Source organism: Mytilus trossulus, chromosome 6 (genome assembly GCF_036588685.1).
Source record: "Mytilus trossulus isolate FHL-02 chromosome 6, PNRI_Mtr1.1.1.hap1, whole genome shotgun sequence".
NCBI classification, from domain to species: domain Eukaryota; kingdom Metazoa; phylum Mollusca; class Bivalvia; order Mytilida; family Mytilidae; genus Mytilus; species Mytilus trossulus.
In genome coordinates, this window is record NC_086378.1 from 48,768,997 (window position 1) to 48,832,530 (window position 63,534).

A 63,534-nucleotide genomic window follows, 5' to 3' on the forward strand; every position below is an offset into this window, starting at 1 on the left:
TTTTATCAGAAGTGACATAATTTAATTTTCTTCATCGACAAAACATTTCATGTCCAAGGTGTAAGTTTTCATTGTTTAAGTCGAAGTTTTTTTAACACAGTAAAACATTTTTTATAATCAACCTCTGTCATTGGCATTTTCATTTTAACGGTAAAGTTTATGTTGCTCAATGTAGATATTATATACTGCTAGGACTGTGAATATTTATGGGATTCAACACTGTAATAGTTTTTCTTTCGTCTGATACAGAATACCCTACATCTTTTCTTTTTCATACCTATCTGTTTATTATGTCCCCGGAATTATTTCAATCATACATTGTTGCAATACCGACATGCTTGTACTTTGTCAGAGAAAAAACTGAAATAAATTTCCTTCAAATACAAGTGTACCCTTTTTTGAAATGTTGAAGACAAAATTGCTCTATATCGTAAATTATACGACTTTTTTTTATGACTACGTGAACTTGTGCCATTTATTTTTGCTGGTCTTGAGGAAGACAATTTACAATTGTGCAGTGAACGGAGGCACTTATATATAACCTTATAATTCCGGTTGGAAACAAATAAATTCCCAATATATAAATATACATGTATTATATGTCGTGTACTTGATTGGATTTTGTAGATATAACTACTGCACAGAAACAGTATCATGGATTTCGAGGCTTTCATATTTAAGGTTTTGAATTCTACCCTTGTTGAAAACCTGCGGAGACCTCTACAGTTCCTTAAAACATCCATTGTTTTTTTGTAAATTGAGTGCCGTCTCCCTGAACATGCTAACACTTAAGTCATATCTTTTCATTTTCATACTGTTTTCCCTGTTTGTCTCTGTTGTCTTGATTGTTGGAACGATTAGTGGTATCTAACAATATCTACGAAAACTTTCTGAGAATTATGAATATTTCTTCTCTCTCAGATATGGATCATTATGAATGATAAAATGAAATGCCGTACATCACATCTTATAGAGGTTTAAATTTCAAATATTCGTCAATAACTTAAGTTATCGAACAAAAATCTGAAATACGGAATTATCATGTGAATGGTTAGGAAATCCGTTTCCCCTACATGTTTTTAAAGTCAAAGAAAAATGTTTTCCCTGATACCGTGAAACGTTTTAAGAACAGCTTTGTGTAACCTATAGACAAATTCGACTGTATATAAGGAAGTTAATATGTTTACTCTGATTTGAAATTATTTTTTAGATTTTTTTTAGTAATTGAAAACTATATAAAAAAGAAGATGTGGTATGATTGCCAATGAGACAACTATCCACAAAAAAAACCAAAATGACACAGACATTAACAACTATAGGTAACCGTACGGCCTTCAACAATGAGCAAAGCCCATACCGCATAGTCAGCTATATTGACAATGCAAAATAATTCAAACGAGAAAACTAACGGCCTCATTTATGTACAAAAATGAACGAAAAACAAATATATAACACATAAACAAACGACAACCACTGAATTATAGGCTCCTGACTGGGGCAAGGCACATACATAAATAATGTGGCGGGGTTAAACATGTTAGCGGGATCCCAACCCTCCCCTAACCTGGGACAGTGGTATAACAGTACAACATAAGAACGAAATATAAAAATCAGTCGAAAAAGGCTTAACTCATCAGATGGACAATTCTATGTTGTTTATGGGTAAGAGATGAAATGTTGTATGATCCCTCAAAATGACAGCAAGCGGAGTTTTCCGGACGATATTTATTTGTACACTGCTAAAAACTGTCAGGTCCTGGCCATGGTATATTTTGGAGAATAATTTTTTTACTGATTTTTACTAAAAAAAATATTCTCTGTGTATGCCATAACAAGAAATAGTTTTGTTCGTTATTTTGTCATATCAAAAAAAAATCTCAACAAAATTTTCCCGTTTAAACTGTACTAGAAAAAATTTGGCATATGAATCGGACGAAGACATATTCTAACAGAAGTACAAATACCAGTCCTCCCTTTTGTGTATACATATGAGAAAACATTTCAAAGTTATTGATTGAATTTAAATCCATCACACATACGGTACACATTGTAGTCTTAGTTTTGGGTAAAATTGTAAAGAAATAAAACTATCAAGACGTCCTTACATAAATCTTTTTCTTTTCTATTCTGACTTTGAAGAAATTACTACTTTTCGCTCAATTTAAATGGTGCATGGACATATTTTGTTTCATATCATTAGAATTATTTTCAATATTATCGGTATTAAACTTGACTATCGACACATGAAAATTTGTCAGCATTGTCAATCTTTTTAACGTTAAAGTACAAATAGTTCGGTCACTACTCTATTAAGTTTGTCGATAACGTAGCTAATTTTGACGGTAAAGAAACATCAATTCGATCACTTCTCTGTTACGGGCTGTAACTAAATTCCACTATGACGATTTCGTAATGCTAGTCATGTTTACTGTCGAATAATGATACTATTCTTTCATTTTCACTGTGGAGCGAATCATTAGTATTGTATATGCGGTGCATTTTCACTGTATAATATTTTTTTTTTTAATCTATTACAGCTCATTTCTTTAAGCATGTAGAGCAACACTTTAGTTGACTTGCTTGCTTTTCTTTTATTGGATAATCATTATGATAACACCCAATGTAATTCAAATATTAAAAATACAGGTTAAACTATGCCTATTCATATTGTTTAAAAATGTAAATCTTATTTACAAAGTTTGTATAAACAATTAAACAAACAAAGCAAGCAAGCCAACCAAAGTTTTGCTGTACATGCATTAGGAAATTAGCTGTAAAGCCTTAATTTAGCCGGCTTGCTCAAACAATAGATAAAGTAAGAGAAAGCTTTGATAACTTACGGAGGAAAGTTTGGTTTTAAAACACTCTAATAAATTCAATAGAAATAACATTGTCTGACGTTCGTTTATAGCTTGCAATCAACTTTGATGGGATTAGAAAAGCATATCCAGTTTTACCCGAGGCTGGGTCTTTTGAGCCATCGGTGTAAATTTTTAAATGATTTTTATATGCATTGTCGATGTACTCTAACGCTTTAGTCTTAATGATATGCGGATTTTCTTTTTTACTGAGACTGTTTTTTATGTTACTGGATGTTTTTGCTTGACCTATTATCCATGGAGGTGGATCTTGAATATTTTTAGTAACCAACTTTATTTTGTCTAGTTCGTTATCTTTAAGTAGATTTTGGACTCTGAATCCGTAAGGTATGTTATGGTCATTCCATTTATGATTATATTTGATATTCAATACAGTCATCTACTAATTGATTGGCTGGATTTGATGGATTTTGTTTAGTATTTTCAAGATTTCAAGATTTTATTCATAACCTCAGACACATACTTGTGTACAAGAGGACAATATATACATACATATTAAGATAATACATAGCGAGACAGGACAAACGGAACACAAATACATAGTATATTTTAAAAGACAATTGGTATAATTAAATAAAGTATTTTATGATTTTCTTCACAAAAATTGATAAATTCCTTTGAACTTGTACGTTACAAATAGACAACAAGCCAGTGAACTTGTTCTTGCTTGGATTCATTACATAGTAATTTGGTATAAACTTTGATCTAAGAGCAGAAACATCAGCATTTTTACAGGTAAACAATATATGAAACTCATCCCCTATTCCCTCATTACATAATGTGCATATTCTATTTTCCCTAGCAATCCCCGCCCATCTACCCGTCTCAATAGGTAACTTCAAATTACAAGTACGAGCATAATATTTAAGAGAAAGGTGGTCCCTTCTTAATTGTAATGGCATTTCGCCAGACTCGGCTAGTATTGTTTCTAACGGGGTCGATTTATGGGTCCCTAACACTATGCGAAGAGCTTTAGCTTGTATTATATCTAATTTAGATTTTACAGTTATAGATGCTGAATTAAACGCTTGACATCCATAGTCAAGTACCGATCTAAGAAGAGATTTGTATAGCATGAGAAGAGAATCAGTACCCATGCCATAATTATTTGCTTGAACATACCTTAGAACGTTTAATATTGCTTTAGATCTTTCTTGTAAATAGTTTACGTGTTTATTCCATGTTAGCTTTCTATCAAATATGAGACCAAGAAACTTGACATGATTCTGGAATTTGATTGGTTCGTTATCTAGCATTAGGTTAACTGAAAAAACATGACGATCTCCAAATATTACTCCTATCGTTTTGGTTTTGGATATCTTAAAACCCAATTTTTTAGACCATGCACTTATGTTATTAAGGGTTTCTTTCATTTATTTTTGTTAAATGTTTAATATTTCCACCTCGGTACCACATAGCACTGTCGTCAGCAAATTGTGACATTACTGCGGGTTTTTTTGCCAGACCTACTAGATCATTAATCATGATGTTAAATAATGTGGGACTGATAACACTACCTTGCGGGATACCATTGTTAAGATCATATTCGTCTGAGGATTCTTGATTTACTTTAACTTGAATTTTTCTATCTTGCAGAAAGTCTTTTATGAAGTTAAATAATCTCCCATTTATACCGTAATCTTTGCACTTTTTTAATAGACCAAAACGCCATACTAAGTCAAATGCCTTTTCAATATCGAGAAATATGGCTAGTAGAAATTGTTTACGAACTTTCGCTTTTTTAATGTCTGTCTCAAGTCGCAGTAAGTGGTCTAATGTGGAGCGACCTTCACGGAACCCACTTTGTGTTTCATTTATTATATTTTTCTCCGTTAGAAGATGTTTAAGTCTAACATTAACCATGCTTTCCATTAGTTTACAAAAATTTGATGTAAGAGAAATCGGTCTGTAGGATTTAGGGTCAGATTTATTTTTATTAGGTTTTAGTATAGGGATTACATTTGCATGTTTCCAGCTGTGGGGAAGTTGACCAGTTACCCACACTTTATTTATTAATTGTAACATAATATCGCTCATACTTTTAGGCATATGCTTGAACATTTCATATGTTATACGGTCATCACCGGGCGCAGTTGTCTTTTTGGTCTTAAGCACCTTATAAAGTTCGTTTTTGTTGAATGGTATATTAAATTTTGACCTATTAAAAATGAACTAGCTGGATTCGCACTTTATATACACTGATACAGGTTAAAATCGGTATATACAAGCGGATTATAAACGGGTCAGGGTTGAGCGAACATGGATTTCTACCGATTACACACTAAAGGTGACAATCAACTGATTGAGGCATGTATCGAGAAAATATTAGATAACTTTCAAATTAAAAAAGACGTAATTATAAAATTTGAAATTACGAATTTTTACAAAGTCTTTTTCTACATGCCATATCCTTTCCGATAGTTGTACCATTCCACCAGGTCCTTAGTGCACATTTTTGTTCTTAGTGCACTAAGGAGGTCCTTTTGCGATATTTCTACGGATCCCATGATTCACATGTATGCTGAGGGAAAAGTCGCACATGTTTTTATTAGTAGGATGAAAGTCACAAAAAATATCCTCCAAGCGTACACGTTGGGAAAAAGTTTGTGAAAAAGGTTTTAAATATTTTTATTTAACATCTTCATATTTTTATCTTCGAAATCATAATTTTCGCTTGCCGTTAAGACGGAACGATATTCCATAACGCAGATACCATTTAATGATAGACTTTGTAAATTGTGTAGTACGAACTGTGTGGAAAACGAAATACATGTTTTAATAATCTGTCCTTTATATATAGACTTCCGATATGAACTTTTTTTAAAATCACGTGAACATATTGACTATTACCAGAGACATATATACACATATGTGTATATATGTCTCTGCTATTACAGAATGAACACATAGAAAAGATGGGGTCTCTAAAAACACCGCAAAGGACCTCCTCAGTATTATTTTTGTCTTTCTTTGTGCATATTTGTATCTTACATAAAGGTTACTGTGATGTGCTTCAAATAATATGACAAGCTTATATATAGAGAATAATACATGGCAAAATCCGTATCATATGTCGTATCATCCCGAGACATCAATATCAGCCCGAGGGCCCTTAGGCCCGAGGGATGATATTGGTCGAGGGTGATACGGCATGTGATACGGATTTTGCCATGTATTATACGCTTTATCATATATTTCAACAGAAGAGTTTTATATTATATGAACTGTTTTCTGATCCATAGCACTGGGTTACCTTCAGTTCTGCTTTTGTCTTGTTTCAAAGCTTTAAAATAACTGCTCAATTATTTATACGAAGCACCTAGGTTACCTTACAATCTGTTGTTTTGAAATATTTTGTTTATTATTGTATTATTGAGTGTTTTGTATTTTTTATAGTTGCATTTAGTGTGCCAAAAAAATTGTTGTAAAAACTTGATGTTCGTTACATACCAAACAATGACGTCATTAAAAAATTGACCTATTTTTTTTTAATTTTTTTTTTTAATATTTTTTTTTTTTTTTTTTTTTTAACATTTAAAAAAAAAAAAAATTTTAATAGAAAAAAAATTCTTCAGCAAAAAAAACCCCAAAAAACTGACTTAAGTTAAAAAAAAAAAAAAAAAAAAGAAAAGGGAGGCGATACGGGTTTTACCATGCGATACGGGGTATGCGATACGGGTTTAGCCATGCGATACGGGGTATGCGATACAGGGTAGGTGATACAGACTGGAAAAAAGAACCTTTATTAGATATACAAAATAGCTGTATTTTGTACTAAATATATGATAAATACCTTTATTTCTTTTAAAAAGATCATTTCACTTGACAATTTTAATTATAATATCTATCATCAGAATATAAGCATTCTAATAAAGATGTTATTGGTTCATTTTTTTACTTATATCAAATGTGGATATTATTTTAATTTCATCAAAGATTCACTATACAAATCGTGTGGATTTCATTGATAAAGATGTGTGTCTAACTTTACATATCCTTGTTGTAACTAATTCATAATTATATATATTTTAATTAATTGTATTGTCAAGTTAGTATCTCGTAATTCTATGAAGGCTGGTTATTGATTTTTGTTTTAACTATAAGAGCAATATGCGACACTTTATGAAATAATCATTATATTCATCTTTTATATTTAATCTCAATTACCAGATTAAAATTTCACACCTCATTGAACATTGAAGATGTACGCTGGCCACTATGTGTATATACGCAGATACCATGAAACTGCTAGGTGTGAAAATAAGATGTGTCAATTTTATGAGGACCTGTACGGGTTCCTTAATTCTATAATTTTTCAGTCTTTTTCTGTGTTCTCTGTACATAAGCACTTCGTCATTCTCTATTCCTTATTTTTTTCTCAATGTCTCTGAAGTCATTATTTTTTCCCTTTATTCGGCACCTTTAACTCATTATTCTCTATTCATCGACCCCATCCTGACCCTCTATTTTAACGAACCGTTTGCAAATAAGTCTCGAAGGTGACAGCATACATCACAGTCCACGACATTAAACTAGTAAGGCACACATACTGCTGGTGATCAACCTTTGATTTATAAACTAGAATAAATATACTAATACATTTTAAAGATAATATATATTTTTAACAATTTCGTTTGTCCGTTTTTTACCGACAAATGGATTCAGTTTTTTTCGCAGTTTTAATTAACGTTATATATATGTTTATATGTGTTTATAGATTGCCTAACAATGTAATTTTAACACACTATTTAATATGTAAATATAAGAATGTTTAAATATTTACAAAATGATGAAAATAAACGCAATATTTCGCTAGACCAACTAGCTTTATCAAGCGTGCATCTATCCAGGTGAAATCGGATGTAGATGATATATTTTATATGTGTTTATATGTATATATTATAGAATAGTTCAAAAGCAGATACATATATTTATTTCGTGTCAAACCATTTCTTGGAATTTGTGAAGCTTTTTATGATAAGTGGAGTATTTTAGGTGTTTTTTTCGATTGACCTATTGATATCCATAATTTATTTTATAAACCAATTGAAATACCAAACACATGGCGAAAAAACGGTCGCCAAAAAAACATATTCATAGTCAAAATGTTTGTACACACGTGTGTGATAAACGGTCCATGGTTGAATGATCACGAATTTCAATCGATTACACAGATTGCAATCAATATTGAACGTGGCACGTGTCGATAAAACATTATATTTTGTAATTCTTAAAGATGTAATTAATATAAAATATTGAATTATTTGTTTTGAAATAGTTTACTTCTATAATTCATTCCTTAGTGCCAATTATATCATATCGTCTGGTCCCTTGTACTTGCATCACTTTTATCAAAATTTTCATAAGAATCTTTCGACAATTTCGATCACACAGATGAAGCTTTAAAAAGTTGAAAAATATTTTCACGAGTCAAACAGTAGACGTGCTTTCTTCATCATGTTTAAGCATGCGAGAATGTATTCTTAAAAAAATCTAAGAGACACAGAAAACGTTATACTACTAGTAAACGAAATCATTCAATTTTGCATAAAGATGATAACTCTTAACTTTAAAAAAAAAAACGTTCAGAAATATGAAAAGGAAAAGATGGACTTCCTTCTTGAACAAAATACAAAACAAGTAAACGGTAAATGTATATGTACTACTGTAGACTTTGTTATGATGACCTTTAACTTGATAAATATTTATTTTTTATAATTTCAATCAACAGGTAAACCTTAATTAATTTTTTTCCGTAATAGTAATTTCTTTCCCGAAAAAGAAAGATATTTATTTGCGGAAACGTAATTTTTTTTCCCCGGAATCGTCATCTTTTTTTCTGGAAAAGTAATACCAATTTGCGGAAACGTAAAAACGCCGCTACTTATTTCGGAAAAGTAATGCACGAAAATGCGGAAACGTGAAATTGGATTTTTTGAGAAAAAAAATAACTACTAAAGGACATGTTAGCGCCGACATGAGTTGTATGAAAAGATTTCCAAAACAACCATATCATAAAGAAGGAATGTTTACATGCTATATTCTCGTAGTAGTATTACAGGTTTCTTGTGGCGTTCACCTTAGACACACATCTTTTTAACGATGTTTAACAAGAATACCCCTATTTAGCGGACAACCAATTTTTTTTCTTTCTGTTATTGAATACCGAGAAAGAAAATAAATCCGGAAATTAATTTGGAACTTTGATACTCAATAGTTTCCCATCAAAATATTCACAATTAGTGTTCGTCCAGTGGCATATATAACAATCTTATTTCTATATGCAATCAACAATGAGCAAAACCCTAACCTTATAGTCACCATCTATAAAAGACCCCGAAATGACAAATGTAAAAACAATTCAAACGAGATAACTAACGGCCTGATTTATGTACAAAATGTGAAAATTCCTTGATAACCTGAATTTTCTTAATTATTTGCCTACAATATATCAGTCACTGTTTAAGAAAAATAAAAAATAAAATTCTTGGACTATTATATTTACGTTAGTATAATAGTCCCAGAATTAAAGTGTTGATAAAATACGAGCCTCACATTTGAAAGTTTTAAAACATTTCGAAGATAAAAAAAAAAGTTAAAAAAATATACAAAACAGACTTTTTCGTTCATTTTGTAACATGAATTAAGCAGTTAGTTTTCTCGACTGAATTGTTTTACATTGTCATTTTGGGGCCTTGAATAACAGACTATGCGGTATGGACTTGGCTCATTGTTGAAGGCCGTGCAGTGACCTAAAGTTGTTTATTTTTGTGACAATTTGGTCTCTTGTGAAAAGTGGTCGCATTGGCAATCATACCACATCTTTTTCATATATTTAAATCATTTTACAAGACATCAAATTGTTATTTTGTGTTACTGTTGCAGACAATTCTTTTCAAATACATGTATTAAAAATTATTTTAATTCAATGGAATTTTGCATTTGCACCCGCTTGAAAAAAATAAAACCATATAAAGAAGCAACATTGAAATTCTATGTACTTTAAGCGGCATTTTCACATGAGTAAAATATAAGGTCAACGTTTGAAACTTTCCGTGGAACAACGTCAAAATCGTTGTTTTATTATGAACGTCGTGTAACGCTAAGTGGCACCAATACCGTGCGTAACGTCAATATAAATCTGTGATTTTACTATGTCCACAACTTCGATGAACCAAAGCAAGTTAAACATCGACCTGTATCTAAATCAAATCGGTTCTCTTCTTCTTCTTCGTCTTCTTCTTTTGGTATACAATAGTCTATCGACATTCGATGATTACATACTGTTGGCATACGTGGACTAGTCTATTTACAAAACTGTTAAAATATATGTTTTTTTCTTATGTTTAATGCATACATGTATATATTTTAAATTGCGCTATAGTTCCGTAACTTTCTACCCAGTCGTATAAACGAATCGTCGACAAGTGCGTTTTTTTTTAAATCAATATTTCTGGTATGTTCCAATCTGTCCTTAACTATTGACATCGGGAATATATTACATTTTACCAAAGTCAACCTTGGAAAAAATATTTAAATAGATTGTAATTTCATCAAATCTTATTTTTTGGGTATTATTTATATTTTTATGAATTATATTCTTTACACCAGCAATGTTATTTATAAACAAGCGTATGAGTTTAGTTATGACAAGTAAGACAGAGCTGTATATTATACATCTGATAGTTCAAAATGGAAAGTTATAAGTTATCGGCCGTGTACACTGAATATTACCTGCAGAAGTGAAACGATGCATGAACTTGCAAGTCCGACAGGAAATCGCTGGAATACCTGGACGTGTCACCTCACACCCCTTACAATACCTTTGGAAGTAATACCTTTAGGCATGCTGGTGATCAGATGAGGGAAGATCAGAATTTATTTGAAAAAAGTTTATTACTTAAATTTAAAGAATTATGAACAAATTAGATTTTCGAAAACAATTTTCACGGAACACCTATTCATGATTTCAACTTTGACTCTTTACTTAATTCCAATATTAACAGTTTAAAAACAACAGACCATGGTAATTTAAAAAAATGCAAAAAAAATCCGTATAAAGTTAGTTAGTCGGATAAAACAACAGTACGATTGACAAGAGAGATATCGACACGCAATATCCTTATTCTTTCAAAAAGAGATTCCCAGGCAACCTCAGAATATAAAGTTTCAGGTTTTGTAAATATTAGTAGACCTGTTACTATTATTGCGGCCTCTAATTGCAAATTTTCTAATTTCCAAGGATCCGTGTTGAATGCTGTTCTTTGACCTATTCAATTTTTAAATAAAATATGTTTAAACTAAACGGAGCCTTGGCTATAAAAAGCCTCAAATGTTGAAGGCTATCCTTTGACCTATTCATTTTTTTAATAGTCTTCAAATTTCAACAAAATTCCGCATAAGGGATCACAACTTGGAAATGGAGAAAAAAAAATCAAAGAGAACACAGAGTGTGTAAAGTTTAAAAAAATTTGAAGGATAGGAACATTTTTTTTCCATTGCCAAATCAACTGTAATATTAGCACTCATACCACTAATTATATTTATATCTATTTTCAGCATAGAATATCTCAGTTTCTTATTGTCGATATTTCTATTACATTTTCTTGATAAAACTTTTTAATACATGTATAAACATTTTAACAAGCTCACCATATTCTAATTTAAGAGTTGGCGCCCATCAAAGCCATGCACACGAAAATATTTATAGAAAGAGAAATAAAACAAAAGCAAAATGATTTGTCCTTTTAATCTCTGAAATTATCAGCAATAATGGTTTTTTTTTTAAAGTTTTAGTTACGAATGATATTCTAGCCTAACGTGTTGATGTGTCTGTTGTCAGAGATGCACATAGAGCTAGGTGAACAATACTGTCTTTAGTAACATCTAGTGTTTAGTTCCATAAAATTTCAGTTATTATCAAATTTTGTTGAAGAATTTATTGGTGAAAGTTAATGTAAATGTTCAGTTGCAAATACTACATGCATATTGAGGACACACTCGAAGAAGTATGGTTACTGACAAATCTTTCCAGGCATCTCCACAATAAAAATATCTTCACGGAAAGCAAGCTATACTAAATAAAAAAATAAAAAACACTTATGTACGATTTTCAAAGTTGTTTAAGTAATTGTAGTGTATTGGATATACCCGTTGGACGCATGGTTCTGTCTTGTCATTACTTTCAATGCAAAGCTGGTGGTATTCTTAGCCCCAACACCATGTGTTGTTTTAAAATTGCTTCTGATTTTATTCACAGTTTGTTCAGATGGTGTCACAGTCATGTCTCAGTACCTAACAAGTCGGTTGAGTACAGGAACCCTGATGAGTTCAAAATGATGAGTCCTCTATGCAGAAAGAAAATTCCGCATATAGAGGCGGGCCTCTTTTGGTCACTAAAAAATAATGTATAATAGTTCAGTGAAATGGTTGCTACACTAAACACTAAAATGCACTTTTGAACTTAAATTGAAAAAAAAACACATGAGATTACCAAAGGATAAATGTTTCTGCTTTGAGACAGGCGATGGATGTATACTCATGACTTTTGATATCTCAACCGGCCCCTATTCCTTTAGCAAATGAGGAATAAACAACCAAAATGCATTAAACAAGAGAAAACTCGATTTAAAAGAAGCCAGAGTCAGATGTAGAAATAGGTAACAGAAGAAACTACGCAAATGGCAATACTAAACATAAAATAACAAACGGACCAGTAGCAGTAACTCAATGCAAGCTCCATGTTTGCAGTACACTTATCGGTAATTTGTGTCATTGGTAGAAAAATTAACAATTCGTAAACAATAATATCTGGGAATATTTGGTCTGCTCCAATAAAATAATATCCTTACCTACTACAAAAACATATAAAACTATTCTCTGTTCTTTGGTTTTGTTCACAAATAGATTTTTCTCTAATAAGATATTTCATTCTCCCATAGGATATTTGTTTCTCCTATAAGATATTTCTTTCTCCCATAGGATTTTTTTTCTCTCTTATGAGTTGCTTTGATCTCCCATAGGATTTTAAATCTCCCTTAGGATTTTTAATCTCCCTTAGGATTTATTTATTACCCTTAGGATTTATTTATTACCCTTAGGATTCTTTTTTATCCCACAGGATATTTTTTCTGTAATGAAATCCCTTAGGATATTTATTAATCCTATCGGATATGTTTAATCCCATGGGATTATTTTATTAGACTAATATCCTGTAGGATAAAAAATATCCTATAGGAAATGCTTTTATTTTTCCTAAGGGATTTTTTTAATCCTAAGGGAGAAACTATATCCTATAGGATATTTTTATTGTCCTAAGGGATTTATAATCCCTTAGGATTTAAATATCCTGTAGGATATAAAAAATATCCTATGGGATTATGACTTTATCCTATAGGATTTCTCAAAATCCTGTAGGATTTTTAAAAATCCTATGGGAGAAAAAAATATCCTACAGGATTTTGTCACTATTTTCACTCCAGTTGCCGAACCGGGCGAGCCACACCAAATTTTTTTTTGTATTGTGTTATTTATCCCCAGAGGTACATTATTGCCAAATTTGGTGATTCTACGACAAAAAAAAGTGTGGTTCTAATTTGCACTTATGAGAAGTGCAAATTAATCCAAGAACATGTTAATATAATATGTAGGTAGAATTCTACTCACTCCGATAATAATAGTAGAGTGAACATCTAACCTGAATTAAGTTTTACTATACTGTAAGACGTATTATTTACATAGCGTACTTATGTCTTCTTGTTTATCTGCTCATTGTATGTTTGTTCAAATATTTTGATACTTAAGTAGTTTGTGTTTGAATGTTTCAGATTTTTTTTACGCTATTTTGGTTGCTGGATATCTTATTTTTGGGGAATTTACATGAAATAATGTTTAAGAATTATATTGTGTGAACTATCAAATAAAAATAATAATTCGTACATTTTCAGACAGTTGTGATTGTAAGTCTGTGATACATGCTTACACAGTAAATACAAATATATAATTGTCATAAAAGAAGGAGGTTCAGCGATCTATAAAATCAAATTAAACCCATTATTTTCTGCAAACAATTCCAATGCTAAGTCAGGAAGATGACTGTTGTTTTCCATTTTTTTCATTAGTGGTATAGTCGAATGGGAATTTTTATGGACTTTTCCCTTTTTCAATTTTCTTTTGAGTACGGTATTTTTGTGAATACTTTTGTTTTGTACCTTCACTATTGTATATTACTTTCTTGTGTGCCACTTGTTTAACGATGGATATATATTAATACATTGAAAAATGATTTAGCAAATTACAGACATCGATGGTGCTACGGTTTGTTTTCTACAAAATGCTAAAAGCCTGTTAAATTCGGTTTTCTGTTCTACTGTACCATGTGTATATTAACATGATTGAGAGGCATTACTTTGCATTTATTAACAGATTGGTTTTTTTTTTCTTTTCAGGTATGTTACTGGCAACAGTTTGGTTTCACGTTTTGTGGTTTTTAACAGAACCAGGTATGATCAATTAATTCAAAAGTGTCTACTATGCAAAGTCAAAATTATAAATTTATATCTATAGTTATATTAACTACTCTTTTCAAAGGTCAAATTATAGGGCTGGGTGTCATATTTTCAATAATTATATGCCAAGAAATGCTGAGAGTTAAACTTAAATTTTGTACTACCCCTACTTTGAGTTTTGATATCCCTAAGAATTCAAGGCTGCCGAAATAATTAATCTTTATACTGCTATCATTTCCAAGTAATGTCTCTAATCAATAAAACAAAGAGATCATTTCTGGAAACCAGCAAATGAACAAAACAATGTATTTATGAATATTTTAAGAGACGTGGTTGTGAAACAGTTGTATATATAAAGTGCAATCTATAAATGCTTTCTTAAACTTAGTATTGCGTTGCACATCAAATCATCATGCTTGAATACATTACGGAATGAGTATATACAGACATCCATTTTTAATCAAAGCAATCAACTTTGCCAGGGAATTAAATTTAGATGGATGAATGCATTACGAGGATAATTATTATTTCTTTGTACAGAAATTTTCAATATTATGTAAAGAATTCGGTCATAATTGTAAGAACCTTTGTATGATAACGACAAAGTCACAAAACGGTTATTAACAATTATAATTTGAAGGACTTATACTAGTACGGAGAAAAGAAAATGGAAAACAATCAAAATAATTTACAGAGAATTTGAGATAAACCCTACAAATACGAACATTTTAAAACGCAGTTCCTGCTTAGCAAGCTTCCCGTTTAGTGCCCATTAAAGTTAGATTCAGATAATAAATGATTGAGCGTCTTATGTAACCAATTGTTTCATAGGTCAATACATATTGCGTTAGTATTTAGTGTACTCAAACAATAGAAAAACCGCTGTTGATTTTCACAAATGTCATTACCACAATCAAGAACGTATTTTCAATTCAGATGTACCAACAATGAATTTACCATTACTGATCCGATTCGGGATGAACTTCCTAGATCAAACAGAACATAATTAAAAACACTAAAATCTATCGGCAATTTCACTATAACAAATTTAATTAAGGATATACTTAGGTGAGGTTTTGAATAGATGCCAAATTTTCAAATTCCTTGGTGTTTTTCCATACGATACAAGATAAAATATATTGGCCCATTACACCTATTTATTGTTTACATAAGATAAGATGGCTCGTAAAAGGTCATTTGACCAAATTTTAGCAGATTCTTGATTTTCTTTCTCTTTATTTGAGACCCAATTAATACCAATGCAAATATAAGGCATAGTCCGAGCCAGCCTTTTCTCGCCATATTCTACAAATCAATTACTCGAAAAAGAGCTCCATGGCCTATCAATATTTTTGTTTAATTTGATCCTTAACTAATTCTCTTTTCAATATATTATGAAATGTATATATTATATATAATACATTTTCCAGCTTAAAGTGTCAATTTTGAATCCTTGATCTATTTTATTTTACCTTAGATCACATCCTCAGTTTATGAGTAAAAATATGTAAATGCGTATAACTTTCTTTTGTAAAAGAGGGACGAAAGATACCAAAGGGACAGTCAAACTCATAAATCTAAAACAAACTGACAACGCCATGGCTAAAAATGACAAAGACAAACAGAAAAACAGTGACATAAAATAAATATAACAAAATAATGTTACTTATTTATTAGTTACTCGATATGCAAGCTTAGACAAGTTGTAATTCTTAAATATATATCTTATAGTAAATACGGCAATATCTTCGAGATGTTGGAGAGGATTATGAGTTAGTTTGTGGTGCTGTTGATTTTATTAGTCAGATTTACCTTGCAGGAATTATGACATAATATTTGAAGTTTAATGAAATATATATTTTATGGATTGCTTATGGCTTTGTTGACTTAAGAACTTAATAATTACCTCGAATTAATAATCAACATTGATAAAGGTCTACATCTGTCGCCCCGAGAGATTTCAGAATACTGCCTTATAAGTACATTGCATATATGTTCCATTAGCATCCGTATTTTCTATCGCGAATCATTTCAAAGTTATATTTTATATACTGTAAATTCAGAAATTATTGCGAGGTTTTTATTATTGCAAAAAATGCGACAGAGTTGTAATCCCAATAGTTTAAAATCGCATTTTTTTATATGAACTAACATAATTTTTCTAAAAATCGTAAAAAATAAAATCGCATTTAAGTTTAAAATGACAGAATCGCAATAATAAATTCACGCAATAATTTCTGAATTTTCAGGATAATATAAATAAGACAGAAAATTAAATACAAACAAATAAACATAAGATCACAACCACAATTAATGATAGAACTATTAGAAAACGTAAATTATATTTCTTGTAGTCCAGACTTGGGTTTGTTTTCACTGTGTTAAAGTTGTACTTTTGATATATACAAAACTGGTTACAGTAGTTGTATAACATGTATAAAGGGTGTTCTGGGATATGAATTTATACTTGTATAAATATATGCACGTGAAGGCATTTGACGGTTTAAACGTGAGATTCCGTTATATTGTATAAAGAAGATGATACTGGTATCAACACATCTACAGGTGCTCACAGTAACTACGACAATCAGTTTATTGTGGCATGTTAATGTAGCACTACAATTTTAAGTTTGTTTTCAATCTATTCAAAGGTATGGGATAATTTTAATAGTTTGTATAAACATTGAAGATTGTTGTTAAAATATATTACTTTAAGATGTTAATAAACTTTAGATATAAAAAGATGTGGTGTGGGTGTCAATGAGTCAAAATTTATAAAAGTAAACAATTTTATGTCCAAGTAAAGTCTTCAAAACGGAGCCTTGGCTCACACCGAACAACAAGCAATAAAGGACCCCAAAAGTTCGAACGTAAAACCATTCAGACAGAAAAATTAAAAAAGAGAATAGTTTATGGGTATGATATTAATTATCATGCTTGAAAACGTTACAGAAAGGAAACTTGATGAAATTAATTTTTAATCAAAACAATCATCTTTGCGTAGCATTACGTTAAGATGGATGAATGGAAAATGAGTATTGTAAAGAAATAGGTCATAATGTTCAAATGAGTTTTAAAGAAGTACGAAAGGTTACCAGAAGGAGAGTACAAGTTCTAATCGGAAGGACTAACAATAATATGAACAAACGATAAGAAAACAAACAAAATACCATACAGAGAATTAAAGATAAAACCTTACAAAAACCAATATTTTTTTCGAAGCTAGGAACACTTCCCTTCGTGTCTGTTAAAAAGTAAATCAGAAAAATAAAGATGAAGCTTCATATTGTAATTGATTTTTTTTCAGAATGCATTACATTTTGGGTAAATAATTTACACACACTTTTAAATGATTGAAGTTGTCCTTTACAATGATCATTCGTACACTTACGAAGCATTTGATTCTATCCAGGTGTACCCGCATTGACTTAGCCATCACTTTTCAGATTTAGAAATGGTGAACTTACTAGATCAACAAAATTTGATACGAACATAAAAAATATATGAGCAATTGAATTATAATAAATAAACATTTTATTTTTATAAAATTTAAATTCGAACGACAATGTGTTTATCTGACTTACGTCAATAACTGCCCCTAGTGGCAGGAACATAGAATATATATAACAAAACGAATTTTAATATTTAAATAAACACGAGAAACCAACTCAATTTTTATGCTTAATAGCCTTTGACAATTCCTAATTTCAAATATTTTATTCGTTATTTTTCTTATACATATATTGCACTTTCTGCACGATGTTGTATAGGTTTAATTAAGTTGTGGTACAGTTGATGTCCTATCGATTTTGTTTGTGAATTTTACCTGGAATTGCGACAAAATATTGGAAATTTAATTAACTATATCTTTTACGTGTTGCAAATGGCTTTTGGACTAACCTAACTCGAATTGATAATTAATATTTATACATTTCTACATGTCGTCTCATACATTATAGTAAATATCCAGCGTTAAAAGTACATTCAATGTATGTTTCATTAAGAATCTGTATTTTTCTATCGGGAAACATGTCAAAATAATATTTTATGTATGAACTACAACAAATCAGTAAATACAAACAAATGAACACAAAAACACAACCACAATTGGCGATAAAACTATCATAACACATTATTCAAGTTTCTTATCGTTGAGACTTGGGATTTATTTCTCTGTGTAAAAGTTGTACTTTTTATATATTCCGAACTGGTTAGAGCAGTTGTATATCGGGTGTTCTATGATGTAATTTATATTGGTAATATTTGCACGAGAAAAACTTGCGTAATATTGTACAAAGAGATGACATTGGTGTCACTTCTACTAAATGTGATCATAGTAAATAAAGGCAACAGTAGTATACCGCTGTTCAAAACTCATAAATCCATGGACAAAAAACAAAATCGGGGTAACAAACCAAAACCGTAAGTAAATACGACAACCAGTTTTTTTTTGGTTTATTTAAATGTATTGGACAATTGCGTTAATGTAAATTTGAATACTGTTATAATAATAAATAAACTGGTTCAAGTAAAGTGAAAAAATTACTGCGATCAACATAATCTATTACATGAATAACATGTTTAACCAGAGATTTGTTTAAATTAATTATATCAAAGCATTCTAATAAAGAAGTGTTTTAAAATTAGACAATCAAAGTTAGGGATAGTACAAAATTAATTAGTTTAAATGTACCAGACATGTCATGTCAAGCGTATGTGCGACTTATACTTTCTAAAATTAGATTATTTGTCGGATGTTAAATCATCATGCTTGAAAACATTACAGAATTGAAACCTGATGGCATCATTTTTTAATCGAAACAGTCATCTTTACGTAGCATTAAGTTCAGATAGGTGAATGCTTAATGATGATTGTTATCATTTCTTTGTTAAAATTAGGTCATAATATTCATTTGGTTTTTACGAAGTACGAAAAGATCACCAGAATGGGTGCACAAGTTCTATTTGGAAGGACTAGCAATGATATGATCATTCGTACAATTACGGAACATATGATTATATTCAGGTGAACAAGCATTGACCTACCCACTACTATTCAGATTTAGAAAAAATGAACTTAATATATCAAGCAAAAATCGATAAGAACACAAAAAAGTCTATGAGCAATTCACTACAAAAGTCTAAAAGTCTGAAAGGACCAATTTTTGTCTTCCTTTTATTGAATTTTTACTCGACATTCTCCAAAGGTATGTCTTAATTGTTTTTGACAAATTCGCATTTATATGAAATTTTTATGATCATGATGATATTTACTCGGCATATTCTCGACATTCGGAATATTGTCTTTAAAATTTCTGGACAAATTCTTGACATTTGAATACTGTCTTGAAATTTCTCGGCATATTCTTGACATTCTTATTTTTTCTCAGTATGGCTTGACATATTTTGAACATTTTGAGTTGTGTCTTAAATTTACTTGACAATTCTGATTTTTGGAAATCATGACAAATATTCTATCTTCAATCTTTATTTCTCTTTATATAATATACTGTTGTTTCAAGTTACACTTGTTACAACATAAAAAAAGATGGGCATGTAAGAGAGGGACGAAAGATACCAAAGGGACAGTCAAACTCATAAATCTAAAACAAACTGACAAAGCCATGGCTAAAACTGAAAAAGACAAACAGAAAAACAATAGTACACACGACACAACATAAAAAAACTACAGAATAAACAGCACGAACCCCACCAAAAACTAGGGGTGATCTCAGGTGCTCCGGAAGGGTAAGCAGATCCTGCTCCACATGTGGCACCCGTGAAATGATTGAAAATTTTGGTATATAAATATTTTGACAAATAACAATATGGCTATGAAATCTAAAGTATGGACAATACTCATGTGGGTAGTTTAATATAAATCAATTTAAATGTGGGTTTGTAAATAATTACAAATATTGATTCCTGAACCTTATGAATAATTACTAAATGATTAAAACCAATCATATTGTAGTCATATTTCATTCTACAATCATAATATTCAATGTTAATATTGTAAATAAGTAATGTATCAACATGTTGCTTTCATAAATAGAAAAGTATGAGGCTATCCTAATACTTGCAAGGATTTAACAGAAGAAAATTTGTGTAATTATAATATGTTGGAATATATATTAAGTATTACACATGGACAGGATGTTCCCTATAAAATTAAGGTACACCCCATGGTACACGCACCCGTCATATGAAAATTTACTGCTTTACCTGTAATCAGCCATCAAACTTATCAGTTGACCGACCATGCCACTACAATTTAAAAAGTTTGTTGATAGATGAAATGAAAACCGTCCTTTTAATTAAATTTTTTTTATTTAAATTTAATACTCAATTTTGAATAAAAAATGTTTTTGGTTTTTCTAAAAACTTGAATAAGGTGTTGGAATCAAGATGGGAACAAATTATTGGAATTAAACGAAAGCCCCCCTTTTTCAGTCACACAAACGTACAAAAGGTATTGTGGTATCCAAAAAGGACACATGGTCACATTTTAAAACTCCCACAAGACACCTATTTTAGTAAAGCAAGTTTTTCGAACGGCAAACATCTAAAGGCTGTTTGTCAGTAACTTTGACATATATTCCAAGTGAAAACAATTAATTAAACGTTTAATTAGAATAAGTCAAAATTAAACTACATGGGGGTTATTGGAGTATTCCCACTTAGTTGCACCAAAAGGGTATCTTACTATTCAAAATTAATCCTTGATTCTTCAAAGTGTAGTTTAGTCATAATAAAAAGGAAAATACAACAGAAATAGAAAGTGCAGAATGAGTCTGTACACATTTCAGGCAAAATTTATACTGTTGAGATAGTGTCAAGACATATTTAAGACTGTCAAGAATGTGTCGAGATATATTTAGACAGCTTAAAGACTGTCAAGAACGTGTCGAGACATATTCAGACATTATTGTAAGAATGTCAAGAATATGTCAAGACCGATTGAGACACGTTTAAGACAGTCAGGAATTGGTCGAGACTAATCCAGACTCTTATCAGATGATACAGGAAGTGTCGAGTAATGTTTAGACAATGTTCATACTGTCAGGACACTTGTCTAGAAAAATCAAGACCCTAGTAGACAAGTTTATATTATGTTAAGAATTGTTTTTAATTATTCAGACAATTAAAGAATGTCGAGTTAAATTCATGCAAAGTCAGACAAAAACGGGTCTTTTCAGACTTTTTGACTTTTGTAGTGATTGCATTATAATTAATTAACATCGTTTTTTATTTAATTAAAATTCGCATGCAAAATATGTTTATCTGACTAATGTCAATGATTGCCTCTAGCGGCAGGGACAGTTGATAAATGTAACCTAGCGAATTTTCGAATCTTAAGAAACACGAGAAACCAACTCAATTTTTATGGATTATCTAGCTTGAACAATTCGTAATTACGAAACATTTATTATTCCATTTGAAATACTTACAATAATATGAACGAACGAAAAGGAAAACAAAAACACAAAATACCATACAGAAAGATAAACCTTAAAAAAAATAGCAGATGCGCAGTATTGTGCTGAGCTAAAGACACCGAAATCTCCGGCGCAGGGCTAACATCCGTTCCGTACTTACTTCGTATCACTACACTTAATATGACTCAATAAGCGTAGACAAGTCATTGTAAACTAGAGATTAAGGATACAACAGATACAGTTAAGTCGACCTCATATCTTAACTTACATCAAGAACTTGACAATGAGGGTCGGTTGAAAACAAAACTTTAGGACAAAAGAGATGATTTCTGCTTTCCAATTGTGAATTTTTAAGTAGCAACATTCCAGCAACACCTGCATACGGTGTATATATCTTCCAATAGATATGATATTCCTATGCTTGCATTTTCTATCATGATTTTCGTGATGGTTACTGCTTAAAAGGAAGCTATTAAACCAAGAGTTCCAAATGGTGAAGTTGAAATCTTCCTTTCGTAAATTTTACAGACGCCATCACGAGTTGGTTGACCGTTATGGAATAACCGTTTCACAAATGAAATCGAATGTGTTCCTTACGTCATAACTTTGATCCCCTTTCCTTTCACGAATGTGACCTTCCGAATAAGACAATTTGCCGGATTTGTTATCACATGAGCAACACGACGGGTGCCACGTGTGGTGCAGGATCTTGTTACCCTTCCAGGAGCCCCTGAGATCAACCGTAGTTTTTGTTTGGGTTCGTGTTTCTTATTAGTTAGTTTTCTTTGTTGTGTCATGTGTACTTCTGTTTGTCTGTTTGTCTTTTTTTCATTTTAGCCATTGCGTTGTCAGTTTATTTTCGATTAATGAGTTTGACTGTCCCTTTAGTATTTTTCGTCCCTCTTTTGTACTATTCGTATATTAATTGTTTTTTGTATTCGTGAACTTTCTAATAGTATATACTGCACTTTCTGCACTAAAGTGTATATGATGTAGAGTAAGTAATGCTACTGTTAATGTGCTATCAGTTTTGCTGTCAGTTTTACCAGGAATTCTGACATAATATTGGAAACTTGATGAACTATCTTTCGTGGTTGATGGACTAAATCAACTCGAATTAATAATTCACATTGATTAATCTCTATAGTCTAAGCCTTTAACTTAAACAGTTGAGAACATTGCATGTATGTTTCGTTAGAATCTTGATTTTTATCACGTGACATTCCTAATGCATGAAATAGCTAAGACAAATCAGTAAATACAAACAAATAAAAATACAAGAAAGAACTATCATTTCACGTACTGATTAATTACAAGTAGTTCAAATATACCAGACATGTAATGTCAATTTTATGTCCCAGTAATACTTTCTCATAATGCTTGAATGCAATTCGTACTGGAAACATGATGACACCAATTTTTAATCAAAGTAATTATTTCGTACCATTAAGTTTAAATGGTTGAATGCATAAGGAGGATTATTATCATGTCTTTGTATAGAAATAATGTTAATATGTGTTTTAAAGAAGTACTAAATAAACTCATCATAGATACCAAGATTAAATTCTATTTTAACGCCAGACGCGCGTTCAGTGTACAAAAGACTCATCAGTGACGCTCGAATCAAAAGGATTACCAAAAGAGGAATTATATTTGTAGTTAGTAACAATAATAAGGAAAAAAATAGAAAAAAATCATAAAACAAAGAGAACTTAAGATGAACACTTACAAACAAGAAGAGGGGGATACATTATTCATCAAAACTAGTGACACCTTGTCGGGTTTAAGAACAACAAATAATAAAATATCATGTTAGTTAGTCAGTTAATAGTTAGTATTTTGAATGCCAAGGTTTACTTTCTAAACAAAAATGGCAATACAATATCAAGCCAATGAAGACCTAAAAACGAACACAAGTTTTTATTGATTACTTATTATAATAAGAGACACATTTAGAGATACACAACCGGAGGGAAATATCTTTAATTTCAATCATTACAGCAATGCAACACATCCGAAGTTCTTGTGCTAAAGAGGACGTCAGGCTTTGGTATACTAAACAAATTGAAAAAAAATAACTATCTGTGACGTTTTTTTGCAAACCAGTTAAGAATGTCATGCCATTGTAAGTTGCCGTTTTGAACCTTTCAGGTGAAAATAAAGTTGCGCTTTGGCTCTGTGATAACATTCTTACTGCAACTTGGAAATGCAATTCATCTATGAAAGCGTCGTTCTTCTGCTTCGAAATTTGCCATGACCATGTATTAATGGTAACCATTAGTCATGAATTACTACCACACATCTATTCAGTTCTTTAAAAGGGGAGATATACTTTATTAACCCTCAGCATAATACAAAATATGTTCAAAAACGTGCACACAAATTGTGTTGATTGATGTGCCCCAAAATTGATATTCCCACAGTTGGGGCAATATGCGCAATTGTTATTCCATAGGCCGTAATGGTAACGTTTTCTTCTGTTGCTCAGCCCATATCGTAAACTTGTATATGTATGATGGCTTGTTTCGAAGCTGAGACATTTTTACAAATGTGGTTAAATTTTCGGGGTACGAAGTGTGATTCATTTTTCCGTAATTTAGCAAACCCCGAGTATCCTTTTGCGATGTCGCTCCTCATGGTAAAAAATCCCAATTTTAACACAATAAGTTCTTTGAAATTTTAATACTTTGAACACATTTCATAGCTCCATGGTTTTTACACATTTATTCTGTGTTCCCTTATTTTCTAAATTAACACTAATGGTTCAGCTCAGTTATTTGTTTATCATAGAAATGTGTCAAATATCACTACACAGAGATTTTTTGTTTACACGTGACTTTTGTGTTCCTCATTTCAAGGCGCATTAGGGGTATTGTCCCAGTTACGGAATGTGTTTATATGTACTATACCATCATTGAAATAGTCTTTACTGATTCTGAATTGTCCAACTTATTATTTTAACCAGAAGGAAATTGAAAACAAGAATTCATGAGCCATTGTACTAGAATGAATTAAAGTATATTTTTAATCTGAACTACTAAAATAAGTTTTTCTTTTGAAGCGAGAATTAACATGAAAATGTATATATCTAAATAATGTCAATTACTTCCCATAGTAGCATTTACAAAGACTAATTATGAGGAAGGTTTTTTTTCTAATTTTGAGTAACAAGATATACTAATTAAACATGCATGGTGTATTAGCTTGAACAGATCATAATTTTAAAGTGTTAAACGTTTACTTTCTTATGGAAACAACTGCAGTATATGCTTTATGATAAAGAGTTATGTTGATACTGCTGGTGTACTATCGATTATTAAAGTCAGTTTTATCATAGTTTTACCAGAGTTATGTCATATTATTTGAACATTGATGAACTATCTTTTATATATGGCTAATGAATTTCGTGGCATTTAAACTAAATTAATTGGTTTGATAATTTATATTGATATATGTCTTTATCTATCGATTTAAAGCAATACCTTATACAGCTTAATAAATACATTGCATGTATATTTCATAACAATGCTGATTTCTGAATGGCTGTCAATAATGGTAAGGCATTCCGAGTGATGTTTAATATCTACATGAAATTCATTTCACATCATTGCATGCAGTTCCGATGATAACTTTGCAACAATGCATTGGAAAAAACTGAGAGCTTGAGTACAATTAATACCATGAATAATTGATCGATTGATTGATTGATTGTTGTTTAACCCACTTTTAGCCATATTCTTTGGTCTTGTGGCATTCAGTTTTTATTGATGAAAGAAGGCAGAGTGTCGGGAGTGAACAACCGACCAACAGAAGGAAAATTGAAAATACTACTTAATTAATTTCAGCGTACCTGTCATATGAGGGATTCGATTTGTTGGTGTGAACAGGACTTGTGATACATTATTTCGACTACTTGGTATGAACCATTCGAACAACAAATCCCCTCAGTTATACCATAGCCAAGAAATAAATATCAAATAATAGGAATTGCACATTTAGTTTTTTGTAATTTTATAGTGTTGTAAAAGCAATGAGCACATAAAAGTATGGAGTAATTCCGTTCAACGCTTTAACATGTATCTCCTATAGAAAATACAAAAAGAAGCATTAACTTCTCCTTAAGTAGACTTATAACTGAGTTTATATTTTGATTAGTAACACGACTATTGTCACATACATGATCTGATTACCCTTTCGAAGCACCTGGAACTATCCCCAGTTTTGGGTGGTATATGATGAGTTGCCCAATCTTTTTTTGTATTTTGAATACTGTTTTGATCTGTTTTCTATTTTGCTGTTGCTTTATCAGTTATTTTTTTTGCGACTTTTGAGTTTGAATATGTCTTGTTTCTTATGCATGCTTCTCTTAATAATATTTTGTTTATATTGAATTTTTCCTTGTCAATAATCAACAACCATTTTCCATTTGTATTGGCAAACGCACGTGATTGTTCCTATAAACATGATAAATGGTCTTAATGGGAACAATTATTCTTTAAACAGTCCATGAACTCTTTTTGACATGGGGTAATTATGTGTACAGCAATTAAAAAATCAATTATCTCTTGTATCAATTAATTGAAGTTAATAAATAATCTAAAACATGATCTATTTATTTATTTTTTGGTCGTTTTAAAATTTTTAACATTTCCATTGTTTGGTTTCGAATTTTACTGATGATATCTAAATTTTCATATTTATTACATAACAAATCATAAATTCTAACGTCAGACTGTTTATTTCATAATCATATTAACTAGTATACCCAATTAGAGGAACTGGATGCTTGTAACTTCATTACTTGTGCGTATTTCTAGAAAAGAGTCTTCCATATATATACCAGACATTTCTTTGACGCTTAGGTCGCAAAATGAACAAAAATAAAAATTGAAACTGATACCGTAAGAGAATAACGCTATAATAATAGTTTAATGTATTATATTAGTTTAAGCACTTAAACAGTATTGCAAATTCAGACAAACTTATGCATTAATATTCACATTTCAGAGAGTAAATTATTTTATATATTACCGTACAAAATGAACAAGAAAATATTAAAAATCTGTGTGTACAAGAAAGAGACTATCGTAATATATCGATGTTTAAACTAAGTTATACGTGATAAGGGTGTTCGTTAACTTGTTTTAAAATATCAACCCTTTTTCAAAAGAATCTGACAAATTGATAGTATACAAAAAATGGATTAATAATAAGAAACAAATTGAACGTTTAAGGGTCTTTGTTTTAAAGATACAATACATTGAAAGTTTTTTTCGACATTTGAGTTCGTAACCTTTTCCCAATCAATTCTTAAAAGCATACAAGGATTTTATAATAATTCAAACATGGATGTTTAAACATGTGTGAAAAAATAACGAAAAGAAAAAATTAAACTGGTTAGCAAGCAAAATTATTTTTCGAAACGATTTGGACGTTTCGTCCCCGAGGGTATCATCAGCCCAGTAGTCAGCACTTCAGTGTTGACAGGAATATCAATTTCGCGCGTCTGGTGTATATACAGGGTTTAGATGATGAGTTTATTTACATGGTTATTTTTATAAAACTTTGAAATTTTCTAACAACTCAGGATTTCTTACTCTAGGAAAAATTACCTTGGCCGTATTTGGTACAACTATTTTTGAATTTTGGGTCATTAATGTTGTTAAACTTTGTACTTGTTTGGCATTTTAACTATTTTGATCTGAGCCTCACTGATGAGTCTTATGTAGACGAAACTCGCGTCTGGCGTAAAAAATTATAATCCTGGTACCTTTGATACCTTTGTGGATGTAACTAGAGGGTCCGGAAATCTGACATTCTTAATATACACAGAATAGCTTAATTTAATCAATTGTGAACAGATTGAGATCGACCGTGTCGACTGGAAAATTGATAACTTAACCATCCTATACAGAGGGATGAAAATTTCATGTCCTGAAAAACTATTTGGTTTTAAGAAAGAAAAATTTTCATTTAAAGAAAAATTACAGAAGATTGCCAATGATCTTCTTTTGAATTAATATTGAATTATTTACAGATATGATAAAATAGTACCATGAAAAAAAAAGAAACAAAATATGTAATATGTGTAATCACAATAGTTTATCAAATATATTTTGTGAAAATTATGTAAGCTTACATGATGATACTAAGTTAAAGCTGTAAACTTAGTAAATTGTTACAGCAAATATGCAATAAAGATATTGTAACGTTAAAATTGATTTAATATTTTTTTCAATTGTTAATAGGAAATAGTTAATGACTTAAGCAAACATTACAAAATTAATTGTTATAGTGCGTTTGATATATGGACAATGACTCACTATAATAGGTGTAATACCACCATTGATTTTCCCCTATTAGTCTTTGTTAAATTTGCACATTTCAAAAAAATGTGCAGAATGTATCTTTGTTTCAAATAAAGAAATACTTGGCATGAGTAAAGTTTTATCCTGTCCAGTTCTATAGAAAAAGTTTCACATAACATTTCATTGCATATAAGAAAATAACCATCATTGGAAGTTAACCAATCAAATTTCTCCCCTTATTCTATCTGTGTACAAGGTTTAGTCACCATGTAACCTCAAGATTACAAAATTTTCTATAGAAATCACAAATAAAAAATAATGGTGTTTTGAAATACCCAAGACATATGTTTATGACACAGAAATAGTTTTACTGCAATAAAATGTAGGAATAATTACCTACAACGGTCAAATTCAAGGGAATATTCTTTTAGACCTACTTTCGTATGCAACCGGATGTGACGTACCATGATTTGGTGGTATTACACCTAAAGAAGACCTTTTTGTTCAATAAACTGAATGTGACTTTTTCCTTATGTAATACTGGTTATTTCAAGCATTTCTGTCAAGTTTTGTCATAATCAGTTCAATAGTTTGAGAAAAATCTAGTATAATGAAAGACGACATCTACAGCGATTCGAGCAAAATTTCTTCGACAAATCCAAACCAAGCCGCATCAAGTTAGAATAGAGTGTGGACCAATAAATGATCAAATATCTATCTTATCTGCCTACAAACAGTTGAAAATAATACACAAGATGATTTTAGGAAGATAAAATACCACTAATAAACCTCTTTGTCTTCTTTATAAGGTCTCTTGGGGTCAATTTATACCTCACATTTCCTCAAAATCTTTTCAGGCCAATAAATAAAAATATTGGGGTAACTTTCACTCATTTATGGTAGAAATGTTATAAGAAATGAGTAATTGAAGCATTTTAGCAGAATGAACAATCCATATAAAAGTTTACTGTCTCCAAGGAGGTTTCAATAAGTCCTTACGTAAAAATTAAATTTACGCCGTGTTCCAAAGAGAGACATAAAAGGCTTCTCTTTTAGTGAATAACTTGTCGTTACAACATTAAAAATATTTTCATCTACTTATAACTATATATTTATTTAAGTATTACCTAGGAAAATGTTATATCATAGCAAAATATAAGAAATAAGGAGAAAAAGCCCATCCCCCTCAAGAAAAATAAATATATGCACTTAGTATGGCTTTTTCTGTCAACTGAATATTCATGGTACAGTCCTATTTCAAGACAATTTTCTCATAAAATGTGTTTTAAAGACTCAATTCACTCAGAATATTTCATTTTTTGTATTATTTCACTTAAATAGCAAGAAATTTTAACACTTGAGATTACTCACAAGGCCATAGGTGCATGTACAGCTTCCCATATTAGGTGTAATACCACCATTGATTTTCCCCTATTAGTCTTTGTTAAATTTGCACTTTTCAAAAAAATGTGCAGAATGTATCTTTGTTTCAAATAAATAATTACTTGGCATGAGTAAAGTTTTATCCTGTCCAGTTCTATAGAAAAAGTTTCACATAACATTTCATTGCATATAAGAAAATAACCATCATTGGAAGTTAACCAATCAAATTTCTCCCCTTATTCTATCTGTGTACAAGGTTTAGTCACCATGTAACCTCAAGATTACGAAATTTTCTATAGAAATCACAAATAAAAAATAATGGTGTTTTGAAATACCCAAGACATATGTTTATGACACAGAAATAGTTTTACTGCAATAAAATGTAGGACTAATTACCTACAACGGTCAAATTCAAGGGAATATTTTTTTAGACCTACTTTCGTATGCAACCGGATGTGACGTACCATGATTTGGTGGTATTACACCTAAAGAAGACCTTTTTGTTCAATAAACTGAATGTGACTTTTTCTTTATGTAATACTGGTTATTTCAAGCATTTCTGTCAAGTTTTGTCATAATCAGTTCAATAGTTTGAGAAAAATCTAGTATAATGAAAGACGACATCTACAGCGATTCGAGCAAAATTTCTTCGACAAATCCAAACCAAGCCGCATCAAGTTAGAATAGAGTGTGGACCAATAAATGATCAAATATCTATCTTATCTGCCTACAAACAGTTGAAAATAATACACAAGATGATTTTAGGAAGATAAAATACCACTAATAAACCTCTTTGTCTTCTTTATAAGGTCTCTTGGGGTCAATTTATACCTCACATTTCCTCAAAATCTTTTCAGGCCAATAAATAAAAATATTGGGGTAACTTTCACTCATTTATGGTAGAAATGTTATAAGAAATGAGTAATTGAAGCATTTTAGCAGAATGAACAATCCATATAAAAGTTTACTGTCTCCAAGGAGGTTTCAATAAGTCCTTACGTAAAAATTAAATTTACGCCGTGTTCCAAAGAGAGACATAAAAGGCTTCTCTTTTAGTGAATAACTTGTCGTTACAACATTAAAAATACTTTCATCTACTTATAACTATATATTTATTTAAATATTACCTAGGAAAATGTTATATCATAGCAAAATATAAGAAATAAGGAGAAAAAGCCCACCCCCCTCAAGAAAAATAAAGATATGCACTTAGTATGGCTTTTTCTGTCAACTGAATATTCATGGTACAGTCCTATTTCAAGACAATTTTCTCATAAAATGTGTTTTAAAGACTCAATTCACTCAGAATATTTCATTTTTTGTATTATTTCACTTAAATAGCAAGAAATTTTAACACTTGAGATTACTCACAAGGCCATAGGTGCATGTACAGCTTCCCATATTAGGTGTAATACCACCATTGATTTTCCCCTATTAGTCTTTGTTAAATTTGCACTTTTCAAAAAAATGTGCAGAATGTATCTTTGTTTCAAATAAAGAAATACTTGGCATGAGTAAAGTTTTATCCTGTCCAGTTCTATAGAAAAAGTTTCACATAACATTTCATTGCATATAAGAAAATAACCATCATTGGAAGTTAACAAATCAAATTTCTCCCCTTATTCTATCTGTGTACAAGGTTTAGTCACCATGTAACCTCAAGATTACAAAATTTTCTATAGAAATCACAAATAAAAAATAATGGTGTTTTGAAATACCCAAGACATATGTTTATGACACAGAAATAGTTTTACTGCAATAAAATGTAGGACTAATTACCTACAACGGTCAAATTCAAGGGAATATTTTTTTAGACCTACTTTCGTATGCAACCGGATGTGACGTACCATGATTTGGTGGTATTACACCTATACAATGCACAATATCTTCTAAAACAATGTATTTGCGATTCGTTTTTTAAGATTTATAGAACTTGACCGACGGTATCATGGAAGTGACAGCACTTTGAAATCAAAGGTCTGTACTTATTGATAGACCGCTACAACAATGAATATTTGATATGAATACAATAGATCAGCAATAACAAAGACAACAATATAATTGTTCTAAATGTACATTATCCATGGTTTATGGTTACTTGTCACACGAGACTATAAAAGTGTGTATGATCAATTATAGATAATAATTCAGTTCAAATATGGTTCAGTCATTGTTTGAAATATCATTTCTTCGTTATAAATGATTTCAGACATGTACATGTCCGATTTATTATATAGCTTGTTTATGGGTGTTTGTTTGGTTTTACTTATTATTGTTTTAATTGCTTAAATTGTTTTTATGATTGTCTATTCTAAAATTATCTATGTTGTTTTGTAGTTTTTGCGGTATTTATCTTTGAATATATTTTTACATTATTTGGAAATACTATTTAGATTGCAAATTTGTGTTGTCAGAATTATCCATTTCGATAGTCTTTGTTAATATGAGAGTTATTAAATGAACTGTCAAAATTATCAAACGAGTTCATATTTTAGTTTTGAATGGTTGAGTGACTACGTTTCACCATAAAACATGTTCTTGTGTTGCTCAGTCTTTAGTATCTGTGGAGAGTTTTGTGTACTATTGGTTGTCTTTTGTTCTTGGATCTTTTAGCCATGGCATTGTCGGTTTTTGTCGAACCCTCCCTCCGATATCTTTTACATCTCGTGTACATAGTTCTTCTTTTAAAAGAAAATGCTATATAATTTGTTTTAGATTACTATAATATATTGAAAATTGGTCTCCCAGTTGTACACTTATTTGTCAACAAACAGATTCACCTATAGATCTAGTTTTGCCATGACCACTTGAAAAATAAAACTTTGTTGATAAATAAACAATAAACAAAAAATAGACAATTATTCTTGTTTTTCTGGTCAATTGACACTAAAAATGCTCTTTATAGGTTGTGTTTCTGTTTATATTGACAATGCAATTTCCCATAGTAACTCCTTTTACAACCAAAACTGTGCCACTTTATCTATGAAGTTTTGAAAATAATATTATCCTAGAATTGAAAGTTCATATGCACCACATTTTTTCAAAGGTCCGAATATAGGGCTGTGCGGCATATTTTCAACGTTCATATGCCCTGAACTTCTCAGAGTTTAAACTAACACTAATTTGCTGGAATATCTCTACCTCGAATGAAAGGCTACCACAGATTTCAATGTTAACAATATGCACATGTTTATTTACTGGTAACATTTACAAAGTGCAACCTATACAGACATTTATAAAAATTGAAAACTCTCTAAAATCAGTTTTTCTCACATTAATAAAATTAAGAATGGAAATGGAAATACTCATTTATCAGAGTTATAATCTTATAGAAATCATTGTGTATACAATTTTTCTTTGCAATACATTTTATACCCCCACCCTGTTTCAATTTTTTAAAGAATTTGAAAACAAGACTTTTATTATTGCCAGCTTACCCTATTTGCATATTTTCTGATAAAAAAAATGCCTACAACCTGTTTAAAAATGTTTTGATAACATATTGATAGCATATCAAAATACTATAAATGTAATGTTTAGCAGTCGATCATTACAATATTCAAGATAATATAAAGTATCCAATCCAGCCTCTGTCTCCAGTCAACATCTTACTGTATGCCTATTTGTCAATTAAAGAACACATTTTCTGCCTCAAATGGTCAGTTTAGAATTCTTGTCCCAACAGTATAATCTGTAACCATATATCTGACACAATTTAGCTAATTATATACTAGAAGTGTTCAAACGAAGCCATATTTGCAATAGTTGTATGTATGCAGATACCAGTCTAAGATATAAATTCCCTTAAATGTTTTAGAGATGACTGCTAACATCTGAGTTTTGCATAACTTCCAAGCATAATTATTGTTTTCTATATCAAGAACTTTAAAAACATAAAATCATAGCATTTACAAGTTACATTATTTGTTTTATGACCCAGGGGATAGGCAATTTTCTATGCTTTTTTACCCCTGTGGCCTCAAATTTCCTAAATCATTCTGCTGTTTCTAGCAATTTGAAATATTTCGTACACATTCAGGATAGAACACACTATTGTTAGTTTTCTTGAGATATTTTTGTTTTTCTATCTTGTTTTTATTATGCAGTGGTGACAAACAAAAGAAGATTTAGGTGTTGCGGCTTACTTTTGTGTAATCGAAAGGACACAAATACCCCATATATTTTTTTTTTTTTTTTTTTTTTTTTTTTTTTTTAACGATAACAAATATTTTATTCAATCATTTCCTGTTATATAAATACCTAAGTAGCCCAGGTTGCATACTTAGGGGCCCCTGTTTTTTAACATCCTCACTTGACCAGGGAAAATATCAAATGAGTTTATACAATAGTTTTACATACATAATTATATTTAATTACAATTGATTTTCCCACCTGATAGGATCACTGTATAACATCACTATCGTATATCCGGTTCACTGAACAAAACATGTGTTGATTTAAACTGGAAATACATTAAAATTTGATTGCGAAAGTAAGTTATTGTTTGACTTGAAGAATTTTGATGTGATTGAACAGAATTTGAAAGTATTCTTTAATATATATATATGGATTATAAAAAAGGATAAAGCACATGTGGTGAGTACAAATGTATTACGAAGGATAGTATATGTGGTAGTTTACTTATGTAACTAATTTGCACAGACATAGATTCAAATAATAATTACAATAAAAGATAGTGTGTTTTTTTTCTGTTATAATAACATAGTGTTCACTACTTTATACATAATATACAATAAGATAAGTATATATGGAATCGAACACACCTTTCGTTTAGAGCAGTTGAACTAAGTACATCTTCCTAAATTTTTTCGATAAAGAGTTTAATTTTCGTTTTGCATATATACTTTATATCCGAGCGTAGCAGAAGAAATTTTAATTCGTTTTTCATGTGCATTTTAAGCATAACCTGTACAGACTGCACATTCAGTTTAATTTTATCGAATTTGCATTTATTACGTATTTTCCAAATAGCCCATTTGAAATAAAGTATTATTGAATTAACAATGAAATTACTCGAATTCTCTGTACAAATTCCTAATAAAATATCCTTTTCAACGAGAACCTCGTCGTTTATAAAGTTACAAAGTTGTAAATTTCTAACAACCGTTTCTATCAATGGTTTAACATTGTTACATTGATAAAATAAATGCTCAAGAGTTTCAGTATTATTAATTTCATCACATAAGTGACATTTTCCATTTGACATGCGCATTATTTTCAGTCTGTTTTCTGTATATATAATCCTGTGTATACATTTCCATTGAAATTCTTTAACTTTTCTATTAATATTCATTTTACTTAGATTTAGCTAAATTTTTTCCCAATTTATATACTCGCTATACAAATTTTCCCATTTTGTTTGACACTTAGGGGTCTCAATTATGTTAATGTCTAATTGAACATATTTTAATGTCAAGTCCTTGATATTAATGATTTTATTGTCTGGATTTAAAAATTCAAGGTTTTCAGAAATTTTTATTTTGTTGCTTTTTAAAGCAGTTTCATCATCGTTATTTTTTAAAATCTGCATGAATGTTTGTGGTATGGAACTTTTAATTCGTGAATATTCCGAAATACAATTACGTTTATCTTTTAATTGTCTATATATTTCATTGCACGATTTAAAATCTTTGGTATTATCGTCCCATATATCACCAAGAGTTTTGATCTGACTTCTTGAAAAGGAAGAATAAAATAAAGATTTGCCCTGAAATAAAATATTTGAGTTTCCAAATAATCGCTGTTTCTTTACTTCCATTACGTTAAATATACTCTGTGTGATCTTTGTCAGTTTTGACCACGATTGTAAAGCGCTTCTGTAATAATGTGGTATGTTTTTTATTTCAAGACCTGAAAGGTCAGAACATTTACACAGAAATGGTTCATCCTCAAATTTCTTATCACATTTTTTTAACCAAAATTTACCTATTGCATTCCAACTAGATAATGGCTTATGTAATATCGAATATAAAGATTTGATATATTTACTTTCTATCCAACTATCTAAATTTACCATTCCCATGCCCCCCTTTTTAACATCTAAACAACAAACCTTCCGGTCTACTTGATTCACTTTCCCATCCCAAATAAAATTCCATATTATCTTATTCAATTCTTTTTTGTATTTTTCGGGTATACCTCTTATTTCTAACTCATAACCACACACTGATATAATTAAATTTTTAACAATAAGGACTTTTCCAGAGTAAGTCAATTTTCGACTTTTCCAGACGTGTACACAATTTTGTACTTTTTCTAATATTGATTTCCAAATTTTGTCATTGTCAATGTTATAACCATGGTGAATACCTAATGTTTTTATGTTATCTGTTGTCCAGCTTATCTTTTTAAAAGTAGGTCGTCTGCGTTTATTTGCGCCAATATTTATTCCCTTAGTCTTTTCGTAATTAATTTTAGAACCCGATGCCTTTTCATATTTGTCTAATATTTCAAAGGATTTTTTTACAGAACCTTCATTTTTATTAAATAATTGGGTGTCGTCTGCAAACATATTTAATTTGGTTTCTATTAGCTCCCCATTTTCTTCCCCAGGCAATATAATGCCTTGAATGTCTTTTTCTGCCCTTATTGCACAGGCCAAGGGCTCTGCCTGTAATATATATAAAAAGGGGGCTATAGGACACCCCTGCCTGGCTGATCTAGAAATTGAAAAGTATTTTGAGACGTAGCCATTTGTTTTAATACAAGTCTTTGCACTTTTTAATAGCATTTGAACCCAACCACGAAAATTGTCCCCAAAATTAAATTCCTTCATAACGAAGTCTAGCCATCCCCATTCCATCCTATCAAAGGCCTTTTGTTGGTCTAAAAAGACAATTATACCCTCTTCATCTTCATCATCAATATATTTTATGATATCCTGTATCATTCTATTCGCTTCCGTTATGTGTCTGCCTTTTACAAACCCTTTTTGGTCGGGATGTATAAGCTTAGGAAGGACTATTTTTAATCTTTCAGCTAGTATTTTAGCTATAATTTTATAATCGCAATTCAGTAGTGTAAAAGGGCGCCAGTTTCGTATATTTTCCCGTTCCCCGCCCTTAAATAATAATGTTAAAACTCCTTTATATTGCGAATCCGACAATGTTTTGTCATTAAATATTTCTTGCAATAACGTACAAAATTCTTCTTGTATGATATTCCAAAATATTACATAAAATTCAGATATGATCCCGTCCTCCCCTGGGGATTTATTTGATTTTATAATTTTTAGAACTTTCATTATTTCCTCCGCGGTAATATCACGGTCAAGTATTTTTTTGTCGTCATCGTTTAGTTTATTTTCGATGTGACTGGTTAAATCTTTAGCACTTTCCAAATTCCATCCCTCGGAGCTAAATAAATTTGAGTAGAATTTAACTTGTTCATTTAGTATTTCGTCTATATTATATTTAAAATGTCCATTGTCTGTTTTAATTCGACTCCATAATTTGTTTTTTCCGTTTTGTTTTTCGAGGTTGAAGAAGTAGCTCGACGATTTTTCCCCTTCTTCCGCCCATTTTACACGCGCCCTTATTTTAGACGCCTCTGATTTGTTCTCATAGTAATTTTTAATTAGTGATTCTATTTCTGATATCTTATTTTCAACTTCCCCAGAAGTAGTACAGTAATTATTAAATTTAAGCTTTTCTAATTTCTTTTCAAGGTTAATAATATAACTTTTTTGAGAATTTTTGTTTAATATTTTACTTACTTCCATTGTTAACTTTTTTATTTGTGATTTTGTTACATCCCACCAATCTTGAATTTTTTCGAACCTACTTTTTTCAGTTTTCCAGGTTTGCCACCAAATTTTAAATGCATTATTAAATTCTTCACTTTTTATAGTATTTATATTCATTATCCATATACCCGGACCTCTTTGTATTTCATCAAGTTTTAATTTGAATGACACAAGATCATGATCGCTAAAAGGACAATGCGCGATACCAGCATTGTAAACTTTATTTGACAGACTTTTATCACAAAAGATATAGTCTATTCTAGACTTTGAATTGCCTCTCTGAAACGTATACCGTTTATCTTTTGGGTATCTGTCTCTCCAAATATCTGTTAGATCATATTGTGACAATAAAAAAAGTAATTCCTTTGTACCTATATCATCACGATTATGAGAGGGATTTCTATCAATTGTTTTGTCAAGAGCACAGTTAAAATCCCCTACCAAAATATTATAATGGTCTACACTATCGTCTGTTAAATTACCAAAAAAATTATGAAACGATTCAAAAAGCCGTTTCCTTTCGACGCCACTATTGTTGGCATATATATTTGAAATATGATAAATCGCACTTTCCGTTTTGATACTACATTTTATTATTCGACTGTTTTGCGGGTTAATATTATCAAACACGACTTCGCCCGGACAATGTTTTGTTTGCAAAATAGAGACACCACGAGAATCACTAGTTCCGCAATTCCAAACACTTTTACTGCCCCCATTTAACTTCCATTCATTTTGCCATTTCGTTACATCATTTACTGTGCAATGTGTTTCTTGTAGACAAATTAAATCATATTTTTTGTTGGCTAACCAATTGAAAACTAAATTACGTTTCTTTTTATCTCGTAAGCCGTTTACATTCAAAGTTATGATTTGGATCGACATTCTTTAGTGTTTTTTGTTTTTTTTTAAAGTTCACGATTTGATCTACATTTAACACCGCTATGCCTCATTGATTTATTGAAATTCACCATATATTATATTCAGGAAAGATCTATAAGTTTCAATGACTGCGAAAAGTAAATATAAGCACTTCTAAACAATTTAACTTACAAATATGCAAATATTATGAAATAATTTTGTATCCAGGAAATCAAGTTGTAAACTGTGAATTTGTGCTCTGTCGTCATATTTGAGGCACATGATACTACCAATTGTCATTGAATATTATAAAACTTCATATTTGAGTTAATTTCTTTAAAATCTGTAAAATAAAGCAAATTTGGTTAATTCTGAATGTGCCCCTTTTTCACCTTATATAGGTTGCATTTCTGTTAATATTGACAATGCAATTTCCCATATGAACTCCTTTTACGGCTAAAAACGTACCACTTTTACTATGAAGTTTTGAAAAAAATCTAATCCTAAAATTGAAAGTTTATATGGTCCGAGACTACAATTATTTCATAGTGCATTTCTTTTAGAGCATAAATGAAAATTTAAAAAAATCCCACCTGCGCCTTCTCATAGAAACTTTTACAGTGTGTTGTACTTCTTTTGGGACAAATTATATCAATATTATAGAAAACTTCATCGCCTCTAACTCAAAATATGGACATTTTTATGTTTAGGGCGTCTTGAAATCTTTTGACTACTTCCGAAGTGTTAATTTTAAACCTTTTTCAGCTGGACCAAATCACTACTTTCCCTTTAAATTCTGGACCCATTTTTTTTTCAGTGTAATTTCACCCCCTGCTTGCAATTTGAGACACTAAACATGGAGTAATAAATGTGGAAGGGTTATAACAATTAATGGCAAGTAACCCACTGTCAACACTAGGGACTATATTACAATTTTTTTTCAAAGGTCAAAATATAGGGTTATGCGGCATATTTTTAACGTTTATATGCCCTGAACTTCTCAGAGTTTAAACTAACACTAATTGTCTAAACTACCCCTACCTCGAATTTAAGGTTACCACAGATTTCAATCGAAACATAAGCACATGTTTATTTACTGGTAACATCCCCAATTTATGTCTCTGTGAGATGAAACACAGATACAAAAAATGTAGCATAACTTGGAACCAGTATGTGAACAAACTTAATTTTCTATGAATATTCAAGATCTCCCCAAAAGAGGCGTGTTTTGAGAAACAGTTGTATTAAAAAAGTGCAACGTATCGTTTCCTAAATTATTTATTTCAGTTGTTTGTCTCTTTGTTTGCAGATTATGTATTTTGTGAATATTGTAACGTAGCTGATAGACGACAAACGTCACATTCTTCATCCTACAATACTAATGGCTTTCCGAACGGTAACTCATGTAACGCTGTAGATGGAAAACCTAGTCAGGTTTATGATGATGGAACATGTGTGCATACCGCCCTGGAAACAGATCCCTGGTGGCGAGTAGATTTAGGAAATACATATACAGTGGATCACATCAACATATCTGTACGGTCAGATAATCCTGGATATAAACATTATAGTAGGTAACAGCAATACAGTTTAATAATAGTCCTGGATATATACATTATAGTAGGTAACATCAATACAGTTTAAATCAAAAAGGATATGGGGATCCCGGTTTTCCCCATAAAGCCTTTCCTTGGCATTTGAATTAACCAATATGACATTCTAATGTTACGATTTTACTTTGTATAGTTGTTCATTTGTATATAAATGAATATTAATAAGGAGGTAAGTAAGGCCGTCCAAACTTTCGTTCCACATTTGAATCCGCGAATACAGAATATTCCTAAACCAAACTGCCCGGCAGTTCACGTTCCGATCCCCATACTACTCCGTATTTATAGTAAAGGACAATATATCCTGACATGTGTCGATACAATACTCTTCAGCCGCTTGCTAACGCCTTTACAGAATCTTGTGGTTCTTATTCGAGTTTTATTGTTGCTTTCTTTGAGTATTCGTCTTTTTTCCAGAAAATCAGAAGATCATTATCGATGAGAAAGCATACGAAAATCAAAATTACAGATTGGCATCTATCTATTTTATCATCGAAAGATATTCCTAATGTATATATATGATACGCACCAAAACTAAATTCTCTTATCCAAATGCCTCAATTGGGAGAATCAAACATAATATTTCATTAAACTTATTGAATTAATTCATAGATAAGTCCAAAATACACTAAACATGATCTTTTTAAGATAAGCACTTTTACTGTTTTGTACTATTAATGTAGGTGTCTATTTGTTTGCAAGAGGTCTTATTCAGTCATGTTCGTCAAAGGACTGTAAAATATAGCTATGTTATATCTATAGATAATAAACGTTTATTGTTTCACGGATTTGGCTATACTGTTTGGACCTTTTGAAGTATAGCTCTTCTTCTTTTATATAAGCTTTGGAATTCAAATATTTTGGCCACGAGCATCACCGAAGAGACATGTCGAAATGCACATCTGGTGCAAGAAAATTGGTACCGTCAATTTCATTATTGTCTTTAAATATTAGTTGTATTTGGACGAAGTTAAGAAGCAGGTGCTATGTGAGTGTCAGCGAGCCTAAACTCCCGTTTCAAGCCGAGTACGAATACAGCTCATATTTAAAGACACTAAACAGTTATTGTCTTTATCCTGCAATTAAATTTGTACATTTTGCATCCGAAACAGGATATAAGGAGACTATATACGTCGATTATACGTCTATCGATTCGTGTTATCTGTACACCTGTATAAGTATAGTAGTAAGGTCGATTGCAGGATAGAATAATAAAACTGCAGATATGTCCTAAATTAATCTTACTTAACCCATTATTTTTCTTTATTTAGAAAAATTCAGCAATGTTTCGATAACAGTTGATGATAATTATTGTGCCGATTATTCCGGACCACCTGAATTTTCAACTATACACAAACCAATCACACTCACTTGCGCATCTGGTGCAATTGGACGTCATTTGAAAATGATACGACAGGTGCCCAACGATAATTTTCAATTCTGTGAAGTAAAAGTGTTTGGTATGTTATATTTAAGGTGTCCAAGTACAATATTGCTCTTGTTCATATTAATGGTCAGAATAAATTCCGGACATAGGCATATTAAATGTTACCCTAGTTACTTATATTTTGCGCATTTGTCAAAATTCTATATTGTTTAGCCCTTTTGGGGTCCCAAGTCTTGTTTTTTACAATTAGAATGTTTTTATTTTCGTTTTTTTCAAATATTAGACAAAAGAAAGATACATCGTATAAAATATATTACTGACCAATACTGAAAATAGTACATGCCAACTATTGTCTGACTGAGACTTTGAGTGGACTTATATTGGTCAAATTTGGAGATGCAAAAACAATATACTGTAGTAAACCGCTGTTCAAAAGTCATAATTTTTTTTAGGGAAAAAAAATCCGGATTTCAAACCATAACGATGGAAACACATCAACTATAAGAGGAAAGCAACGAAACTTAAGTGCAAAAAAAAAGCAAAGCAACATACACAGAAACGAAGCGCTATATTCCGGACTTGGTACATGACATTTAAAAAAAATTATGGTTAAACCTGCTTTGTGGCTAGCCAAACCTCCGCGCTTTATGGCCATTTTGAATAATAATAAAAACCATTTGAATAACTTTAATGTTTAAAATCATCTTTGATACGTGATCGCCACAAGAGAATGCTACATTTTTAATCTGGTCCTGGGTTGTCTATCATCTTTAAAGCTACCCTGTGTTGCTCCCCTTACAAGACACGGCGAGATAGATGGTGTTATCTCAGACTGGCCATTTCGGATTATAAATATAAGGTGACAATATATTTGGCGACTTCTTACGATATTTATTGAGAGAAATAATCTTCGTTCGTAGTTCGTGTTTAAGTACATATACAATGTAACAGTTAATTTGCAAAAAAAAACTACATTCATGTGATATAAATATTTGCATTAAGAAATGTCTGATGCGATATAACTGGACAAACGAATTTGACCCATATATGCTGCCCCTTTAATGTATGCTAAATGTAGGTATTATGTGTTTGTTTTATTTTTATTTTATTTCTAGCTATTCTTCCATCTTGTGGTGACCCTCTTGAAGATTGGATGTGTGGCAGTTTATGCTATAATGCATCAGCGAAAACTAATACTTGTCCTGAAACTACTGCCACAGTAAATTCTGGTAACACTGGAACCGCTGGTAGTGGTGATTGTATGTGCCCATGTTCAAGTATTGGAACATCAGTTTTAATGAACGTTACAAAAGACGAGTTGTTGGAACAGCTTTTAAAAATTATAGACGATATTAAAATTGATCCAGATCAAACGTCTTTAGCGAAAAGTAAATTTACATGCGCTGAAGATAACAGACCTTCTGCACAAGCGATCGGTTCTATGGGTGTTATTGCATTAATTGGTGTTGTAACCATCATAGTTCTAATGGATTTAGATAGGTATATACGGGGTATAAAACAGGTAAAGAAACTTTTCGTGAAATTGCGAAAAATGGCATTCGGTAAGAAGAAAAACTAAAGTAAAAAATCATAGTTTTTAGAGACGATTGATTTGATTTTCCACTTGACGATGATTTGTTACATGTTTTTCATTAATGAATAAATCAGACATATCTTCTTATCGTATTAATTATTTTCTTTTTGGACCTGATTGAGAATACACATTCAGTGGATCACGAATATTCTGATTTACTGTAAAATACTTGCATATGTCGCTTTCAAAGTTTATTTTTCAGACTTACCAGAACAAAACCATGACAGAAGCCGACTTGTAAAAAATAGGTTAAACGAAATTTTATCTTCTTATTTGATAATAACACATTGAAATACATTTTAAAAGTAGACTGAACTTTGAATTATTATGGTTTACTTTACATTTCTTTAACAATTGTGACTTTGATGGAGAGTGGTATCATCGGCACGTATAACAACTTCTTATATTTATTTACACAGTTCTGTCGTTTGTTTACTTTGTCGTTGCAAACGGCGTAGCGATAACAAAATACAACTAACAGTATTACCTCATAAGGCATTGCAGATTACTTTTGTACAATCAGAAAGACATAAAAAATAATATTTCGAAAACAATATTATTTGTATGTTGGCTTCCACAAATTTTGCCGCCTGAAGATATTTCTTTATTTAATTACCACACCTATCTTCTTGGTGCTTTTGATGACTAAATAGCAATTTCAAATGTTACAATCAGCCAATTATTTTAATGATAAAAAAAACACACATACATATAACAAGAATAATCTCTTTCACTCTTCCTATCGTGACAGATTTATTGAAGAAGGGAAGTGAAAAATATCGTTGTAACTGTACAAATAGGTAAACCACATGAAACCCTTCATTGCTTTAATTTCTTAAAGTCTGAATACTTTTTAAAGTGTCTACTGATGTTTTTAAAATGAAAAATAATATATGTGTTTGGATGAAAACATGCAGTATCCAAACTATGCGTGGTCAGTACAAGAACTGAATATATAATGCAGTTTATGTTCTTCATAAAATTACGAAAAGATTTAATTGTTGACCTTGCAGATTGGTCTTTTTAAATTTTGCTTTTCATGATAAAAAAAACAATTGAAAAACAATTGAAAAGTTCATGATATACGATTTGGCATATCAAAATTTGGTTCCAATTACAAAACTGACCCTAAAACGTCTCCCATTCTACGGCATTCCATTGGCTGGTTTCTTTAATGACATAAAGTAACGGGTAATAAAGTTGCGCAGTGTACTATTTCCGTCGAAAAAGAAGTTTGTTAAGTTTAAATCTGGAGACAAATTATTTTTGTACCTTCAAAAACATGTTTGTATGTACAATAGATGTAAAACTATAGTAACAGTTATCCAAACAAGTGACACATGCCAATGAAATATCTACATTTCTTTTTTTTTTTTTTATATGAGAGCGAGCACTTCCAATGATATAAAAAAAAATGTGGTATGATTGTTAATGAGACAACTATCCACAAAAGACCAAAATGACACAAACATGGAGTTGTAGATTCCAAAGGTTCATTGACAACAAAATATATTATCAACATTATATCAAACATTTTGAATAAATGGCCCATGACAATAACAGCCGAACTTGTCTCTTTCCAAAACATGATTGGTACAAACATGTTATTGCAATTTGATGATATAACATAAACATGGTAAGCTTCCATTGTCAGTGTGTTAATGTACAAGACAGGAGTTTTTGAGAATTGGGCACATATTCCGATGTTTGTATGATTTAAAAAAAAATTGTACGTTAATCGAATAGGCAAAGGATAAAGACTGTGTGTAAGTCGCTTCTTGACACTAAATTCATTGATATTTGTTGATTACTGATTAGAGAATTGAATCTAAGATAGATAATTATTTGTATTAGTCGTTATTGGCTTTAAAATATCTGTTGGAAACTCCGAGTACACTCAAATCTCCACTTTATGTTTTTTTGTCCATTTATTTTTGTTAGGTATATATAAATACTCTCCCATGTCCGTTCTAGTTTTTATTAGATGTTTTTTTTCTTCTTTGTATCGATATTATATGTTAAAATAAAAAAAAGACAGAAAATGTTGTTTGATTGACAATGAAACGAATCTCCACTAGAACCGGATATGCCTTTTTCAAATGATATGTATAGTTTATTCTTATATTGTGCTTTAACAGAACTGTTCCAAGTTAGAATAAAGTTGGGTGCGCAGAAATATCTGTAATTCAGTCATATGTGTATGTGTTTGTCTCAAGTTAAGAGGCTGTAGGTTTTGTCGTTGGGTCATGTCTTTTATATTAGATTTTTGCAAATTGTATTGTTATAAATAAGGGAGTAATTTTTATCAACCAAATTGTTTTATATTTTTTTACATCAATGCCTTTTATAGTCGACTGAACGGTGTGCTTTTGTCTCCTTGTTGAAGATTGTTTGGTTGTCTGTAATTGCTTGAATTCACTTCATTTGAACTTTGGTTGATATTTGTCTTATTGGAAATCCGACCACATCTCCTCGTGTTGCAAACAAATGACTATGTCAAATCTTTCGTTTCTGATGAAAGTTCGAGAAAAAATACCTGTAAAATTGTATGAAACACGATAAAAGCACTGTAGAAGCTTTACATGATGCACATAAGTCATAATTGATTTAACTGAACAAATAAACATGTACGATACCAGTATTTTTGTACACTAGACACGCGTTTCGTCTTTAAAAGACTACCCTCTATTTTATCAGTGGTATAAAAACGACTTTTATACATATTTACGATTAGTTGAAGCAATGTCATTTCGTTCCACGTACATCTGATCATACAAAAAACATGAAAATATGAATACAGCAGTAGACCAGGCGTATTGCAGATCTATATTTCTATATTATTTTAGTTACAATTTATGACTAAAATTAGCAGAGACCAATCGAAACAACATCTGATCTAATTATGTTTTAGATATTTATATGATATATCGGCTCTCAATAAAGAAGACTTCAATATGTACACTAAAGAGATTTATTCTTTTGAACTAACTTTAGATAAACTTATACTAACAGTGAACAGTGCCCTTCACTAAATCGTTATATGTATATATTTAACGGATAGATTAATACCAAAATTGATGATAAAATGATTGTATTTTATTACCAATTGTTAACTATCCATTTTTAGATGGTGACATTCCCTTTCAACCATCATAGGGTTTTTATATATCAGAACCTTTTCGAGTCGCTCGTGTTTGTAAGAACGTATTTAATTTAAACGAAAGAAATATATGCATTACTGAAAAATTATTACACCAATGTTCGATATCACAAACTTATCAAAACATTTACTAAATGATCGGTATTGTTGTCCAGTCATGAAAAATGTCATATTTTGAATTTGAAATTGATTGATATTAAGGTACTTTTGATAACTGTTTACATCACTAGGTCAATGTCACTGCTGGTGATTTTTTTTGTCCCCGAGCTCAGTGGTCAGCACTTCGGTGTTGACCTGAATATCAATAATGTGGTCATTTTTAAAAATTTCCTGTTTACAAAACTTTTAATTTTTTTAAAAATCTAAGGATGTTCCTATCCCAGTCATAAATAACCTTAGCCGTATTTGGCACAACTTTCTGGAAATTTGGATCCTTAATGCTCTTCAACTTTGTACTTGTCTGGCTTTATAACTTTTTTTATATGAGCGTCACTAATGAGTCTTATGTAGACGAAACGCGCGTCTGGCGCACTTAATTATAATCCTTGTACATTTGATAACTATTTGATAATTATTTGCATCGGAAATAATCATATTTATCGTAAAACCAGCAGCATGATTCACGGGTTATATTCCTCTCATATATTTCATGATATTATAATGCTTAATATTGGCGTATTGAATTTTAAACCTGGCACCTTTTGTAAGGTATTATTCGTGTGTTTTTCTGTCCTATATGTTCTCCAATTTATTTGTATTGTAGTCCTATCATGCATTGTTGTCATTTTAATGAAACAATTAGCATTGCCATAAACATGATAAAGGCGGGAGGTTTGGCAAGCCACGAAAATAGGTTCAACCGACCATAATTGTTTTTTTTTATTAAAATGTCCTGTACTAAGTCAAAACAATGACCATTGTTATATTGTAGTTTGTTTCTGAATGTGTTACATGGTAATGTTGAGTTTCTGTTGTGTTGTAGTTCTCCTCTGATATTTGATGTGTTTCCCTCAGTTTCAGTTTGTAACTCGATTTATGAATTTCGAAAAACGGTTGACTACTGTTGCCTTTATTTAACGCCTAATGGGAGGGATTGCGCTTGATATTCATATGATGAAGACATATATTCTTTCAATCAGTTTAATGAAGGCGCGGAGCTGGCATGTCATTACCTGTTAGTAGTCCTTTGTTAATTCATGTATCATTGTCATTTGGTTTTGTTTGTTTTGTTATCTGTTCGAATACGTGCTCGGATTTGAGTTTACTGTGGGAATTACTTTGTATTTGCTATTTCTACATTGGATAGAGGTAAAGAGGAAATGTTGAGATCTCACAAAAAGTGTTTAGACCCGACGAATTAATGCGCCTGTCCCAAGTCAGGAGCCTCATGCATTTGTTAGTGATTTTTAATGTTAGTTTAGTAATATGTTTCGGAGGTTAATATGACGTCCATCATCATTTAATAAGTGCATATTTTTTACTAGGGGCCAGATGAAACACGTTACCGGGTGTGGGATTTTTTGCTGTATTGGTGACCCATTAATGGACTTCGGTGGTTGTCTGCTCTTTGGTCTGGTTTTTGTCGCTTCGACACATTCCCCATTACCATTCTCAATTTTTTTATAACAAAAAATGGTGTTGCGTTGAAATGTATTCAATGTTTTCTAAACACACGTTTTACATTTTGTGAACATCAGTACGTTATGCTTAATTTGACACTTACATGACTTATGCGTCATGAAAGAACAAATAGCTCGGGGACATTAAAATTAAACACCACAAGTGTGTGTTAAGTATATTTTTCTGCGTTTCGTAGTATAGTAGAAAAATAAAGTATTGCACGGTTCATCAAGACTAAGTGTAGTCACGTGTTCAGAATGACCAATGGTCAAGGTTTTTTATGGTTTGGCGCCAAATGAATTGTCCGTGTTAAGGTCTTCATTCTAGCCGTGGACGTTCGATAGTAAACAATTCAATGGACGAGCCGGCGATTAAACAGTTAATAGCAAACGAGGTTCATAACGCTGTCCAGAGTTCTCAGAATTCCATGCTGTCCAGAATCGACAACCTGATGAGTAACAAGCTAGGTTCTTTTGAAAGTTCCATGAAAGAATCCCAGAGGCAGCTGTCCGATAGCCAAATTGCAAAGATAGAAGAATTGACAACAGATAATTACGAGTTTAAACGGAAGGGTAATAAAGCACAAGATCAACACTAAAATCATCAAGAAGATGAAAGAAGCCCAATCTAACCTTCAAGACAGTCTAATGCTGAACGATCAAATAGATTCAGCAACCCAAAGAATTGGTGAAGGTATTGATTTGCTAACACATAGGCAAAACTTGTGAAGATGGCTGATCAATCAGAAAGCGGGTGGAAGACGGTAGAGGAATACCAGACGAATAGTCTAGCAGACAATTCCGAAGACGAGAAAAGAATACGCAGAGCTGATGTTAGAGCTGCACAGAAAATGAAGGCAGAGAGAAAGACAAAGAAGAGCAGATTTACCCCCATTGCGCACCCCACATCAAACAGATCGAGTGCACCCATACCTGTTCAGACATCATTACCTGTACACAGACCAGGGAAATGCTACGAGTGTGGAAAATCAGGTCATTGGCGTAAAGATCATGCTGCAATGAAGCAGAACTTTGATAAGATAAGTATTGACTTTGAATATTTATCAGATTGTCAAGATTTTGAAGAATTCGGTATTTCCGATTCTGAAAATATAAAGTATGATTGTTTAAATAAGTCTAGTTTTCTAAACGAAAACAACATGTTGATAAGTAAACAAGTAGATACTAGATCGCCAATGGGCATGCTTAAAAAGGCTTTAGATCATTGGACAAAATCAGGGGCTAATGATCAAGTATTAGAAGTGATCAAGAACGGGTATAAACTACCTTTTTACACTGTACCAAGCATTTGTTTTTTAAAAACAACAGATCGGCATTAGATAATCCTGAATTTGTACAGAGTGAGATAGAAAAAATAATTAATTTAGGTTGTGTGTCAAAAGTAGATCTCATACCAAAAGTAGTAAATCCTTTAACAGTAGCTAAAAACAAGGATAAGTTGAGATTAGTTTTTGACGCCAGGCATGTAAATCCGCACTTGCATAAATTTAGATTTAAGTATGAAGATGCAAGTGATGCAGCAACTTTGTTTAACAAGCAGGATTATCTGTTTTCATTTCATATGATTTAAAATCTGCATACCATCATATTGAGATATTTTCTGAACATAAACCATATCTTGGATTTGCGTGGGAAATTTCAGGAAAGATTTCCTATTATGTTTTTAATGTATTGCCATTTGGTATTGCAACAGCTGGTTACATTGTCACTAAAGTTACTAGACCGGTAGTACAGTATTTTAGACAAAAAGGTATAAAAATCATCATGTATTTAGATGATGGTATAGGTGGAGCGGAAAATTATGAGAAAGCATAAGAAATAAGTAATCAAGTACACACATAATTGCAAATGTTTGGGTTTCTTATAGCAGAACAAAAATGCAATTGGCAACCTTCTCAGAAAATGAAATGGTTAGGTTTAATATGGGACATGTGTGTTGGCAAGATTTATGCGTCACCTGAACGTTTAGATAAACTGAGAAATTTTTTAAAACATTTCTTCAGGAAACTGTTTATTTAAAGCGAGGCTAGTGGCTTCATTAGTAGGTCAGATCATTTCTATGCAAGCAGCTATGGGTAGTGTTGTTAGATTGAGAACTAGGAGTCTTTATGAATGCATAATGCAAAAATCTAGTTGGGATTCGCCAGTTTTAATTAAAGCAATGGCATTTGATGAAGTCGTTTTCTGGAAGGAAAACGTAGAGTTCCTCAATGGCAAGGAACTGTTAGACGAGAAAGTCTACACCAGTGTGGTGTACACCGATGCCTCTGGCACAGGCTTCGGTGGGTATATAGTAAAGTATGAAGAAAGCGAAGTTATAGGTTCATGGAAATCTGATAAACAAGTAAAAAGTTCAACTTGGCGTGAACTTGAGGCAGTTTATAGAATGCTTATGTCGAAATTAAACTATTTGAAGGGTCAAAAAGTTCTATCGAAAACTGACAATCAGAACGTTGTACACATATTATGTAAAGGTAGTGTCAAGTTAGATTTACAAACAATTGCAATAAATATTGCGAACATATGTACTAGGGAAGCAATTTCGTTAAGCCCACAATGGATACCCAGAACTGATAACGTAAAAGCTGATTTATTCAGTAAAACTTCAGATTGTGATGACTGGGAGATCAAAGAATATATCTTCAACCATTTTGATAAAAAGTGGGGTAGATATTCAATAGACAGATTCGCGTCAGATTACAATAGAAAATGCATACGTTTTAATTCAAAACATTGGTGCACAGGTACCGAAGGTATTGATGCGTTTAATTACGCATGGGCAGGAGAGAACAATTGGATTGTTCCACCTCCTAGTTTGATTGCAAAATGTATTTTAAAGATAATACAAGAACACGTTACATGTACATTAGTAATTCCCAAATGGACCTCAGCAGCCTTTTGGCCAATGTTAGTGACTGAGGGGGGAAAACTGAAAACTTTTATTGTAGAGTCAGAAAGTTTCTCCTCAAATTATATTTTACGAGGAAGGGGAAAAAGCGGTATTTTTGGTATGTACAAATCTGTATTTGACCTGATGGCATTAAAAATTCGTTTTAAATTCGTTAGAACACATGTGTATAGAACATAACAGCTGTTACAAATTGGAACAATTATTTTATGCAGCGAAATAGATATTTATTATCTAATTTATTTTGACAGGGATTCAACTAGGACAAACAATAGAAGACGAAATATGTGCAGCTGGTGTGACGTCAGAAAACTTTTTAACTTTAGCCGATCGAATGGTACATTTTTTTATTACATTCTAGAAGTGACAATACAACTAAATTATATCATGGTGCTTTTCGGAGATTCGAGAAATTCATCATTTCTGAAGGAGGAGTGGCAATTCCAGCAGAACCTATTCATGTGTCATTGTATTTAACCAAGCTTTTAGACAGTGGTTCTTCGCACAGTGTTTTACAAACTGCTTTTTACGCTATTAAGTGGGTGCATAATATAAACAATTTAGATGATCCGACAAATAATTATTTCGCCAAAAATTTGTTAGAATCCTCAAAAAGACAAGAGCATAGTCCTAAAGTTAAGAAAGATATTATTGACTCAGCTGATATAGTTAAGCTTTGTGAAAAGTATATTTATAGTGAAGACATAGGTGTAATAAGGGATTTAGTTATGATAGTGCTTGGTTACTCTGGTTTTTTACGATTCAGTGAAATCAGTAATATAAAATACAAAGATATAAAATTTTGTGAATCACATATTGATATTACTATAGAAAAGAGTAAAACCGATCAATACAGATTAGGTGACTCGATAGTTATTGCCAAAGGTCAATCCGCAGCATGTCCTTTTAATTTACTAAAAAAGTATTTAAATTTAGCTAAGATTAGTTCGTCAGATGAATTCCTATTTAGACCTATTTTCAGATCAGGCAGATATTATAGTTTGATATATAAAAACAAACCACTTAGTTATACTAGGTCTAGAGAATGTATTGTCAATCGTTTGAAAGAAGTTTGTCAAAAATTGAATATTGGTTTGCATTCGCTGAGAGCTAGTGGTGCTACAAAAGCAGCGAATTCTAATGTAGGCGACAGGTGTTGGAAACGTCATGGTCGTTGGAAAAGCGACTCGGCAAAAGACGGATATATCGCTGATTCATTAGAACATAGATTAGAAGTGACCAAGCATTTAGGTATTTGATTTTTTAGGAGAAAATGTATTTTTCTAGTGTTTGTACTAACTTTTCTGCGCCCGTTCTCTGTGGATTTCTATAGTTCGTCCGTACGGCAAATGCAATATATATTTGTTGAGTTATTATTTAGATTTATACAGTTTGAAGTATAGTTCAATTTGTATTTGGTATACTGGTCAGTCAACATTGAGTATGTTGGTATATATAGTTTGGCATAGAAAATACGTATATTTTTCTGCGTTTCGTAGTATAGTAGAAAAATAATGTCTTGCACGGTTCATCAAGACTAAGTGTAGTCACGTGTTCAGAATGACCAATGGTCAAGGTTTTTTATGGTTTGGCGCCAAATGAATTGTCCGTGTTAAGGTCTTCATTCTAGCCGTGGACGTTCGATAGTAAACCACAGATTACAAGTGTATATATGTATATACAATTATGTTATAAGCAGTGGCTGTTTATTTTTGTATTTGGGTTTTTTAAGCGCAGGACTTGACGCTTTCTCTGGAAGTGGTGTCGGCATTACCTCGAGTCACAGGTTTCCATGAATTGTTATTTTTCAAGTATGGTTTTTCCTGGGTGGCATTTATCACTAATGACGGAGATGAAGATTCAATGAATAGAATCTTTTATATTGATTATGAAATAGACAAATCTGTTAGTCTAATTTATCAATTTTGATTGATGTATTGTAATAAATATGTATCGTCACATAATGTCAGATTATATCATATTAATTGCCGGCTAGTTCGTCCGTACGGCAAATGCAATATATATTTGTTGAGTTATTATTTAGATTTATACAGTTTGAAGTATAGTTCAATTTGTATTTGGTATACTGGTCAGTCAACATTGAGTATGTTGGTATATATAGTTTGGTATAGAAAATACTATATTTTTTTTATATTCTGTAGCGCACTTGTCTATCAAAATTCATCTACCTGAGTTCTTGCTATTTACATTTCAGATCTTGCCACATTTTGAATCATAAATCTGGGTAAATGAAAGTGTTCTTGCACTACGAATGCTCATTTAACATTTTGTGTAATAAATTCAAACTTTATTGTCATACAAACAAACTTACATAATGTGTGACTAAAACAAAAACAAAGAGTAATACCATTGACAAGAAAAAAAAACATCTTTTATTATGATAACAAACTAATTGATACAATAATGTACAACAACCATAACAGAGATTGATTTTGAATTGAATAGTGAGGAACAGAGAGTAAATGTTCATTTTTTATGAAAGAATAATAATTATACTTTTTTCAATTTTCTATATAGCATCTGTGTCTGTAAATTCGATAAAACGTTAAATTTTACATCATTAAGAGAATAGATATCGCTCTTTTTGTCTTTAAATCATATATAACTTTGCATTTTGCAATATTAAAAGATTCGGGACATACCTCAAGCGTCACTTGATACCAATGTTATTTTGCACAAGACAAAACAAACAGTGATAACAAACAAAGGTAAGAAAAATGTATACGACAATAAATTTTGTGTTGAACAGCATGATGCTAAAAAAAATTACAATTTTTCGAGCTGTGATCTATTTTGTTTGCATGACATTATCATCGTACTATATAATGCTTGCCAAGTTTAAAAGCGAATAGAATAATTTCTCGTTTTATATATCGCGATATATAAGCAATACGTTTGGTATTAATTCAGTTCTGAAGTATGTTTTAGAAAAGCTAGGTTACTTTTTGTGGGACGAACACCCGTGTCTTGTGACGTCCTTATGCTATAGCATCGAATGAGTACATTTTAATGACGCCGCGTAAGCCAATTAACCTTGAGTCCATTATCGTTAATATTTATCCAAAGAATTCAAACTTAATCTATTTGAAGATTACTTTACACAGAATGAAAGTTCATTATGAGTAGTCTGGTAAAGCAATTCGTTTTGAAAAGGTTCGTGTCGTATGCCTTTTGCCATTTCGATTATTGCCTTATGAAATGCAGCAAAATTAAATGGAGGAGAAAGAAAACAAATATTGTATTTTCGAAAGACGGGAATACTCCTGACTCAATATGCACAAGATAATACTTGACTTCTAAAAACTTTAATTCAATTTGCAATGGATCTGTTCCCATATTGGAAACAAACAATATGTAAGCCATTAAACACCCAGTAACAGCGATAACAAACTTCATCCCTTTTGGTATCACAGGAAATTTCACCCTTTGCTTGCTACTATGAGTTACATAAAATACATCATGGTGATCTCTTATTAAATCTTGAAGTTTGAGTTTTAAATATGTATTAGTGAGTATGTCGACATTCGGGGCGACGCGCTGGAGAAAAAGCTTTGAATATGAATGAAAAAGGATCGAACCAACAAGAAATGATTGCACTGGTTCAAATTTATCCAAAGGAAGATTAGATGTATTTATAACTATAATAGTAATAATTGCCGGAAACATGCGAAGGAAAAGTGACAGCAACTCTTTTAGTATTACTATTTTGAGAGATAATGATACTCCTAATACTTGACTTATTGAATTTCTTATCTCGTAAACAAATTTTGGAGTTATATGTGGAACTCCGCGATGATAAAATATCAATGCTCTTGGAAACTTTTGATATCTACCATTCATCAACGGAATATGACTGCTAGTGGTCCCTTCAGATAAGATGACACTATTTTCAGCATCAATACTTTCATTGCTTTCCATTAAGGTGATAACAAACTTCAAATATTGCTTGAAAACTCCGTTATATTCAACATAAACGTCTCTTAGATATGATATGTAAAGAAATATTAACGGTACCCATATTTGAATTGAGAGCATCCATATAACATATTTATTGTAAACATTAACAAAATTTTGTAAGTAAATGCGTGTTTGATATAATATGAAAATGAAGTACATCCACAAAATGGTTCGAAGCATCCAATACACACAATTGTACCAATAAATGTCTAATAAAGCACATACAATTGCTATGAATATAAAGCATGATATATTTGCATACTTAAAATCAAAGCTACAGACCAAAACAAGCATTAAGAAACATACGAGTGTCGCTTTATGATGAGCCATTTTAGTTGAATGTAAGGTAACAATCTTAAAAAGTCTTGTTGTGTTGTAGTTAACAATGCTATACTTATTCAGTAACTTGGTCATGTTAACAAACATGAGTATTAGACACAAAGGCATTGAGGTCATCAAAATAGACAATTCAAATGCTTCAGTAGGCTCTGGAAGCAACTTAACATTTGTGTCGATAGTTTTAACGAAGCACTCAATCAGAAATTAAATAAAAAGTAATACAACATAAAATATAGAGATACATTGCTCCCGTTTGAAATCAAATAACGGAAACATCTGAGACAGAACACTTAGCATAATAAATGTTGAGATAAAACTACTACCAATTATGAATATTTTTCTAAACCAGGCTCTTTCTGAAATATATGTGATTACCATATCGGTAACTGGTGTGTAAACCGAAATCAGAAATGGGTTACACACAAAGTTATGGAAACGCCGTGTGTGCCTATATTTGAAGCGATAATTTGACTTGGGTTCGATCATTCTCCCTATAAATAACCATATTTTCACAACTACGTATAAGTATAGCATGTAAAAAGGTAATCTAAACAACATCCAGTTTTTGCCGTATGTCTGACCGTCTTCGGTAACATATATGTCATTATGCAATAAGTACTGATGTATTGAAAGATTTTGATGGTAGTGTTCACTGTTTAAAGTATATGTACCTTGTTCAAAATTGAAAGCAGTCATGCAAATAAGTACTTCATGTAGCATTAATGAGCAGTCATACTCTTGCTTAGCAAATAGCAGTAAGTTTATGAAATGCCATTTTTTCTTAATGAGAGTATCGTCAATAATATTATATACAGAAAATATGGAAGGTATTCTTTTCAGAACAATTTTGCGAATTGTATTGTAATCACTAATATTCTTGAAATTACATAATTTTACATTCTCTTCTGTGCTTTTTAGTGCACGTAAAAGTTCAATATTATTATTTTGGGACAAGAAATCAAAAGTATATGCATTGTATTCCAATTGTCCATCGTCACCTTTATTATTAGGATCTTTTGTTTGGAGCGACATAAGATCTATTACTAATAAAACAGTAAAACTGTCATTTGTGTTCAAACTCGATTCTTTGCTTCTAATATAATCAAACGAAACATTGCTTTTGTCCATTGAGATTATCCTCGTTGGGGTAGTGCAAGATGATGTCTTGAAAAATGAGCAAAGCTTTGATTTCCAAACTTCAATATCTAGAGGGTCTTTTCAATGATAGTTAATCCAGTGTTTCAAGCACGATACTTCACATGATAGGATCTTTGTTATCACAAACAATAACACAAATATTACTGCTATTATCAACACTAAAAAGAGATATAAGAAAACAATTTTTAAATATAAAGGTAAAGACAAAATTGATATTATAATTCTTTTTTGGAAATGTTTTAGTTCAGGTTAGAAATGACAAACATGATTGCACATGAAGTAAGAACAAATATTAAAAGATAACCACTAAGGCCGTGTTCACATTGACATAAACTCGGTGTTGTGTTAGTGTAACTCACACATAAACTAAACATAATTACGTTCTCATTGATAAAACTCAATGTTTACATGTAGTGTAAATCATGTTGTGTAAATCATGCAGTCGATAGTCAATGTAGGCCTTGTGTAGGTTAAGTGTACACTAAACTAGGCATTCAGAACTTTCATTTTCCAAAGTATATTTAAAAAAGAAGCGATTTTTATATAAAATTGATACTAATAACACTTATTGATAAAGTTCTTTGAAGAAATATTTGTCTAAACTTGATATATTAATTTGTTATATTTTCTTTTAACCTAGCCTTATTAACCCCTTATCAAGACAAACAAGACTCATCCATCATCATTGCCGAACACATAATTCATTTGAAAAGGTCTTCTCGAATCGACTGGACGTACACACTGACAGAAATATTTGCCACTGGTCTTTACTCAAATAACGATTCACTCATAAATGCATTACTGAAAAAGGGTGAGGCTTATTGTTTATTTGTGCAGTATCTCAAGTCCATTAAAAAACAGTTAGAAAAACCATAACCCCCTCCTTTTGCTAAGGCAGCAACCATTTGATGTTCGGGGGGGGGGGGGGGGGGCTATAGATTTGTTTTGGAAAAAAAAGTTGGTTACCAATTTTTGGAGAAAAATATAATTTGTTTTTGACCCTGAGAAAAAAAATGTTTGATTCACCCTGAGCTGCCACTATATTTTATGCTAAAATTGAAAGAACAAAAAATGTTTTGGACTTGTCGACAAAAAAATAGATTGTCCAGGAAAAAAATCCATACCCCCCTCCCCCCCGAAAATCAAATAGTTGCTGTCTAAATACTCCTTGCAGAAAAAGTACCATTTGAAACAAACAGAAAAGATAAGAATGTAGTGATCCTTAACATCACAATTCTAGTCTGGTCTGTAAGCAAGCTGATGCAGCCTTCGTTTTCAATGCGTAATCGAGACATCTGAGTCAGATTTTTTTATCGGGCGAAAGTTTATATTTATTTATTTTTTCTGTGGTACCAATTCAAAATTTGGCACTATAATGTATGGGCAAATTTTGGATTCAGAAAATTTGTTCATTCTAATCTTCTGTATGACCCCATGTTTTTAAATCAAATTGTGGTAAAATCAACCCCCCTTTTTTAAAGTCAAATGGTCGTTCCCTTACTGCTAGAAAAGTTGTTGGAAAATTTGAATTCTGTTCTACGTAATGAACATTTAAATGACATATAGGCCGTGTTCACACCAAACGCCGTGTAGAGTAAACATGTTTACAATTAGTTTAGTGTAATGTACACTGGTTTCACATTACATTTGTTCACATCTATACACCTTGTTTAGCTACCTGTACATAAGATTTGTTCCCACTTGTAAACTATATGTCATTTAAATGTTCATTACGAAGAATTGAATTCAAAATTTTGGGAAAAATTTTCTAGCGGTAAGAGAACAACCATTTGACTTCAAAAGGGGGGTGGGGGATGGGAATGGAAATATTCCGATCCCCAAATTGATAAGAAAAATATGGTCATACAGATGATAAAAAAAATATTCTGAATCAAGAGTTTCCCCATACATTATATGCGCTTCTGGTGCAAGAAAATTGGGACCGTTAATTTTATTATAGTGTTAAATATTGAAGAAAAGGTATATGATCACCAGCATCGGAAAAAAAAGGAATAAAAACGTACGCGCGAAAACAAATCTGACTCAGATAAAAAAAATAACCCTCCCCCTTTTTTAAGTTAAGTGGTTGTTACTTTATGAAAGCAATTTTATATTATATGCAGTAGTTTGAATATACTTGAGATGTCTGGATAACGCATTAGAAAACGTTAGCTGCAACAGCGTACTTAAAGCCGAAAAAAAAAAGGATTCAGATGTTAGGGATCACTACATTTTTATTTTTTCTGTTCGTTTCAAATGGTATTTCTTCTCCGAGGAGTATTCGGTAAAGGAATAGGGTAACGTTTTTTTTTAATTTATTTTGCGTGTTATTTAACGGAAATGAGATACTAGACAAACATATCATTTACCTCACACTTTTTTAAGTCATGCATTTATGCGTGAATCGTTTTTTGAGTAAAGACCAGTGGCGAATATTTCTGTGTACGTCAAGTCGATTCGGGAAGACCTTTTCAAATGAATTAGGCAGCAACTATTTACTTCATTTTTTGTGGAGGGGGAGGGGGCGTGAGCTATTGATTTTTTTCAGGACAAATTTTGGTGACAAGTCGAAATCAATTTTAGCATTATATATAGTGGCAGCTTAGGGTGAAACAAACAAATTTTTTTTCAGGGTCAAAAACTGGAAACATTTTTTGTTTCCAAAACAAAATCCATAGCTCACCACCCCACCCCCTAGCCTTTATATTTTATACTCGACTATAATAGCCCCCCCCCCCCCCCCCTCAAAAATAGTTTCATCCTTAAATATATACACGATAAAACTAATGTCCTTAATGCCTAGTGTTGTGTACACTTAACCTACACACGGCCTACATTGACTATCGACTGTGTGTAGGTAAAACATGATTTACACTACATGTAAACATTGAGTTTTATCAATGGGAACGCAATTGTGTTTAGTTTACGTGTGAGTTACACTAACACAACACCGGATTTAGGTCAATGTGAACACGGCCATAGTTTACAAGTGTGAACAAATCTTATGTACAGGTAGCTAAACAAGGTGTATAGATGTGAACAAATTTAATGTGAAACTAGTGTGCATAACATTAAACCAAATGTAAACATGTTTACTGTACACAGCGTTTGTTGTGAACACGGCCTAAGTTAAACATCATCGTATTATAATGTAATCTAATTTCATAAACATAACTATTGACAATGCATTTGGGAACTAAATATACACATACTGCGACGGAATTAACAAAACATTACGTTGCTGGGCTTTTTATGGCTAAATCTACTTTTTGGCACAAATCATCTTGGCGGGAGGAAATCTTTTGTATTTCAAAATAGCTCACAGTTACACCAATCAAAACGGTTGAAATAAGACATATTACAAAATTGCTAATATCAGCTGTTTGTAAAGTTTGTTTCCAAAATGTTGTATTTAAAGTTTAACATGAAAATTGTTGTATAATGGATTTGGGAAGCAAATAATTGTTCATATCCTTATTTGCTTGTAAATAGATAAAGATTTGGATAATCCAAGGAAATCGAAGGGTTTTTTTTTCACTGCCATTTACAAAAATGTTCAAGTACATGCATTTCGACCAAATTTTCAAAGCCTGTTTGTGAGATTTTTTTCTTGAAAAATTTGTTTTTTACAACATTTTGAAAGCCCAGCGACGGAATTTATTCTATTCTATGAAACTAGAAATCAAAACAAAAAAAATCAAATAAAAGTATCTTAACGTACATATAATATAAATCTCTTTTCTCTACAATTGTATTAACATTTGGTGTGTTTTCCCTTTACAGTAATATTCCTTATTTTAAACTTACCTATAATGGTTTACTTTTATTATAAATTTTGTGACTCGGATATTGGCACTCATACCACATCTTCCTATATCTATTAGACATTTTTGGATGATACTCCGAATGTTGTTTCATGAAAAAATACTAACATAGATTTAAATGACGCAAAAAGAATACTCTTAAAATGACATCATTAAGATAAATCACAATCGTTACGCTATCACTGCTCTTTGGTTGACTATTAGAAATTGATGCTTGCAAGAACATTATTAACCACAGGTTTCTATTGGTAAACCTCATTTCTATAATACTGTCATGGGCACCATCAAGAGTTATTGGACCGTTATTATATGGAGTATCCGTGTAACCCATAAACATGAATATTGTCATAATAGCAATGCTGTCTTCGTTTGAATTAACAATGAATGGAATGTCGGGATCAACTAGTAGAGCAATTCGTATTAAACTTCAGAGCATACTTGAGATTATTCGTATTTGTGTGTTTCCTAATAGTCAGTCGTTAGTTTTCTATAGGTGTAATACCACCAAATCATGGTACGTCACATCCGGTTGCATACGAAAGTAGGTCTAACAAAATATTCCCTTGAATTTGACCGTTGTAGGTTATTAATCCTACATTTTATTGCAGTAAAACTATTTCTGTGTCATAAACATATGTCTTGGGTATTTCAAAACACCATTATTTTTTATTTGTGATTTCTATAGAAAATTTTGTAATCTTGAGGTTACATGGTGACTAAACCTTGTACACAGATAGAATAAGGGGAGAAATTTGATTGGTGAACTTCCAATGATGGTTATTTTCTTATATGCAATGAAATGTTATGTGAAACTTTTTCTATAGAACTGGACAGAATAAAACTTTTCTCATGCCAAGTATTTCTTTATTTGAAACAAAGATAAATTCTGCACAATTTTTTGAAAAGTGCACATTTAACAAAGACTAATAGGGGAAAATCAATGGTGGTATTACACCTACATGTATATAGTGCTAAATGACATGTCTGTCGTTGTGATGACTTTTTCTCGCTTGCCGATGTCATTTCATCGTCGACTTGTGAGTTTAGATAGCCCTTTTTTATCTCCAGCTTTTATAAAGCAAGTTCTGCGTAAAAATAGACCTGAAGTTTGAGTCCAGAGGTGTGTATTATCATTTTTGTAAGCTACACTAAAACCATAAAACCATAGCATACACATGTAACTATAAAAAGATTTTGCGATAAGATTAAACATTGAATTACAACTTTAAACTGTAAGTTTGTAATTATTTTGTTCAATATTTTCAAAACTAAACTTAATATTTCAGTGAATATATATATAATCAAAATGTTAACCAGAGACATTTCCTGATATTATATAGAGATTCAATACTATAAAACCCTAATTTGTTTTTATCTTTTATAAATTTCATCAACAATTGTGGTGCCTTAGAATGTTTGACATATTTGTTGTGTTTTTGTAGTTTGATATTTCAACAGACAATCGGTATTCAAATGAGTCCTCATTATGCACCTCATCTGGCATACAACGTATATTTTTGAAAATCATATGAAACAGGTACAAATGTAGCGAACAGAGCTTTCACGAAAAAAAACCAGAAAAAAACTGCTTTTTGATTTATTTTCAGATATAATGCTGATGTTTTTCACATTTTGAAATGTTTGATATTGGCAAAGATGGACGACTTCAAAATGACATCTATGACTTAATTTACAATTTCTAACTTCCCATTTCACAGCAGTGACATGCCATATGCACAAAATATACCTACGTTTTGATTATACATTTTACAAAATACTAAATGTTCACCTTTTACCATCTTCTTTAACAGTGTTTGTTCCTGACACTTAAACTGTTCAAGTTACGTTATGCAAAAACAACTAAATTAGTAACTTCTTATATAAGAATACTCGTCTGATCTGTAAAATTACTGATAATGTGCTTCCCCAATTATGACATTTTGAAATATTGGATTGATTGTCATGAAGTGAATTGCAATAGACTATTATCCTATCAACGCCGCGGTCTCGCACATTTTTGAAGTTGATGCGATTTTCTAGCTTTGTCTTTTTTTTCTGTTGATAAAGTTCGTCTTAAACAATGTAGATGCACATGAATAAAAAACTGTTATCTTTTTGTGCATATGTTTAAAAACTACATCATGACCTGTTTAATACAATGTGGTCATACATGTATGGAATGTAAAATTGGTATGTCTCGTCTACGTATCTAGCGTTTTTTCCGCATGGTCGCATTAAAGCATATTGCACAAATAATTTATTCATTTTGTTTTTTAGACATTAATTTTTCCGAGTAGTGACGATTTGAACAGATATTTATAATCAAACTAAATCTAAATTCAGATGAAACTTTTGTCATTCTTTTTCAGTACACGGGAAAAGGTTGGAATTGAGAATATCATGTTTATTATTTTTTTATTTGGTTGACTAAAAGACCGGGTTTTTGTGTTGCAATTGTATTATTATCTTTGATTTAATCGTAATTTTAAAGTGAGTGCCAGTTTGTTTGAAAAATCGAAATGGCGCCGTTTTAAAACGTAAATTGGTTGTTTACAGTTATTGTTAATACGATATTTTCTTGAAATACACAAATCTGCATGGTCTCATATTGATTTGTATATATGTTCCATTTGATTTAGGTAGTAGATGGGTTGCTAAAATAGCTCAGCATGCTTACTTGTTAAAACGAAAAGAATGCAGAAATGTATAAGTGAAACAAAGGGCCAACAAATTATGGTCAAATCTAATTCATATCATGAAACCTGTAGTACTGTGTGGACGAAACGCACTTCTGGAGTAAATATGTGTCCCGATTTCTCTTTGCAAGCATTATTTGAAGACCGCCATTTTTTTCAACAAATACAAACACATCGGTAAAAAAAGATATATACAATTTTGTATTTGAATACACATTGTACTCACGTACTCACGATAATGTTAACATTATGTATAGAGCTGTTACACGCATTCGTTCTAACATATGTTTGTGAAAAAGTCAAGATGATAAAACAAAAAAAATGCCTATTTTTTTGCGGAGACCCTACTATCTGTCTTTCATGAATGTTGATATTATTAAATTCAAACATAGTAAATATTCGAAAATTGATTTTTACATTCCATTTAATTTACATTGATCTATTGATGTAACTTCATGGTAACGATAGCACCATATCGTTTAGTAGTTGTTTCATAAATAAATATAATTAAATAATGTGTATATATCGTGAAGATGATCAACAAAAAAATAATATTATCTATATAAGTATTGAATTTGTTTAACAGAGCATGTAACATGAAATGTTATTATGCTGTCTGCATATAAAAGGACATCATTCCGATTGCTGTCCTCCATTAATATTGGAGAAGGTGACTATCAATGTATTGATCATGCCCTCACCTTATTAGCTAACGGTATACTATTGACAAAAGATAAAATGTGTATGTCATGTGTGTCGAATGTTATAAAAGTTTACATAATTATATGATATTATATTATGGTTTTCCTCGTTTTGGCCCTCAATATTTTGTGTTAAATAAGAAATTCAAATTTGGAGAAAATGGATGTTCCTTATTCTGTTAACTTCCTGTAAATCAGTTAAATGTGACATTTTGTTTCGATGTTAAAAAATGTAAACCAGCCTTCGATATCTAAACATTTTGTTTTCTAAAATATATAGCTAATGAGTTAGATATTCTTCCTTACCTTTTTTGCCCTGCTTATCTTTTCTTTTTCCATTCATAATGAGACTGAAAAGACCTCTTTATACTGTTGTATTTCTTTTATTTGTGTAATT

At 31.3% G+C, this 63,534-nt stretch overlaps 1 protein-coding gene across 1 annotated transcript; it reads left to right on the top strand.

Annotated features, from left to right (window-relative positions):
- Nucleotides 1-14,325: 14,325 nt before the first annotated feature.
- LOC134723489 (uncharacterized) lies at nucleotides 14,326-42,817 on the top strand. The gene is made up of 4 exons (XM_063587085.1): nucleotides 14,326-14,380; nucleotides 39,452-39,712; nucleotides 41,024-41,212; nucleotides 42,255-42,817. The coding sequence occupies exons 1-4, from the start codon at nucleotides 14,329-14,331 to the stop codon at nucleotides 42,716-42,718; spliced, it is 966 nt and encodes a 321-aa protein (XP_063443155.1). The 5' UTR covers nucleotides 14,326-14,328; the 3' UTR covers nucleotides 42,719-42,817.
- Nucleotides 42,818-63,534: the final 20,717 nt, after the last annotated feature.

Excerpts from the sequence above, each read along its gene's own strand:
- LOC134723489 (XM_063587085.1), top strand. The coding sequence starts at position 14,329 with ATGTTACTGGCAACAGTTTGGTTTCACGTTTTGTGGTTTTTAACAGAA. Across the intron at positions 39,713-41,023 it reads TCCTGGATATAAACATTATA|AAAAATTCAGCAATGTTTCG; the intron begins GTAGGTAACAGC and ends TTCTTTATTTAG. Across the intron at positions 41,213-42,254 it reads CTGTGAAGTAAAAGTGTTTG|CTATTCTTCCATCTTGTGGT; the intron begins GTATGTTATATT and ends TTTTATTTCTAG.